Source organism: Trifolium pratense, linkage group LG1 (assembly GCF_020283565.1).
Source record: "Trifolium pratense cultivar HEN17-A07 linkage group LG1, ARS_RC_1.1, whole genome shotgun sequence".
Lineage (NCBI taxonomy): Eukaryota > Viridiplantae > Streptophyta > Magnoliopsida > Fabales > Fabaceae > Trifolium > Trifolium pratense.
In genome coordinates this window covers 7,598,722-7,656,829 of record NC_060059.1, presented here as the reverse complement: position 1 = coordinate 7,656,829, position 58,108 = coordinate 7,598,722, and the positions used below count along the sequence as shown (strand labels likewise).

The 58,108-nt window shown below is 32.6% G+C and overlaps 9 protein-coding genes across 11 annotated transcripts in view; 6 read left to right on the top strand and 3 right to left on the bottom strand.

The window, feature by feature from the left end:
- The first annotated feature begins 1,558 nt into the window (after positions 1-1,558).
- Positions 1,559-4,057, top strand: LOC123913505. The gene is made up of 4 exons (XM_045964276.1): positions 1,559-2,130; positions 2,252-2,636; positions 2,724-3,434; positions 3,998-4,057. The coding sequence occupies exons 1-4, from the start codon at positions 1,559-1,561 to the stop codon at positions 4,055-4,057; spliced, it is 1,728 nt and encodes a 575-aa protein (XP_045820232.1).
- A 1,545-nt stretch (positions 4,058-5,602) lies between these two features.
- LOC123903947 (polyadenylate-binding protein 3-like) lies at positions 5,603-10,324 on the top strand. Its single transcript, XM_045953638.1, has 7 exons — positions 5,603-6,083; positions 7,064-7,839; positions 8,019-8,096; positions 8,179-8,268; positions 8,693-8,992; positions 9,075-9,287; positions 9,689-10,324. Exons 1-7 carry the CDS (start codon positions 5,828-5,830, stop codon positions 9,914-9,916), a joined length of 1,941 nt encoding a protein of 646 aa, XP_045809594.1. The 5' UTR covers positions 5,603-5,827; the 3' UTR covers positions 9,917-10,324.
- Positions 10,325-12,793: 2,469 nt separating this feature from the next.
- On the top strand, positions 12,794-27,940 carry LOC123903930 (hypoxanthine phosphoribosyltransferase). 2 transcript variants are annotated; one of them, XM_045953628.1, is made up of 4 exons: positions 12,794-13,174; positions 13,948-14,003; positions 27,086-27,194; positions 27,657-27,940. In XM_045953628.1, exons 1-4 carry the CDS (start codon positions 12,872-12,874, stop codon positions 27,753-27,755), a joined length of 567 nt encoding a protein of 188 aa, XP_045809584.1. In that variant the 5' UTR covers positions 12,794-12,871; the 3' UTR covers positions 27,756-27,940. The 2 variants fall into 2 exon arrangements, with proteins under 2 accessions (XP_045809584.1, XP_045809578.1); XM_045953622.1 differs by lacking the exons at positions 27,086-27,194; positions 27,657-27,940 and adding an exon at positions 14,584-14,900 and having other exon boundaries at positions 13,948-14,112.
- On the top strand, positions 16,510-18,460 carry LOC123903920 (F-box/kelch-repeat protein At3g23880-like). The gene has a single exon (XM_045953611.1). The coding sequence runs from the start codon at positions 16,622-16,624 to the stop codon at positions 17,783-17,785; it is 1,164 nt and encodes a 387-aa protein (XP_045809567.1). The 5' UTR covers positions 16,510-16,621; the 3' UTR covers positions 17,786-18,460.
- A 1,289-nt stretch (positions 27,941-29,229) lies between the features above and the next one.
- On the bottom strand, positions 29,230-30,347 carry LOC123903912 (F-box/kelch-repeat protein At3g23880-like). The gene has a single exon (XM_045953600.1). It carries the CDS (start codon positions 30,337-30,339, stop codon positions 29,230-29,232), a length of 1,110 nt encoding a protein of 369 aa, XP_045809556.1. The 5' UTR covers positions 30,340-30,347.
- Positions 30,348-32,417: 2,070 nt separating this feature from the next.
- LOC123913494 (F-box/kelch-repeat protein At3g23880-like) lies at positions 32,418-33,068 on the bottom strand. Its single transcript, XM_045964265.1, has one exon. The coding sequence runs from the start codon at positions 33,066-33,068 to the stop codon at positions 32,418-32,420; it is 651 nt and encodes a 216-aa protein (XP_045820221.1).
- Positions 33,069-37,461: 4,393 nt separating this feature from the next.
- On the top strand, positions 37,462-38,248 carry LOC123903903 (embryogenesis-like protein). Its single transcript, XM_045953589.1, has one exon. It carries the CDS (start codon positions 37,556-37,558, stop codon positions 38,024-38,026), a length of 471 nt encoding a protein of 156 aa, XP_045809545.1. The 5' UTR covers positions 37,462-37,555; the 3' UTR covers positions 38,027-38,248.
- Positions 38,249-44,972: 6,724 nt separating this feature from the next.
- LOC123903867 (LRR receptor-like serine/threonine-protein kinase RGI5) lies at positions 44,973-49,291 on the bottom strand. Its single transcript, XM_045953549.1, has 2 exons — positions 45,912-49,291; positions 44,973-45,590 (listed from the first exon to the last, which is right to left on the bottom strand). Exons 1-2 carry the CDS (start codon positions 48,856-48,858, stop codon positions 45,202-45,204), a joined length of 3,336 nt encoding a protein of 1,111 aa, XP_045809505.1. The 5' UTR covers positions 48,859-49,291; the 3' UTR covers positions 44,973-45,201.
- An 8,161-nt stretch (positions 49,292-57,452) lies between these two features.
- The window catches only part of LOC123903890 (ran-binding protein 1 homolog b-like), a 3,322-nt gene continuing 2,666 nt past the window's right edge, over positions 57,453-58,108 (top strand). The window contains exons 1-3 of one of the 2 annotated variants that reach the window (XM_045953576.1): positions 57,453-57,724; positions 57,813-57,964; positions 58,062-58,108. The exon at positions 58,062-58,108 is cut by the window's right edge and continues 79 nt beyond it. In XM_045953576.1, the coding sequence (XP_045809532.1) occupies positions 57,579-57,724; positions 57,813-57,964; positions 58,062-58,108 (345 nt within the window). In that variant the 5' untranslated portion in view covers positions 57,453-57,578. The remainder of the gene's footprint in view (positions 57,725-57,812; positions 57,965-58,061) is intronic. The other variant, XR_006808217.1, reaches the window with a different exon arrangement.

Genomic DNA, 58,108 nt, shown 5'->3' with positions numbered 1-58,108 from the left:
TTGTCATGCTCATGCAAGTAAATTTCTTCTTGTGGTAGTTTTTTTTATCTTTTAAGTGAATATAATAAGCCCCAAAATGTTTGCAGGTGGATGACAGCAACACTGGCTGGCTTCTACATCAATGGTTTAGCTCTATCAGTATATGTCTACAACTTTTCATCTTAGCAGCTCTAAACTATGCAGATTGTAGACTTATTTCATTAAGTCGGATCATTAATAATCCAGAAGTTGCTTAAAATTGTTTTCTTTTGTACAAAAATAGATGCCAAGACTTCGTTCACGGAATAGTGGCATTTCTCTGTCAATTCTTGTATAAAATGATCTATTTGATTACTGATCAGTGACCTCTAAACGACCTTACGATAATCAAAGTCAAAATAGTTGTGAACACAAGGTTATGATCAATACTTTATAAGAATGTGAAAGTTATAATTTCAATACTAATTTTTTCCGCTTAAAAAAAAAAAACATGTTTTGTTCTATACCAGATCCGGGTTGCCTACAAAGAATCTAGTCGGATTTATGCGGTCTTTTGGCAGGCTAGTCCACACTATTTTATGTTTACTTACTTCTTGACAATATTTTGAGCTGGTATACTGTTGGTAAGAAATTTTATTTGGCTAACAGTGACTTTATTTCTATTGCCAAGAAAGGTGATGAAGCTGCTGAGGCATGCAATGTCATAATGTCAAATACACCAGATCTATATGCTGTTAGTTATAAAAATTAAATGAATGGAGAAAAATGTATTTTAATCATGAAGATTTACATGAAGATTTGGAAATTTATATAATAGCTTTGAATTAATGGAGATGTATCATCCTTATAATTGTCTCCCATCTCTCTTATGTCTTACTACCTTTGCCTTCAATTAAAGGAACAAAATATTAACATGATCCATTACCACCTAAATTGTAATGGGTTGTATCTATTCGCATATTAGTTGATCTAGCTGGATCTCTTGACTTGTACTCAAGATCTTCATTCTGTTTTAGTTTTGGCAATTATTGAATTCGACAATTATAAAATGGAAAGTGAAATTAAATGAACAATATTTGGAAAGATATTAAAATATTGTCAAGTTTCTTGTATGCATGTCCTTTTAATCTTTTACTCTATCATATTCATAAGGTGCGTGCTTTACTACGTTCTAACAACTCTAACATCTTTTTTTTTTTTGTGGCTAACGTTTCCAACTTTTCAGCATCACTGCTTGCATCTATGTTGTATGGAAGCTGTGCATATGTCATTTGTGTGAAAAATAGTCACAGGCAAGTACATATGTCATTTGTTTGTTTTGATTTTTGGACATTTATATTTGAGATTGTTTATATTGAGGAAACCAAGCTTTGATGGATTTTCATTTTACACACACAACATTAACTAAAGCTGACATTTCAACGGACCAGTGGTTTGAATATGGTATGTGTGAATCATATTGTTTGATGAGATCTCTCAATTTTATTTTCATATTGCTTCAAAAATAAAAACCTCATCTTCATATCTATCACATTCTCATTCAAAACTAAGCTTTTTTTATGAACACTCTCATACCATCATGGAAATCAAAGAAACTTTCATGCTTTCACCTGCTGCTGCTGGTCACAATGATACAGTTTTCAGAACTGCCCATTTTCTCAAACCAGTTGCAAAATCCAATCATGTCATCCTTAACCCATCATCATCATCATCTTCTGTTTTTGAATCAAAGGAATCTCCTTTCAAAATCAAGTTCAATGGGTGGCGCTACCCACACAAACAATGGTTTACTTGGGTTGATAAACTTAAACCCGAGTATGAATCTGTGTGGAAGAAAGTTGGAATCTTTGATGCTATTATGAGTACTAAGAGTCACATAATGAAAAATCAGGACTTGGTTTATGGGGTTGCTGAAAAATGGTGTTATGAGACAAATACTTTTGTGTTTCCATTTGGTGAGGCAACAATCACTTTGGAAGATATCATGGTTTTAGGGGGTTACCCCATTCTTGGTGATCCTGTTTTCACATCACTTGAAGATCAAGAAATGAGAGAGGCCGAGGAGAAGCTCATCAATGCAAGACAAGAGATGACTCAAAAAAGTAAAATGCCTACAACATCAAAATGGATGAGTAAGTTCATTGGTAATGCGTAATGGTACTCAAATTGAACATGATGCATTTCTTGCTACATGGTTGTCATTTTTTGTTTTTCCTAATCATATCTCGTTGGTTAAAAAATGTTTGTTTCCTATTGCTGTTCGTCTTGCTAGAGGAAATACTATTGCTTTGGCACCTACTGTTTTAGCTAGCTTATATAAGGATCTGAGTGTACTTAAGAAACAAATTGTTGATTTGGAAAAACATCCATTAGAGGGCATTAAATTTCCATTAGAGTTGGAGGTTAATGTAGAATCACTCTTTTACTTGGTTCAAGTTTGGGCTTCTGAGAGGTTCAAAAATTTGAAACTAAAAGCCAAGTTGATAGAAAATGAAGATCATATGTTGTTTAGGTGGCATCGGGTTAAGCCCTTGAAAGTTTACAATGTGAAGTTGGCACTAGATTCAGCTAATAAGGATAATTTTCTTTGGCGTCCATATGTTAAATATGCTGATAAGTATGGGAAGTTTTACCCAAAAGATGAAGTTTTGGTGCCAGTTAAGAAGGATTTAGGATAAGAAATTCTCTCATTTGTTATATGCTTGAGAGTTTCTGAGCTCGTTGGATTTGAGTCTATTGAACAGTATCAACCACATAGAGTTGCTATGCAATTTGGATTAGATCAAGATATTCCTGGTTCTGTTCCTAGATTCAATGAGACTAAAACCAATGTTTGGAATAATTACTGCAGACCCATTTCTGATACAAGTGTATATTTTCCATCTAGATGTTCTGAGGGCAATGTTACTATGCGCTATGAAAAGTGGTGGAAGAGAAGTGCTAGTTCATCAAAATGTACAACTCCTAATGATATTCCGCTTGAATTTCCTCCTCCTAAACTAGTTGGCACTGTTACTTTTGGAAATCCTTGTGATCATGGTTCCAAAACTAGGACTTGTGATAATACTGTTGATGATGATGTTCCCTCTGGTTCTATTCCTATGCCCTCTGAAAATTCTGGTTTAATTCATTTTGTTGCTCCTTCAAGTTCGTCTCCAAAACAAAACACTCTAACTCCTTTCATATCTGCTGTTGAGGATAGTAACCATGTCTTGGAAGATGCGGATGAGAGCATAGAAGTCATTTGCTCAAGTGGCAGAATCTGCGATGATGGTTCAAAAACTAGCAAGGGTGATAATTCTGTTGAAGATGGTCTGAATGCTGAGAAATGTAGGCAAGTCTTGGAAGATCTTGAGTTTGAAGATGATGCAAATGAGAGCATAGAAGCAAGGCTGTCAGGTGACAAAAGCTTCCAATCTGAGACTCAAACTGAAAGCTATAGCTATTTATCTGAGGTAAGCATTGCGGAACTTGAGCAAAAAATTAGCCGACTTGAGAAAGTGCGTACCAAACTGAAGAAGAAAAGGTTAGGTCTCAGTTGAAAACATTATTGACTTATAAAACAATAACCTTGCTATGTAATTGTTTACATATGTTACTTATTTCTTATTTCTAATACCAGTTAAGCTACATGACAAGAATGTTAAAAAAAGAAAACCAAATGAAACATGAACTTTTATGATATTAATGTTGGTACTTTGTTCTTCTTTTACTTGATTACTCCAATATGAAACTATAGTAACTCTATTAAGTTATTTGTTGGTTTAAACCTAAAGTAGACAGCAATGGCGTAACTAGATATTAGTGTGTAAAAGTTAACTTCATGTCAAATTATGTATTCACTGTTTTGAAGTTTTATTGTGTCCTTTTGTGCCTTGAGAGAATAGAGGGAAGGTAATGCAATGCAATGCATTACTTCAACCATAATTCTTGTTTTGATACTATGTTAAGTAAAAATCGAATTAACTAAGTGATGTGTTCTTTTTCAAAAAAACTAAGTGATGGTGTTACACTGCAGGTTGTTGAAGTGAAGCCACTTGACAGAAATGGATTTGAAGGGACATGGGATTTGTTGTAGAGGCTTTAATATTCAGTGTTTTGCACCACCCTAACCTTGTCTATTTAGTAGAATTAATTTAAGACATCTTATAGTACTAGTTAAGCTTCATGGCAACAAGACCATATGAAACATGAACTTTTAGGATATGAATGTTGATACTTTGTTCTGCTATTGTGTTTGTCTGGTAGAATATGCTAGTAGGTATTATGCATGGTGGTTAGACAAAATGATTGAGTTGACTTCTAATTTTATGAATCTATATATAGTCCATATTTATTTGGTATTGCTATAATATTGTCCTATAATATGTGACTTATGATTTGGATCTTCATTTAGAGTTATGAGTATTCTAATTCAGTTAGAGTTTCATCTGTGTTTGGTCATCTCTAATTCAAATAATCAACCATAATTGTTCTCTTCTATATGTTTGTTTCATTTCTCTTTGAAATTCTACTATTTGCTGTGTACTCACTTTTCAGAAAACAACAAAAAAATATGAGACAAAACACTGACCTCCAATGCAATCTCAATGAATAATACTATGGCAAACAAAAAACACTAGCCTATTGTAACATAGGAAGAATTAGACAGAGATAAAACTTTTCCCAAGACTGTGTAACATAGGAAGAATGACCTGCTAAATCAAATAGTTACATAATCTTGTCTTACAAACATAATCATGTGATGATTAAAGTTAAGAAATATTTTAAAGCTTAACTATGTGCGATATGATTTGTTAAATATGCATAATTTTTAGAATATTCAAGATCAACTTGACGGTTTAGGACAAAATCAAGCTTGGCTAGGAAAAAAACTTTATCGGACACAAGAATTTAATCAAAAGATTCGGTCACATTCACATAAAAATATACATATATTATTTAAATACTTCTAACTTCAAGACAAAAATCTTAAATAAATTTCCAATATTCTTTTAATAGATAAAGTCTCGTGAACTTAATTTAACTCAGTTGGTAGAAATATTATATTATATATACAAAAATCGAGGTTTGAACCTCGAGCACCTATTTATTTACTTTAAAAATGAAATTTTTAACCATTCAACTGCTCGATACAGAAATAGAGTTCTAAATTTATGAATTTGGAGTCATAATCTCATTATCGGAACAAAATCACATTGGATTTGAATGTCAAGTGTTTTAAATAAATGTCAAGTGGTCAACATTGTCAAGTGGTACATATCATGGTACATTGGTACATATACTTGTAAGAACTAGAATCCACTTTTATATCAATTTTATCTTTTGTCAAGACAATTGGTTTTCTTTTTTAAGAAGCCAACTGAAAATTCATAGTATTTTCCTTGCAAGTTTATAGTCTTGTATTGTGAAATTGTGATGATAGGTCCTTTTTAATTATTTTTTACACAAATAGGTCCTTTTTAAATTAAATACAATATTTGGTCAAAATTATAATAAAACAAAAGGTGCCATGTCATGATGAGAAGAAGCCACGAATTTGGTTCAACAAAAGATGCGAAAATTCCTGACGAAAACGACATTAAAGTTCCACGCACGCATATATAAACCCCAACCCATCGTCCCTTACCTTCTTTGCTCTCTCCCTCTGTTCTCACTTTTCGGAGGCAACAAAAAAGGAACAACAAAAAATAAAAAAATAAAAACACAAAAATATTATTAATCTTAAATGTTAGTCTAGGGTTCCCTTATTTGTTTGTCTCCCAAATTTTCCATTTTCATCACAGCTGCGTGGCTGTTACTGTTCTCTCTGACTCTCTGATCACACTTTTCTCAGTCCAAAAAGAGAATGGCAGCTGTGATTTCTTCACCTATGGCTCAGTCTCCGACTATTGTGGCTCCGGCTACGGCAGCATTGACCACTGGAGGTCCATTTGCGAATGCATCGCTTTATGTGGGTGATCTGGAAGGGAGTGTGAATGAGGGACAACTTTTTGATCTGTTTAGCCAAGTTGCTCAGGTTGTCTCAATTAGGGTTTGTAGGGATCAGACTAGACGATCCTCTCTCGGTTACGCATATGTTAACTTCACCAATGCTCAAGATGGTTTGTTCAAACTTTGCAATTGTTAATTTGTTGAATTGTTATTGTTAATTTTGTTTTTGCATGTATCTGTCTGAATCATTTTCATTATTACTGATTAATCATCTTTATATTGTTATAATCAGTCGTCATTATCATCAATTTTATTTGTAGTATGTATGATGAATTGTTTTGTTTTACCTTTATATGATTCATTACAATGATTCTGAGATTCATGAATTGTACTGATCACAGGTCCATAATGTACGATTATGGCCCTGTTTGTTTCAGATTTTCCAGCAAAAAAATCACTTTTTTAATTTTACTTGTGTTTGTTTCAGTTTTTTTCTAAAATCATTTTTTTCTTCAAAATGAAAAGCTATTTTCAATAGCTTTCTTCAAAATCTATTTATTTGAAAATCATTTTCTAAGAAAATAGATTTTTATGATTGTAAACAAACGGATAATAGCTTTAGATTTTCTTCAAAATCTCTAAAAAAAAATAGATTTTTTTTAAAAAAAAATCACTTTTTTTAAAGCTTAAACAAATAGGCCCTATAATTGATCAAAGATGATGTTATCCTTGTTTATAGTCGTATTTATTAATTAATGTTGAGATGTATAACAGATCCATTTTCATGCATTCATTTAAACAGTATATTACGTACTATTGGGGTAATAGATTGCTCCTTGTATGATTGTGTATTACTTAGATTCTGTTGTATGATTGTGTATTACTTAGATTCTGTTGTATGATTGTGTATTACCTAGATTTTGTATAAGTTATCATGAAAGAAGTAGAAATTTTCTGATTGATCATGCATGGACACCACGTAAAATTGGTGTACATATTTCTTCTACTGAACTTTGATATATTCTCATTTTACACTCATAACAATTTATACTTTAAACCACTATGGTTGGACTATTGTGTCAGAGATTTGAGTTGTTATTTCCTTGATAATTTGCATTGTTGATTATGTTGTTGTTTCTTTATTTTTCAGCGGCCAATGCGAAGGAACTTCTGAACTTCACTCCTCTGAATGGGAAACCCATTCGTATTATGTTTTCTCAACGAGATCCAAGTGTTCGCAAGAGTGGATCTGGCAATGTGTTCATCAAGAACTTGGACACATCAATTGATCACAAGGCATTGCATGACACTTTTGCCGTCTTTGGCACTGTGCTGTCTTGTAAGGTGGCTCTTGACAGTAGTGGTCAGTCAAAAGGGTATGGTTTTGTACAGTATGAACATGAAGAAGCTGCAAAGAGTGCTATCAAACAGTTGAATGGCATGTTGATCAATGATAAACAAGTCTACGTTGGATTTTTTGTTCGCCACCAGGAAAGGGTTAGAACAAATGGATCACCCAAGTTCACTAATGTGTTTGTGAAAAATCTCTCTGAAACACTAAATGATGAAGAGTTGAAGCAGTTATTTGGCCCCTTTGGTGCGATAACTAGTGCAACAATCATGAAAGACGCGAATGGTAAATCTAGATGCTTTGGTTTTGTCAATTTCCAGAGTTCAGATTCAGCAGCTGCTGCAGTTGAGAAGTTAAATGGGACCATCAATGATGCCAAGGTTTTATTTGTGGGGAGAGCTCAGAGGAAAGCAGAAAGGGAGCATGAGTTGAAAACTAAATTTGAGCAGGAAAAAATTAGTAGATATGAGAAACTTCAAGGGGCTAATTTGTATTTGAAAAATCTTGATGATGATTTCACTGATGAAAAGTTAAAGGATTTGTTTTCTGAGTTTGGAACCATAACATCTTGCAGGGTATGTTAAAAATGATTCTTATTCTATATATTATTCTTGATCTATTTATTAGTATGTGAACAAAAGCAGTTGTGTCTTTTTTGACTTTAAATTTTATATACATCAAATTGACCTATTTTACTATTGGTTTTATTGTTATTATTTGAATTAATCATATTATTATGTACTGCACTTATTAGGTGATGTTGGATTCCCATGGTCATAGTAAGGGTTCTGGTTTCGTGGCATTTTCTACTCCTGAGGAAGCAAATAAAGCTGTAAGTGTTCAAAGAGACATGGCTAAGCTACACGCTTCATTTCAATAATGGATGCTTACGTTTTCTATTGTCTTTTGTCCAGTTGAATGAAATGAACGGGAAGTTGGTTGGACGAAAGCCTCTGTTTGTTGCTGTGGCTCAGCGCAAGGAAGAGAGGAAGGCCCAATTGCAGGTGATGCTCTTCTTTAATATCATTGTTCATATATGATTTCAATACTTCATTATTAAGTAGCTGACTAGCTGTTTAAGTAGCTGACTAGCTGTAAGTGTAACTTATAATCAAGTAGATTTGCTTTGATTGCCTTTGTTGAAATATTCATTTGTGCTTCGCAATTTATATATGTGCTTTTTGTAGAGTATCAATATAATGTATTATATCTATTTTTTTAAAATGTTCTGCTTTTTTGTGTACAAGTTATTTGAGTTTTGCTATTTTAAATTCCTTTCACAATTCTTATGGTAGATAAAAATTTGACATATCACCCCTTCATCCTAAAAGGCTTCGTTACTTTCAATGGTTTTTATGGTCGTTTGATTGTGTTTAGAAGTTTATTCATAAAATTCAAGGGTGGCTTAACGGATTAATTTTACTGCAGGCTCATTTTGCTCAAATCCGTGCCCCTGGTGGATTGGCACCGTTGGCTGGAGCAATTCCTGGATACCATCCAGGGGCACCGAGACTTGCCCCTCAGCAACTGTATTTTGGTCAAGGCACTCCTGGTTTCATACCACCTCAGCCTGCTGGATTTGGTTTCCAGCAACAAATTTTGCCTGGAATGCGGCCCGGTGTTGCTCCAAATTTTGTCATGCCATATCAACTCCAAAGACAGGGCCAAAATGGGCAAAGGATAGGTGCTCGTCGAAATGGAAATCTCCAACACGTGCACCAGAACCAAGTAATTATTCCTTAAATTTAATGTTTGAGATTTTTATGTTGATTTGTGTTGTCGCATTAAAGAACATTTCTATTCAAAGCAGATGATGCATCGTAACTCCAATCAAGGTTTTAGATACATGGCTAACAATCGAAATGGCATGGATCCATCTGGAGTTCCTCAAGGTCTAGCTGGTCCAATGTTGCCTATGACATTTGATGGTTCTGGAGTTACTACACCTATTGATAATCAGCGTCCAGGGTCTACATCACTTGCCTCAGCTTTAGCTTCTGCAACTCCAGAAAACCAGCGCATGGTATGTATAAGTCGTTGTTGGCATATTTTTACATGTAGGAACTGTATATTGTTTCCATAGAGTAAATTGGCATTCCGATCTTTGAAAATTTGCTTCTCTCACACTGTTAGCCTTTTACTTAAATTATTCAAAACACTCTATGTAACTCCTTTTGCTATCCATGGTAGGGTCTAGCATAAAATTAGCTTGAAAATTTAAATGATAAAATCATATGCATAATTTAAACACGTATCAAATTGAGGTTCATTACTAACTATTGACTAAATTACATTTTACTTAGTTTCTATTTTTTTTTTTTTTTTTTTGAAGTTATATCAATAACATATGCAAATAACTTAATTTGTAGTTACCTTTGTCTCAATTAATTTATAACTCGTGTAATTTTTGGTATGCATCAACAGATGTTGGGTGAACATCTATATCCTCTTGTGGACCGGCTTACACCAAATCAACATACTGCAAAGGTGACAGGGATGCTGCTTGAAATGGATCAATCAGAAGTGATTCATCTTATTGAATCTCCTGATGACCTTAAAACAAAAGTCTCTGAGGCTTTGCAGGTCCTTCACAATGCTGCATCGGGATCAGAAGTTGGTGATCAGCTTGGTTCGTTGTCATTGAATGAATGAAGTAATTTCAGCTGCAGAGGTAGCTAATATTATTTTGGGGTCGTATACAATTTTGATTTTATCAAAATTAGATTTTCTTTTTACTCGATCAGTTATTGGTTGATTGATATGCAGACATTTGAGACATGTTTTCGTAGGCATTTTCATTTTTAGCTTTTCTAGACAATTTTATGATTTTATTTCATTTGAGATTGGTAGCATTAAACCTTCGGCAATAAATTATATTTTTAGACCTGAATTTTTTATTTTTTTTATTGTAATGATTTTTATTTGTGTATGAATCTGTTTTTGGTTGAGGAAATCGAACATGATCGATTAGAGGTATCGGCATAGTAATGGTTGTCTTCATTTGATTGAATAATTTGTTATGAATGTTTTTTGTGCCATAAGGAGAGGTTTTGACGTGGCGACATAGGTTCTTATCGGTGACATTTAGGTTTTGTTTGAGAGTTTGGAAGAGGGAGAGGGCTCTGGTGTAGGAATGATAACAAAACTCTTTAGAACCAAACTTAACCGAAGTGTCATTATCTAAGCAATTTAACAACAACTGAACGATGGAATATCGTTAGTTCTCTAATTGAACTTGAGATTTTTTTTTATAGAAAACTAACCACGTGAAATTGGATTTTTTTTGCAATGAATTTTTATACAAAACTAACTACATGAAATTACATTTTTTTAAAAAAATTCATGAAGTTGCATGTATTTTGTGTATTGGTTTTGATTGACTATGCCCGATTACTATTTTTTGTGGAAAAAAAATCACGTATAACATATTTTATTTATAAATCTTTTGTTTATTACTTTTTTTAATTAAAAAATCACTTGGTTTTCTACCCTTGATTAATAGATCCTTTAAGCAAAAAAAGAAATTTTGTTTTTACTTCGTTTTTGTTCTAGAATTTTTTGCCTTCTTCAATCTTTTGTTAAAAAAAAATATTAGTGTATTTTTTTACTCGCTCGGATGAGATTTATAAAAAATTATTATATGTTATATTTAACATTTATTAATATATATATATAAAGTTTATTATATTATAAATCATAATTTAGTAAATAATTTAATAAAATATGAATAAGTTTTGTTTGTTGAAGTTGAAATAAAAAGTAAAAATATATGTATAAAATGAGTACATATAATAATAAAAATTATTTCATTATAAAAATATAAAAATGACCCAACCTAGTTGGATGTCTACTCACTCCTTGATATCTAGACGCTCTTAGCTTATAAAAATAAAAATTATTAAAATATATAATTAGGGATAACAAAAAAAATTATATGTAAGGTAGTCATGGTTGTGGATAAAATTCATCATAGACACGGGATAACAATAATTTAACAGATATATGAAGATTTGAGATGAGGACAACTTAGCTTTTAGTATTGTATATATATAGATTTACTTAATAGTATTGTAGGATATAGTTATAGGATATATTTTTGTTTTTGTGGTAGCAATGTAATTCGTAATTTTGTACAATTGTCTTATATTTTCATGTTTGTATGCAAAAAAAAATGAAAAGATACAAAAGAGAAAAATACAAAAATAAATAAATAAATAAGAGATCAAATAGATAATTATGCATATAGTATTACATGAAAAAATTAAGAATAGCGAATTCTAATATATTGATGGTGTTATGGATGTAATAATTTGTTGTGGGTGTTTTTGGTGATTGACGGTATGACTCAAAGAGTCATATTTAATGCATGAGAATAAAATAATTGTGTATGACTTATTAATATTAAAAATATAACTTTTTTTATTTAAACTTCATAATTGGTTGATAATGTCATGAATATAATTGGTTGATGATGTTCTTGATAATTGATACGTATGACTTTAAGAATCATATCTAACACATAAGAAAAACAAATTATGTATTATTTATCTAATATTTAAAAAATAAAAATTGAATATTATGACATATTATTTGAGTTTTCATCATTCTTTTAAGGGAAAAACACACTTACCTCCCCTGAAGTCTAATAAAATGACACTAACATCCCTTGCACTAATCTCCCTTAAGTTTTTATTAATACACAAACACCTCCCTTCTTTACAAACACCGTTAAGTTTCCGTTAAATTTTTTTTTTTGAGATCAACATCTCCTTTTCAGGGTACTTATTTTTGTAGGAGATTGTCATATTGAACTTTTAATCTCTTTTAAAAAAAAAGTCATTCTTTTAATTAAAATTTACATCGTTTAAATATCTAAGTTAAAAGTAAAATTTTCTATTAGATTAACTTTAAAATTAAATTTTGTATTAAGTTTGATCTCTAATTTGATCTCCACCTCTTCCAATATCTACCTAAGATAATTTTCATTGGCCACAATTTGAAAATATCTCTATAATTTTTCTTGGTTAATCTTTTATATAGACATTATATATAGCAATGAGTCTTATCTCAATTGATAAAAATATTAAAATTATTAGGTCAAACATTCGGAATTTAAATCCCGCTTTTCACTTATATATATATATATATATATATATATATATATATATATGTGAGTTTAAAATAATTTTAAAGTTGTGTTATTTGGACAACTTTTGGGACAACATTTTTTTCTTTTATCTTTTGGGACAAAAACATTAAAAAAAGAGATGAGGAGAGAGAGTAAGATTCACAATGAGAGTGCGAGAGAAAAAGTTGTCTAAAATTAGATATACAACTATCATTTCTTTAATTTTATCATTTCATCTATGTATTAAAAAAAATCAATATTCAAATTCCACATGCCACTTACAATTTTCCTTAATCTTTGACAAAACATTTCAATTTCGTGACAAGAATATTCTCCATTTATTCTGGCCCGCTTTGATAAAACCCAACTTTTTTAATTCTTATTATGTAAAACAAAAAAAATAGAAAATAAAATTTAAACAACGCAATTGAACAATCTAAATCCCTTAAACCCTCATTCTGCGTATTTGCGCTATCACGATGGCAATGCATTCTCACATTGACAGAATTCTTTGGACCGAAGACCAAATCTCTCTTCGAATCTCTCAACTCGCCGCTCAAATCGTTCAAGACTTTCCTCCCGCTCCTTCACCTCCTCCCGTTTTTGTCGGCGTTCTCACCGGTGCATTCATTTTCATCGCTGACCTAGTTCGTAAAATTAACCTCCCCATTGATATTCATTTTCTCACTTCTAAATCCTATGGATCCGGAACTCTATCCAATTGCGCTCCCACCATTTCTCATCACTTCAATGTTGACGTTAATGGCCGCCACGTCATATTGGTATTATTGTTCCTTAGATTCTGTTATTTTGACCTTTTTTATTTATTTTTTTACAAAATTAATTTTGACTTGTTCTTTTCCTTGTATATTATTATGTGAATTGTGAGTAGGTAGGGGAAATTAATTTGAAATTTAGTCAATTAGTTTTTTAAAGAGATAGATGGAATGATTAATAACAAAAAAAGGCATTTTACTAGTAATTAATAAGTTAATTTTGACTTGTTTGTTTGTTGAGTTTACTAAGTGATAAGCTAGTGTAGTAGTAGCTCACGAGTTAGTTAGAGCAGCTTTGAGTTTGCTAGGTGACAAGTTAATTTAGCAGTTCATGCGTTAGTTAGAGTGGCTACATCTATGATCGGTTCTCATGTATCGAAGAAGTTTTTGATAATGATATATGACATAAGCTTATTTTGTTCTAAAAAAGAAGTGTTGTTACTCGTGGCTTCGGAGTAGTTAGTCAGGGGAAATAAACCGTATAACTTTGAGATTTGGTCACTTCAATGTTGATGTTTAAAATAATACTCCATCTGACCTCTATTATAATTTTTTTTTCACTTTTTTGATTAAATGAATAATTGATGTATCAAACCAGGAGAGAATTGTGTTAAACTTAAAGAAGGGATGGAAAGAAACTCACCAAAGTAGACCAATATGATGAACAAAAAAGTATCTTTTGTTCTATCATAAAATACAAAAAAAAAATAAAAAAACCTAGTATATATGCTTTTATGTCTCTTTCAAATTACTAAAATTCAAATTCAATTGATAATTAGGTTGAAGACATTGTAGACACGGGACATACTTTACATAAACTCATTGCACACTTGAAATCAAAAGGAGCATCCTCTGTGTCCGTATGCACACTACTTGACAAACCAGCAAGGAGGAAAGTTGATGTACAGCTGGTGGGTGAAGGAAAATTCTACCGGGGATTTGAGGTATGATGCTTTCAATGTTGCGTTATTCTCCTTAGGTTGTGTGTTTTTTGTTTCTTCGGTCAAATACATATATCCACTTAGCTGATTTAATATGTGCCATGGGTACAAGTACAATTGAGCACGTTGTATGAGTGATTGGCAAATAAATTTCTTAAACTATCATAATTAAGATGCAACTTCGATTTTCCATTTTCATACTTGTTTTAAATTCACACTTCACATAATCACGATACCTCCAACTTTTTCTTCTGTGTACAGATATTTGCATATGCTAAACTTTTGAATGGAATATAAAAGGAGATTATTGCTTCTTGTATATTATTAATATTGTTGGGGGTGATGGAACTGTATTGTAGACCGTAATTATGCTGTTTAGATTGTGGAACTGACTTGAAATGCTGTTTTGGTCTGACTACAAGGAATTGTGAGTTTGAGATATACTGATTCTTTTTACATGTTTCTCTTATGCAGTGTCCAGACAATTTTGTTGTTGGTTATGGAATGGATTTTGACGAATTATACAGAAATCTACCTTATATTGGTGTCTTGAAACCTGAACATTACAGTTGATGCTTACTTGTTAGACGACACTTACCACGTTTGGAACCACGAGTTTGTCTGGCACTTTTGATTCACAGAAAGAATCATTAATAGCTATAGAAACTAGAAAAATTAGAATAAGATTGTTGATGTGTCTTTTCATATTATAATTTGTTCTTTGGATATTTACAGTTTCATTTTACAATTATCTTTGTTTGAACAACATGATGTGTCGTTAAATTTTGGTATTTTATCCCCAAAAAAACATCTAGAGTTCTCCTAAAATTGTTACTGCTCAATTTGTTGGTGTCATATATCTTTATCCTTTTGCACACTTTTAAAATTTTGTATAACATAACAAATGTTAATGCTCCACAACATCCCATGAAATTGGTCAAACAGGACTACTTGAGAGACTCTTATGCAGAGCAGTAAACAGCAGCTTCTAACCAATGAAGGTCCTCAAACCTGCAGCAATCCAAATTAATCACTCCTAAACATATCTCCCACAAGATCAATCCTTTTCCAACACTTAGAAAAATGAAGTAATAAACCAAACTTCGAAAGTTACAATATAATCCTACCACTCCTTTAAACTGACTTTGTTAATCCAGTCGGAAAAATTGTTTGCTCAACGAAGTTCTTTTCAATTTTGAATCTATCTGGTCTGGCTCTACTCAAATTCTCATCTTTCAACTTTCATTTTCCGTAAATGTTTTCCAATGTAATACCAAGTGTTTAACGTCCAATTTGTTTACTAGGTCATCCACTTGATCTCTTTTAATGTGGCAACACTAGAAGCACTTTTGAGTTATACTAATAGAAAGGTTGGAGCTCATGAAAATCTTTTCGTCATTGGTCATTAAGTTGTTGACTGAATACATGAGGCAATTGGCATTGATGTTTTGAAAAATCATCTTCATTCATAAACTTTCCCTCTGATCCTTAATATAAGAATTTTTTTGTTTTTTAGATTTACGGAATGATTGATGCATCTAGTTCATTTTTTAGACCAAATACATCAATTTATGAAAGTAAACTTTTCCCTATGAAACTTTTATTTGTTAAATCACCATTTTTAAATACAAAAATTTAATGGAGAAAATAAAATAGATGATTTAAAAATAGAGGGACCAACCAATCGTTAATTGGTCCGGTGGAGATTGACGCTGAATTTGGTAGGGAGGACCACGATTCGATCTCCCGCAACTGCGATCGGGAGGAGTATAGCTGTCAAAACAGGCGTAAAAATGAAAAATTTGAGGAAAATACACCGTCCGCTACTTAAGTAGCGGATGACATTTAAGAAACATATAGTGACAAAAGAAACTCTTATAATATAAGCTAAGTTCAAATAATCCAAAACAAGTTACTTATATTTATTTTTTAAATTTTTTTATTAAAATTTATTCGAACTTACGGACCACCCATAACTTATTCGGGCTAGTCCATATTTTAAACGGGCTTTATCGGGCCAATCTAAAAAGCCAAGAAAAAATTCGGGCTAGAATTTTCAATGTCCAAGCCCAGCAAAAAATTGGGCTAGCCGGGCTTAGCCATTCGAGCTAGGGGTAATCGTATCCGAACCAATCCAAAAGTAAAACTGCAAACCGAACAAATCCAAACCAAAACCGAAAAAAACCGCATTTAGTTTAAACCGCATGAATGATTTTTCTACTAAACCAAACGGTTTGATTTAATTTGCAATTTTCATTTTACAAAACCAAACCAAACCGCAATACCTAAGTTAACCCTATTAAAAAATTTCCTACTTAAATACAATAGATGGACAATATTCTTATATTCTACCCACCTACTATAGGAGGGAAAAAGATGCAATTGAACAAAGGTGGGCCTTGTGACTTGGCCACGGTTAGTATATACTGTAATACGATCAGAATCAGATTGTTGAGCTCAAAAATAGCAAACCCTAAACCCTCTTCCACTTAAGAACACTGTCCGTTACACTATGCATATCTCCTACACTCAAAACGACACCGTTTGCACTCAATTGATTTTCGAACCCACCGCCAAGAGCCACCGTCTTATATCTCCGGCAGCCAGATTGCCGGAAGAACTGATCGTCGAGATTCTCTTGAGACTTCCAGTAAGATCCCTCCTTCAATTCAAGTGTGTCTGCAAATCATGGAAAACACTAATCTCCAATCCCCAATTCACAAAAACCCATCTTCGAATCTCAACCGTTGAACCAACCTTGACCCACCAACGATTGGTCTTTTCCGCTTTACAAACTCCTCTCAAAATCGTATCTTACCCTTTGAAGCCATTATTCCAAAATCCATCAACTCCAGTTAAACCTGTTAATTTCAATGGCATCATGAAGCATAATTATTCCATTATAGGTTCATGCAATGGCTTGTTGTGTCTGTATTGTAAATCTCAAACTTGTTTTAGACTCTGCAACCCTTCTATCAATTTCAAATCTAAAAAATCTCCATCACATTGTTGGATGTTAATTTATTATGGTTTTGGCTATGATCAAGTTAATGATAAGTATAAGGTGCTAGTAGTTGTGCAAAATAAGGATGATTTGAGTGAAACTTTAACCAAAATTTATACATTTGGTGAAGATTCTTGGAAAATCATTCAAAATTTCCCCCATACTACTCCTACTGAGGGGTTAGGGAAATTTGTTAGTGGCACTTTGAATTGGATAGTTGATAAAAATAATGTTAGGTCTAATCAAGGTGTGATACTTTCGTTTGATCTGGCGAAGGAGACTTGCATGGAAATTTTGCTGCCTCAAAATGATGGCAAAGACATGTGCACACCACGACGTAAGTTGTGTGTTTTGAATAATTGCCTTTGTGTTTGTGACGACATTTATAAATCTGGAGAATTTCATTGGGTTGTGTGGTTGATGAAAGAGTATGGAGTTGTTGAGTCGTGGACTAAATTGATGATCATCTCTCGGGAGAAGTTCCAGAGTTTTGTTTATGTTATACCTTTGTTCATTTCAGAAAATGGTTCTGTTCTTGTAGTGGATGAATGGTCTTTCAAACTTATCCTATATAATTTATATAGTAGTGAATTTGGTTATCCCTGTCTCTTGACAAGTAGCTCCCTTGGGTTCAATCCACATATTTACTGTGAGAGTCTGGTATCACTGTGATGGTAAATCACATTTGTGGACTGTGATGTCTTCCATGTTTTTGAGTGGAGCTGGGAGAAGATAGATTGTAAAGAACTTTAGCATTTGGACGCGATGTGGCATGCAGCATTACTGCATTAGAGAGGCTTAATGAAATATAGAACCTTGTGAAGTTTCTTGTGTCCTTGGCGTTATTAAGAATCATGTATTCATTTATGCATTGAATATGCTATCATAGACAAGGCTTTCCAAAAGGTTTGGATGGTGCCATGAACCCCTGTCTAGCGAGCCGATTATCCCATTCTTTGTTTATATTTTTATTTATGATATTTCTTTTCTGCCAAATATGATTACTAAATATGGAAATGGACCATATTATGACTTTTTTATTTTATTAGTGTCAGTATATTCTCTTGATTGACTATGACATTTCTTGGCTGTCTGTTGGAGCCACAAAACAAGATGAAACAAAACCAATGTAGTGATTGGTTTTGTGCAGAAATTATTTTTGTGCATGTGTATTTTTTAAGTTGTCGAGCATATCCAAAATATAGTGTAGATCATTTGACGAATGTTGCAGGATTACTTACTATTTACGATATTCGCATAACCCAAATTACACACCACATGATGAAATTCTGGATTTTTATGATAGTGACACAAGCAATAATTTCGGACGGATACTATGATTAAAGATTCACAACAATATAGCGAAGTTAATATGATATTAGGTTTATTTTTGATCTAGCAGCTGAAGAACTAATTGGGTCTGCAATGTTAATTGTTGCTGCTTTCCATTGTAACTACCAAGTGTTTCACATCTAATTGTTTGCTATACGTGATGATGATATAATCCAATCTAATTGTTGTCTTTCTTTTTCTTGTTTTTTTTGTTTTTGATACAAGGGAAACCGTTAGGCTAAATTACAACGGAACTCTACGATTGAAATAAACTCCAGCCCAGTCCTGCCACAAGAGGTTTGTGCAACCCGGCAAAGAACTATTAAAAACATGTATTCGTGGGTAATCGCAATCCAGTTTGCAATCTGGCTAGCCTGCCTATAGGTGTGTTGGAAGGAAATCTCCCACTCGTGCATCTTAATGCGATTGACGGAGGAAATAATGAAAGCACAAGGATGATTGTCCGGACAACCCTAGACAATAAGATACTCTAATTGTTGTCTTCAGGAATTAGGGGGTTCCGGAGGGTGTTCGGGAGGAGCGGTGGGACAAAGCACCAAGTTTTTAGGGGGGCGGTTTTATTTTTTTACTATATAAGCTTAAACTTTAATAATAAAAAAAAGTAAGCTTAGATTGAAGCACATGACAGATACATTCATATACATATATATAAAAAAATAATAATTAATATATTAAATCATTCTCACTTTTGTACCAAAAAATAAAATTCCCTACATTAATTGTGTCAAAAAAATCCCTACGTAAATGTAATTCACCGTAAAAATAAAAAACCTCTATCGTGAATATTAACATTCTAGCTGAAATAATTTGTTCAGGCCACTCAAAATCTCGGGGACGTTCCCTTTTTTAAAAAATGGATAAGAAAATTTAGACCAAATTTAATCTCTGTTTTTCTTTATGTGAGAACTTAAATGAGATTTCACTTGCAAAAACTATTTTGATTGGAAAAATAAAATAAAAATTATATAAATTTTTAGAAAAGGATGTTAACACAAATTATTATATATTTAAAAAAAAATAAAATCAAAGCCCAAATACTTAAGCCAAGTATCTCTCACAGTCCAAAAATTCCACTGAATTTGAGTCAAAGCACCCAACCGCCAAAAATAACTAACTAACCAACATTTCCTTTTCTTTTCCGTTTCATATTTTAACAGTTTCTTTGTTAATCTCAATCATTTTTATTTTACTCTTCTCTCTCTTTTCTATCTTCTTCATAAGTCTCCAAAGAAAAATTGACTAACACGTCACAATTTTCTTGTTCTTCTTGATTGAAAGAAAACCTTGCTGCTGCAACTATTAACTCAAATATGGATGATAATAATTATATGCCTCCTGAAGAAAACTTAAAGGAAGTAAGTATCAAGCAATTCTTCATTTCTTTGTCTTTATTTTTCACTGTATTATATTATATGGATAATTTGATCAATAATTTCTTTGTTTCGCGCTGCAGTTAGGTGAATTCTTCGCTTCACAATATTACGGTCTTCTTTGTGGAGAACAAGATTAGATGCGTCGTTTCTATGCCCACCACAGCACCATGATTCATGTAATCGACGGCGATGTTGACACCAGTACCATAATCAAGGACGATCTCGACAAAATTGAGAAACATTTAAAGGAATTCAATGTCGATACAGTAGATATTAAATCGAACAATTGTCTCGATTGTTCATTTAGTCTTGCTGTTCTTTTAGTCGTCATGGGATCGGTGAAACTGAAAGATAAAGCCATCTGTAGAGACTTTGTTCATACAATGTATCTTGCTCCTCATTGGAAGAAGAACGCTAAAAAGAGAGGTTATTTTATTTTCAATGATATTCTTCATATCATTACTCAATGTTCTGATGTAAGAGTTCATTCGAAACAAGTGCTGCCACTGAAATCTCAAGACATCGATCCCCGATTTCTTTCCGTATCCAATCTTCCATCACCAAATTCACCAGGTAATTAGTGATTTTTTTTCTTCTTATAATGTATCCTTTTTTTTATATTGTTTTACTCGCTCGGATGAGATTTATAAAAAATATTATATGTTATATTTAACATTTATTAATATGTGTCTATATATATATATATATATATATATATATATATATATATATATATATATATATATATATATATATATATAAGAAACAGATTATTATATTATAAATCATAAATTAGTAAATAATTTAATAAAATATGCATAAAGTATCAAATGAATAAGTTTTGTCTGTTGAAGTTGAAATAAAAAGTAAAAATATATGTTTAAAATGTATAAAATGAGTACATATAATAATAAAAATTATTTCATTATAAACATATAAAAATGACCCAACCTAGTTGGATGTCTACTCACTCCTTAATGCCTAGACGCTCTTAGCTTATAAAAAAAAACATATAAAAATTATTAAAATATATAATTTAGGGATAACAAAAAAAATTATATGTAAGGTAGTCATGGTTGTGGATAACATTCATCATAGACACGGGATAACAATAATTTAACAGATATATGAAGAATTGAGATGAGGACAACTTAGCTTTTAGTATTGTATATATATATATATATATATATATATATATATATATATATATAGATTTACTTAATAGTATTGTAGTATATAGTTATAGGATATATTTTTGTTTTTGTGGTAGCAATATACTTCGTAATTAATTTTGTACAATTGTCTTATATTTTCATATGTTTGTATGCAAAAAAAATGAAAAGATAGAAAAAAGAAAAATACAAATAAATAAATAAGAGATCAAATAGATAATTATGCATATAGTATTACATGAAAAAATTAAGAATAGCGAATTCTAATATATTGATGGTGTTATGGATGTAATAATTTGTTGTGGGTATTTTTGGTGATTGACAGTATAACTCAAAAAGTCATATTTAATGCATGAGAATAAAATAATTGTGTATGACTTATTAATATTAAAAATATAATTTTTTTATTTAAACTTCATAATTGGTTGATAATGTCATGAATATAATTGGTTGGTGATGTTATTGATAATTGATACGTATGACTTTAAGAATCATATCTAACACATAAGAAAAATAAAAATTAAATATTATGACATATTATTTGAGTTTTCATCATTCTTTTAAGGGAAAAATACACTTATCTCCCCTGCAGTCTATTAAAATGACACTAACGTCCCCTCTAGTTTTAAAACTTGCACAAATCTCCCTTAAGTTTTTATTAATACACAAACACCTCCCTTCTTTACTAACACCGTTAAGTTTCCGTTAATTTTTTTTTTTGTTGAGATCAACATATCCCCTTTTCAGGGTTATTTTTGTAGGAGATTGTCAAATTGAACTTTTAATTTCCTTTTAAAAAAAAATCATTCTTTTAATTAAAATTTACATCGTTTAAATATCTAAGTTAAAAGTAAAATTTTCTATTAGATTAACTTTAAAATTAAATTTTGTATTAAGTTTGATCTCTAATTTGATCTCTACCTCTTACAATATCTACTTAAGATAATTTTCATTGGCCACAATTTTAAAATATTTCTATAATTTTTCTTGGTTAATCTTTTATATAGACATTATATATAACAATGAGTCCTATCTCAATTGGTAAAAATATTAAAATTATTAGGTCAAACATTCGGAATTTAAATCCCGCTTTTCACTTATATATATATATATATATATATATATATATATATATATATATATATATAGGGGTTTTCTAACTTAGACCCTAGTTAGGTCTAAGTTAGCAAGGTGCATCTTTTGAGTTGGACCAAAATACCCATTCTTTTAATTTTTGAAAGAATAGAGCAACAGGGGCATTTCTGTAATAGACGTGGATCCAGTGTCGCGCGCGTACGGAAGGACCATGGTTACAGACCGTTGATTTCCATCAGACAGCCAAGATGTGATCTCATTAAGACTGTCTGATCAATCAGACAGCCCAGATCATCCTGATCTATCAGATCATCTTGTCTGCGCCACACTAGATTATATGCTGGAGAGAGAAAATTTTGCTTTTGAAAAAGGCAGCCACGTGTCAGCATATGAATGGGTCTGCGTGATTTTTTTCATTTTATACTTTAAACTCGATTATTTCGTCGTAAATTAATTTTTTATTTTTTATTTTTTATACCAAAATTCATAATTTTTTTTCTCTACAAATAGAGACTTGGTTCGTTTGATTTGGACACCGAAAAAAAAACGCAATTTTTCACTACTTTAAACTCGATTATTTCGTCGTAAATTAATTTTTTATTTTTTATTTTTTATACCAAAATTCATAATTTTTTTTTCTCTACAAATAGAGACTTGGTTCGTTTGATTTGGACACCGAAAAAAAAACGCAATTTTTCACTACTTTAAACTCGATTATTTCGTCGTAAATTAATTTTTTATTTTTTATTTTTTATACCAAAATTCATAATTTTTTTTTTCCTACAAATAGAGACTTGGTTCGTTTGATTTGGACACCGAAATCCTTCTGAAACCATTTATATGGTAGAATGGTTTCAGAGAGTTGTAATCTGAAACCATTTTGCTGGTAGAATGGTTTCAGTAAGTTGATTACTAGTTATTTGCTTCTGAAACCATTTAGCTTGTAGAATGGTTGCACATAGTTGTATTCTGAAACCATTTTACTGGTAGAATGGTTTCAGTGAGTAATTTATTAATTGTGTTTGCTTCTGAAACCATTTATCTGGTACAATGGTTTCAGAGAGTTGTAATCTGAAACCATTTTGCTGGTAGAATGGTTTCAGTAAGTTGATTATTAGTTATTTGCTTCTGAAACCATTTAGCTTGTAGAATGGTTGCACATAGTTGTATTCTGAAACCATTTTACTGGTAGAATGGTTTCAGTGAGTAATTTATTAATTGTGTTTGCTTCTGAAACCATTTATCTGGTACAATGGTTTCAGAGAGTTGTAATCTGAAACCATTTTGCTGGTAGAATGGTTTCAGTAAGTTGATTATTAGTTATTTGCTTCTGAAACCATTTAGCTTGTAGAATGGTTGCACATAGTTGTATTCTGAAACCATTTTACTGGTAGAATGGTTTCAGTGAGTAATTTATTAATTGTGTTTGCTTCTGAAACCATTTATCTGGTACAATGGTTTCAGAGAGTTGTAATCTGAAACCATTTTGCTGGTAGAATGGTTTCAGTAAGTTGATTATTAGTTATTTGCTTCTGAAACCATTTACCTTGTAGAATGGTTGCACATAGTTGTATTCTGAAACCATTTTACTGGTAGAATGGTTTCAGTGAGTATTTATTTAATTGTGTTTGCTTCTGAAACCATTTATCTGGTAGAATGGTTTCAGAGAGTTGTAAACTGAAACCATTTTGCTGGTAAAATGGTTTCAGTAAGTTGATTATTAGTTATTTGATGAGATTAAGGTAGTGAAAAATTGAGTTTTTTGTTTCTGTGTCCAAATCAAACGAACCAAGTCTCTATTTGAAGAGAAAAAAAAATTATGAATTTTGGTATAAAAAATAAAAAATAAAAAATTAATTTACGACGAAATAATCGAGTTTAAAGTAGTGAAAAATTGTGTTTTTTTTTCGGTGTCCAAATCAAACAAACCAAGTCTCTATTTGTAGAGAAAAAAAAATTATGAATTTTGGTATAAAAATTAAAAAATAAAAAATTAATTTACGACGAAATAATCGAGTTTAAAGTATAAAATGGAAAAAAATAGGCGAGCCACCAGGAAGTGACACGTGTCCCATGCAATGCAAAAAAATTTCTCACTCCGCCCGCGCGTGTGTTGCACGCGCCTGTTTTTTGTGGGTGCGTGTGAAATAGAGGAAAATTACAGAAGTGCCCCTTTTGCTTTATTGTTTCAAAAATTAAAAAAATGGATATTTTTGTCCAACTCAAAAGGTGCACCTTGCTAATTTAGACCCAACTGGGTCTAAATTAGCAGCCCCCATATATATATATATATATATATATATATATATATATATATATATATATATATATATATATATATATGAGCTTAAAATAATTTTAGAGTAGTGTTATTTGGACAACTTTTGGAACAACATTTTTTTCTTTTATCTTTAGGGACAAAAACATTAAAATAAGAAATGAGGAGAGAGAGTAAGATTCACAATGAGTGTATGAGGGAAAAAATTGTCTAAAATTAGATATACAAATATCATTTCTTTAATTTTATCACTTCGTCTATGTATTAAAAAAAATCAAAATTCAAATTCCACATGCCACTTAAAATTTTTCTTAATCTTTTTGTCTCATGAGCGAGCACAATGACATTGACAAAACATTCCAATTCCGTGACAAGAATATTCTCCATTTATTCTGGCCCTCTTTGATAAAACCCAACTTTTTTAATTCTTATTATGTAAAACAGAAAAATACAGTTTTTTTATTTTACAGAGCTAATGTTGCTGAGGTGACCCAACTTTTGAGTATTCTATATACTTATGAACAGGCCTCGGGTCAGGAAATTAATCTGTCTAAGTCTGAAGTGTTCATTAGTCGCAATATGTCACAGGCGGCACAGGCAAATTTAGCCGGTATACTTGGTGTGCGACATGTTTTGGACACAGGTATTTGTCTTGGCTTACCGTCTATGGTAGGTAGAAGTAAGAAGACAATTTTTTCCTATATTAAAGATCGTATCTCGAAGAGGATAAATTCATGGAGAGGACGAGCCTTATCGAAAGCTGGAAAAGAGATTATGATAAAGTCAGTGCTTCAAATCATCCCAGCTTATGTTATGAGTATGTTTATCCTCCCTTCTTCTTTTATTGATGATATTGAAAAAATGATAAATGTCTTTTGGTGCGGATGTGGTAATGGTAATAGTAAATGTATTCATTGGTTAGCTTGGGAGAGACTTGTTTGCCCCAAAGATAAAGAGGCTTTGGACTTTCGTAATTTTGAAGCCTTTAATATGGCTATGGTAGCGAAACAAGCGTGGAACATCTTACAAAATCTAGATACATTGGTGGCTAGACTTATTAAAACAAGGTATTTTCCACGTTCTACTTTGTTTGAGGCTTCCTTGGGCTATAATCCTAGTTTTGCATGACGTAGTATTTGGAAAGCTAGACATGTTCTTTTACTTGGGTGTAGGTGGAGGATTGGTGGTGGTGACAAGATACACGTCATGTCTGATCCTTGGTTACGTGGGAATGGAGAACGTTGGATTCCTTCGCCTCAACTTGAAGGAATGTATAACTTATTTGTTAGGGACCTGATGATAGATAATTATAAAGCTTGGAATGTGAATAAAATTCGCATGTTATTCCCTGTCCAGGTGGCAGAGAGAATTATTGTGACACCTCTCATTGGGTCGGTTTATGTGGATAAAATGATTTGGGAGGATGAACGAAATGGTTACTACTCTATCAAATCTGGGTACAAGCTTGCTATGAAGTGTATTTTCCGTAATGATAAATACCATGTGGAAGGTAATTAGAAAGAAATATGGAAAGCACATGCTCCGCATAAAGCGCGTCATCTTCTTTGGCGATTATTTAGGGGATGTATTCCAACTAAGCGTCGATTATTAGAACGTCATGTTGATTGTGATGCTCATTGTCCATTATGTGAAAATGAGGTAGAAGATGATGTACACGCTTTTTTCACCTGCGTTTCTGCTCAATCTAGTTGGCAAGCAGCTGGACTGTCATCTGTCTTGGGTTCCGCAGCTTGTCAGCAAGGTAGTGCGGCAGATAGAGTGTTTGCCTTGTGTCAGAATGAGGATTACGCTACTATTGGTAGAGTGGCTACGCTGTTATGGAGTATATGGCATAACCGGAATGATAAAATTTGGAATGATAATGTTAGAAGTCCAGACCAAATTGGTCGGGCTGCGTTTGATCATTGGAACGAGTGGTTTGCAGTCCATAAGTTGCCAAGTAACGATGATCATGATGTTTTGCTTGTCAGCACTAATCGGTGGGAAAAGCCTCGTATAGGATGGTTAAATTGCAATGTAGATGCAGCATTTTTTGTCAGTGCAGGTAGGACCGCGATGGGTGCTTGTTTTCGTAATAATTTTGGTGAGTTTATGGTTGGAATTATGCAATGACAGCAACTGACTTTATCAACAGAGGAGGGTGAAGCATGGACATTATTGCAAGCTATGAATGAAGCTAAGAGTAGAGGTTTTGAAAGCGTCCAGTTTGAAAGTGACTCTCAAGTGTTGGTTGATGCTATTCGTACCGAACGGCGAGACAACTCAGAGTTTCTTTCAATCGTTAATGAAATTATTCTTGTTATGTTATCATGTGTGAACTTTGAAGTTATGTTTATTAGGAGACAAGTGAATTCGGTTGCTCACACTTTAGCTAGGACGGCCAATTCTTGGACTAGTTTCCATAGATTTGAGATTATTCCTTCGTGTATTGAACTTTTGATAAATAATGAAATACATTAAGTTTGTTTGGTTTAAAAAAAATAAAATAAAATTTAAACAACGCAATTGAACAATCTAAATCCCTTAAACCCTCATTCTGCGTATTTGCGCTATCACCATCGCAATGCATTCTCACATTGACAGAATTCTTTGGACCGAAGACCAAATCAAATCTCTCTTCGAATCTCCCAACTCGCCGCTCAAATCGTTCAAGACTTTCCTCCCGCTCCTTGCACTTGAAATCAAAAGGAGCATCCTCTGTGTCCGTATGCACACTACTTGACAAACCAGCAAGGAGGAAAGTTGATGTACAGCTGGTGGGTGAAGGAAAATTCTACCGGGGATTTGAGGTATGATGCTTTCAATGTTGCGTTATTCTCTTTAGGTTGTGTGTTTTTTGTTTCTTCGGTTAAATACATATATCCACTTGCTGATTTAATATGTGCCATGGGTACAATTGAGCACGTTGTATGAGTGATCGGCAAATAAATTTCTCAAACTATCATAATTAAGATGCAACTTCGATTTTCCATTTTCATACTTTTAAATTCACACTTCACATAATCACGATACCTCCAACTTTTTCTTCTGTGTACTAGATATTTGCATATGCTAAACTTTTGAATGGAATATAAAAGGAGATTATTGCTTCTTGTATATTATTAATATTGTTGGGGGTGATGGAACTGTATTGTAGACCGTAATTATGCTGTTTAGATTGTGGAACTGACTTGAAATGCTGTTTTGGTCTGACTACAAGGAATTGTGAGTTTGAGATATACTGATTCTTTTTACATGTTTCTCTTATGCAGTGTCCAGACAGTTTTGTTGTTGGTTATGGAATGGATTTTGACGAATTATACAGAAATCTACCTTATATTGGTGTCTTGAAACCTGAACATTACAGTTGATGATGCTTACTTGTTAGACGACACTTACCACGTTTGGAACCACGAGTTTGTCTGGCCCTTTTGATTCACAGAAAGAATCATTCATAGCTATAGAAACTAGAAATATTAGAATAAGATTGTTGATGTGTCTTTTCATATTATAATTTGTTCTTTGGATATTTACAGTTTCATTTTACAATTACCAGATCAGATGCGTCGTTTCTATGCCCACCACAGCACCATGATTCATGTAATCGACGGCGATGTAGACACAGTATCATAATCAGGAACGATCTCGACAAAATTGAGAAGCATTTAAAGGAATTCAATGTCGATATAGTAGAGATTAAATCGAACAATTGTCTCGATTGTTCATTTAGTCTTGCTGTTCTTTTAGTCGTCATGGGATCGGCGAAACTGAAAGATAAAGTCATCTGTAGGGACTTTGTTCATACAATGTATCTTGCTCCTCATTGGAAGAAGAACGCTAAAAAGAGAGGTTATTTTATTTCAATGATATTCGTCAGTTCAATTTCAACCATTTACATCTTTGGTTTATTCAGGTATAGGGTCATATAGTTATGGGTAGAACGAGTCGGTTGTTACGGGTTAGATTATAAACTTGCATCGTTGATACATCCAAACCTCCATTATCTAGAAATTCTTATTTTTCAAATTGTTCAATACCTTGTACTCAACACAACTGAATGATAGAAAACTAAATAAGAGAGTGAGATGCAATTATTTTGTTTCAAATTTATACATAAATAACAATAATAGATCAAGTAGATGAGAAGTAGAGAAGATGGGCTCGAAATCAAAGTTCTCTTTTATCTTAATAGTTGTTCGATCGGTCAATTTTCAAGAGATAAATTTTTATGACTCGCACCCTCCCGTATGCAACCATGTGAGGAAATTTTTTCACAAATTTTATTTCATTGTATTGCTGATTATATCGATTTTGAGTAGGGTCGTGGGTCTGTTATAAGTTGTACTTAAAAAAACACAAAAGAATGCTGCATTTGAAATGCAAACCTAAGTGAACACTTCCTCGACATGAATCTATTTTCTACTACCCTTTGATAATGTCTATGATAATTACAACAAAGTTACACTACTAAAAACAAATAAAATATTTATAAAGATCAAAACATATTTATCCTTTTCAAAAATATATAAATTGCATGTTTAAATATGAAAGTGATTAGAGAAAGAAAAGACCAACTAGGAGTAAATCAAAAGAATATCCAAACATACCAATCGTCAGTTGGTTCAGTGGTATTTGACCATGAACTTGATGATCCAAACATACCAACCATCAATATCATTGATAAATAACAAGAGATAAACTTAAAATAAATATATATATATATATATATATATATATATATATATATATATGTGTTGCTTGAATATAGCACGTAATAAATATATGAAGCAAAAGATAAATGCAAAAGTAAAATTTGGAAGATTCCTCAAATGTTGTAGTTTACCATCACGGATATACCAAACTTTCAAGTTGAATACGTAGATAAAGTGGATGTTCCCAACTTAAAGAGGGATAAACCAACTCACCAGTATTTAAGTTATATAGAACAAATTTTGAAGCCAGTTTGTCCCCTAGAAGAACAACACCATTTTCCGAAATGAACAAGGGCTCAACAATAGGATTAAAAGGTAGAGAACTCGACCTAAACTTTTCATAGGGGATGATCATCAATTTAGTCCACGACTCAACAACTCCAATCTGTTTCATCAACCACACAACCCAATGCGATTCTTCATACACAATATTACAAAGACAATTACTCAAAACACACAGCTTACTATCTCTGTGCACTTTGCCACCGTCTTTTGGAGGCAGCAATATTTCCCTATGAGTCTCCTTGTTCAAATCAAAGGAAAGAATCGACTTTTGACGAACACCATTAACATCATCTACTTTATTAAATATCCAATTCAGAGTCCCACTCACATATTCCCCTGATGAATCATTAGAATTACAAGGGAAATTCTGAATAGTTTTGCAAGAATCTTCACCAAAGGTATAAATTTTGGTTAAAGTTTCCCCGTTGTCATAATCTTTCAAAACAACAAGGAACTTGTACTTGTCATTAATTTGATCATATCCAAAGCCGTAATACCTCAACGTCCAATCAAGTGGCGGAAAAACTTGTGGAGATTTTTTGGATTTGACCCTGATAGAAGGGTTGAACAGTTTGAGACGACATTGAGAGCGATCAAACAGACACAACAACCCATTACATGAACCGTAATTACCATACTTTTTCATCTTTAAGAAGCTGGAGATAACAGGTTCAGCACATGTTGATGGGTTTTCAAATAATTGTTTAAGATTGTAAGTTAAGATCACGTAGGGTTCTATCTTAGTAAAAAAGATTAATTGTTTGTTGGCCATGCTTGTGTCTTCCGAGGTGGTGGAGGATCGAAGATGAATGTTTGCGAATTTGGGATGGGTGATTAGGGTTTTCCATGATTTACACACAGACTTAAATCGAAGGAGAGACCTTACCGGAAGCCTCAGGAGGATATCGTCGATGAGCTCATCTGGCAATATAGTATTGGTGGTGGTGGGTTGGAGCATCGGTTGATTGCAACAATATTGTGCAGCCATAGTTGAGTGAGTGTTATTGTTTAGGGGTGAATGAAATTCGTTTTTGTGAATGGTTTGATGGATCCATCGTGTATATATATATATATATATATATATATATATATATATATATATATTGACCAAAAAAAAGTATAAGATAAATACAAAAAAAATAAATATAGAAAGGATATAGATAAATATAATAAAAAGATTATATACTTAAAAATATGAATAAAATATATTATAGATATGTTCAACAAAAAAAGGTTTTTTTTTTAAGACACAAAAAAAGGTTATAAGATAAAAACAAAAAAAAAACGAATATATACACAAAAATAGGAACATCTACTACTAAGCGGGAATGGATTGTCTCCGGTAGAAATTTCATTGAATTCTTTTCGGTTTCCATCTCAACCCTCTATTACCATTTTAATAATTAAAAATGCTTATTGTGAAAAAAGATGAGTGGATGAGATTCCACATGACAAAAATATCACAGGAGAGGATCCCCTTCCACTACTAAGCTGCTAATTATATTCTTAAAAAAAAAAAAAAACTACTAACTATATATATTAAAATTTAAAAGTAATTATAAGATTTTAATATTAATTTTTTATGAAATATACGATTTTAACATCTAGAAATTACTTTCAAAAAACAACATCTACTATAGTAATTGCTTCAAAAAAAAAAAAAAATCTAATAGTAATAATCTACCAAATATTATAACATCAAATAAATTTTATGGAAACAAATATTTATGAATGGTCAATTAGTAACATTAGAGCTGGTCATGCTAATGGGGACAAAGATTAGTCCATATGCATAAATTATTATCGATCGATATGTTTTATATGAATTTGCAATTCATATCAAGGTTTTCAAAGTATTTCGATTCTAGAAGAGAATTTTTCGGTTAACATATTTGCATCCGGTTTACATAAAATTGTGGGGGTGAATCGAATCTAAAGTATAGTGTGATGCACCCAATTTAGGATTTATTTGTGCAATCCTCATATAACGTTATTCATCATTTGTTCAAGTATTTGTAGCAGGCCCCTAACACAATATATAATAGTTAGTGGACAATTTTGTTGTTTTTTATGATAGTTTAGGACTATATTGAAGTATTTTAATAGTGTAGGAATCACTAACGACCACTTAACATAAAGATTAACTCAGGGACCAAATTGTTGGATGTGAGTATAGTTTAGGGAACTTTTGTAGTTACTCTCCGTTTGATTTCAAATTATAAATACTGGACAGAACATTACAGGACAGTACAAGATAGAACATGACAAAAGTTTAAGGCATTAAACAAACTTTGTGTTGTACGACATTTGGTGGATAAAAAGTTATTTTTGTTTTTAGACAATTTGTGCGTTGAGGACAAAAAGTTGTCAGGTGGTTCTGTGGGGACAAGAATTTCAATTTTGTCAAATTCCTTGGCCTCCCATTTGTCCCGTACCATGAATAGTTTTCAAATCAAACATAGTACAGCAGAAGTTGTCATGTCCAGTCTTTTATTTTTTAGCAGATCAAATGCACCCTTAATAGTTTATGGACTAAATTGGTAAGAGAGTGATATTTAGGGATTAAATTGACTACTTAATCTTTACTTGAGCGACAAATATTTTATAGGTCATGTTAAACTGTCCCTCAAGGACAATAGTTAAGAAAGAAAATTATGAAATTAATAGCAAAAGTTTTAAATATAAATTTTTTAAAAAAAAAAATTAAAAACATTAAATACACTACTTTCAAGATTATATTATTATTTTTATTTCTTTAATTAACTATTTCCCAAATCACTGTTTAACTTTTTCATATTTTATATCCTAATGCAATTTTTATCATATTCAATAATACTGATTTTTTATGGCAACGTATTTTTCAACCCAATGTAATCAAAGCAAGAAATTTTACTAAAATCTATTTTCTACTACCCTTTGATAATGTCTATGATAATTACAACAAAGTTACACTACTAAAAACAAATAAAATATTTGAGATTATTCCTTCGTGTATTGAAGTTACAAGGGAAATTCTGAATAGTTAAAGTTACACTACTAAAAACAAATAAAGTTACAAGGGAAATTCTGAATAGTTTTGCAAGAATCTTCACCAAAGGTATAAATTTTGGTTAAAGTTTCTCCGTTGTCGTAATCTTTCAAAACAACAAGGAACTTGTACTTGTCATTAATTTGATCATATCCAAAGCCGTAATACCTCATCGTCCAATCAAGTGGCGGAAAAACTTGTGGAGATTTTTTGGATTTGACCCTGATAGAAGGGTTGAACAGTTTGAGACGACATTGAGAGCGATCAAACAGACACAACAACCCATTACATGAACCGTAAATACCATACTTTTTCATCTTTAAGAAGCTGGAGATAACAGGTTCAGCACATGTTGATGGGTTTTCAAATAATTGTTTAAGATGGTAAGTTAAGATCACGTAGGGTTCTATCTTAGTAAGAAAGATTAATTGTTTGTTGGCCATGCTTGTGTCTTCCGCGGCGGTGGAGGATCGAAGATGAATGTTTGCGAATTTGGGATGGGTGATTAGGGTTTTCCATGATTTACACACAGACTTAAATCGAAGGAGAGACCTTACCGGAAGCCTCAGGAGGATATCGTCGATGAGCTCATCTGGCAATATAGTATTGGTGGTGGTGGGTTGGAGCATCGGTTGATTGCAACAATATTGTGCAGCCATAGTTGAGCGAGTGTTACTATTTAGGGGTGAATGAAAGTTGTTTTTGTGAATGGATCCATCATATACCCATATATATATAAATAAGAAGAATATAAGATAAACAAAAAAAAAATATAGAAAGGATATAAGATAAATATAATAAAAATATTATGAATAAAATAGATTATAGAAATCTTTAACAGAAAAAAGGTTATAAGATTAAAAAAATATATATATGCATAAAAAACGTTTTAACCAAAAAAATTGTGAATAAAAAAACAAATTTTTTTAACCAATCAAATCTCTCTAATAAGTGAGAATTTTTGTTTTTTTTTGTTTTGAAATTATTTTTTCAAGAACAAAAAATGTTTTTTTTTAAAAAAAAAAAAAGATTTAATAACAAGAAACTTTTTTTTTTGTCAAGATTACCCCTCCCCTTCCCTCCCCTCCCATCCATTTATTTTCAACCAAACGGGCCCTAAGCTACCAACTATATTCCTTCAACAAATAAAAAAGCTACCCAAACCATATTCCTTTTTTTTTTTTGAACAGCAAAATATGGCAAATATCTGATTCTTCATTCTTCTAGGGTGATAATCCATCACTAAACAACATACAAATAAGCAGGAGCAACAACTAAGTGAATTCACAGATTATTTCATAATTCGTTTGAGGTAGCAATGACATCTTAGAATGGTTTTGATTCATATTTTGAATGATTAGCTAGTATAGTGCAGGTAAAAACAGAACAGCAGATAAATAACAAGAGATGAGGAACTCACCACGTATGTGATTTACCATCGCGGTGATACCAAACTCAAAAGATACGAGGCAAAAGATAAACTCAAAAGTCAGGTACATAAAACTCGAAAGATTTCACAAATGTGATTTACCATCGGGGTGATACCAAACTCTCACAGTGAACATGTAGATTTAACCGAAGTCTGCTGTTATTTATCGAGGGATAATCAAATGCACCACCACTATTTAATTTATATACGATAAATTTGGAAGACAATGTGTTCCATAGAAGAGCAACATCATTTTTTTTATAAGAATAAGGGCTCAACAACTGAATTCCATATGAACATTTCACGAGGGATGATCATTAATTTAGTCCAAGACTCAACAACTCCATATTGTTTCATCAACCATACAACCCAATTAGATTTTTCAGAAACAATAGTGTCACACACACAAAGGCAATTACTTAAAACACACAATAGACGATGCTTGCACACTTCTTCGCCACCATCATTTTGAGGCAGCAACACTTCTACATAAGCCTCCTTCGCCAAATCAAATGAAAGAATCACACATTGATTAGTATCAAGGCCGCTTTTATCAACTATCCAATTCAGCGTGCCACTCACAAATTTCCCTAACTGCCTAGTAATTCTGAATAGTTTTCCAAGAATCTTCACCAAAGGTATAAGTTTTGGTCAATTTTTCATCAGAATCATTCTTATTTTGGAATGAATTGTTCTGAATTCTGATCATAGTACTAGTGATGTCAAGATATAAGGGGCCCGCCTTTTTATTCTCAATATATTTTTGGGTTAAATATGCATAACGTCCCTGCACTTACGAGTCATTTGAGTTTTAGTCCCTGTATTTTAAAAATATTTCATTTTGCCACTGTACTTTCATTTTACTTTAAAAATGGTCCCCAGACCTTTTTTTGTTGTTGAAATGACACATTTTTGCTGATTTGTCACTGTTGACTGAACTTTAGAGTTGATGACTAATTTAATTTTGCAGTGAATCGATCAAAATACCCTTAAATAAGTAATTTTTTAAAAGTAAAATAAAATTGACACATCATAAAAAAATGTGTCACTTCAACAAAAAATGGGTTCAGGGACCATTTTTAAAGTAAAATGAAAGTGCAGTGGCAAAATGAAAGCATTTTAAAATGCAGGGACTAAAACTCAAATGACCCGTAAGTGCAGGGACCTTTTGCATATTTAAGCCTATATTTTTTAAAAGAGATAGGATCCGTTGACACTAGGTGTCGAACTTTAATTTGACACCAAATCTTAACCGTCTATTTTTTTAATCAAATCCTAATAATAATTTTCTATATTAATTGTTGTGTGTATCAATTTAGGAGATTCCTTATTTTTTGGTTTCATAAAAATTTGATTTGTTATTTCAAAAAAAAAAATTGATTTGTTGTTCTACCAAATTTTTTTATTTTATTAGCTGTTATGCTTATTTTTTGGTTTCATAAAAATTTGATTGGTTGTTCTACCAAAAAATATTTGATTTGATGTTATTCAATCTTTCCCAACATGTAACAAAAAAAAAATCTTCCCTACCATTAATAGTCTTCTTGCGTTTTCATTCCCCATTGTATGGATCCCAAAACAATTTATGCAAAATTTATAAAAACAATCACAACTGAAGAGGAAGCATTGAATATAGGATTCTTTGGGAATATTTTTGGATGGGATTGAATTTATATGTGGAATTTTTATGTGACAATTGAGGTTATAAATTACCAGATTTGTTATTAAATCATAATTCTACCTTCATGTTTCAATTCCCAAATTTAAACCCTAAAAAAAATATTAAAACAGGTTGTGATTGGTGAACGTATTGTTAAAGAACCCATGGTACGTAGAGATTAAAGAGGAAAAAACAAATTGGGCAGCAAGCAATGATAACAATTACTTAAACGAGAGAGATGACGAGAAACAATGACACTTGAAAGGAGATTATAAAAAAAAAAAAAAAAATGAAACTTGAAAGGAGATGTTAAAAGAATAAATTTTTTTTTGTTGAATATGTTAAAAGAATAATTAATTGGCTAAGATTTGGAAAAGTAATGATCACATGAATTTTAAATAAATAAATATGAACCTTTAGATCAATAAAAATAAATGGACAAGATTTGGTGTCAAATTAAAGTTTGACACGTGGTGTCAACCGATCCTAACTCTTTTATGAAATATATGATTTTAACATCTACTAGTAATTTGTCAAAAAAAAAACATCTACTAGTAATAATCTACCAAATATTATAACATCAAATAAATTATTCTATAGAAAAGCAAAAAAAATCGAATAATTAGAACAAATTAATTATAATTTATTTAAAAATATATGCGGGACAATAATTTTACTAAAACAAATTATTGATTTAATTATTGAAAAAATAAATTTATTAATTTAATAAGTTTTACAAAAAAGGAAATAATAGTTTCACTTATATTGGGTGGAACAATTTCTTGGTCAGGTTTTACTTATCTCGCGAACGAACTCTGGACTACTAGAGCTTCTTTTCCCTGTAAGCCGGAGGATTGTAAACAAAAAAAAAAATAGTTTCACTTATATTTTAATATCATTTTAAATATTTTATTATAAATAAATTTTTTAATTTAATATAATTATAAACTTAGGGGGGTGTATTGAATTAGGATTTCATAGGTTTTTAAAAGACTTTTTTATGATAAAAAAATCTTGTAGTATTCAATCAAGACTTTTAGAAAAGTTAAATAAATCTTGTGGTATTCAATTAAGACAATTAAGATTTTTTTTTCAAGGCAACAAAATCTGTTGGTATTCAATTGAAATTTCTTACTACTTTTAAAATGTCTATTGGTATTCAAAAGTCTATAAATTTTGATGGATTCTTCTTTGCAATGGATTTTGATGGACTTTTTAGTTGAAAATACACACAAAACACTCCTCCAACAATCTCACCAAAACCCATGAGACTTTTTATAATATTTCAAGATTTTTTTTTTCTATCTACAGAATAGAAAATTATCAATATTCTGATTTTCTTTTCACCATCAACTCCCGTTCAATCTCTTTCAAATTTCTTCATGGTGATTTCTTTTGAATGACAATGGACATGCATACAAGTGTACTCAATATTGTTTATATATATTATTGCCCATCGATTTTAATTTTTTCAATTCATTGTTGTTTTCTTTCTTTCTTATACATTATGAATCTATGATCGATTTTAATTTTTTCAATTTATTGTTGTTTTTCTTTCTTTCTTTCTTATATATTATGAATCTATGATCCATTCATAATTTTTTTTCCCTGTATCTCTAAATCAAAGGAAGGGATGTACTTGTTTTTTTTCACGTTAATTATCATTCAACTGGTTTAGTCATTGGTGTGGCAACCTTAATTTTTTTTTTCATTCACTTCTTTTTCTTTTTCACCAAGAATGAAAAGTTTTTTTCAATATTAAAAATTCATAAAGTCAGTTGAAATCTTAAAAATCTGTATTATAAAATCCATTAAAGTCTTTTAAAATCCAAATTAAAAAATCCTGATTGTAAAAAAATATTTTAAAAAGTCTTAAAAGTCTATACAATTCAATAAAATCTTTTAAAATCTTCAAGATTTTTTTTATTAAAATTGTCCGTCAAAATCCTAATCTAATTTCTCTGAGATCATTACTTGCTTCATCTCGAGAGGTTTAAACGTCTCTGTATCGCCGCCGCAACGGCAACCGCATTTTCCTTCTTAGAACACAAACACAAATGAATCGACGTGCGAGTCTTTCTCTCTCCACCGCATTCTCCAGAATCAAACACTCCTTTCGCCAATCACCACTACCTACTTCCCCAATCCCCTTTATTCCATCGATTCACACCGTCCCAACTTCAAATTTCCACTCTTTTTCCAAAATCACAACTACCCATTTCGCGATTCGGCATGACATAAGAAATTTCAGTAATGGATCAAGCGAGTTGGATCATAACAAGGAAGTGGACGAAATTAATCTCAAGTTTGCAGAAGCAAGGGAAGAGATAGAGATGGCGTTGGAGTCAAAAGAGACTGTGTATTTCAATGAAGAAGCTGAGTGTGCTCGTGCCGCCGTCGGTGAAGTGTTGTCTAAGTTTGAAGGGTTGTTGGCTAAGTTGCCGGAGAAAGAGAGAGGAGCTTTGCAGAGGTCTATGGGTCTCAAGATTGAACAATTGAAAGCTGAACTTTTACAATTGGACGAGTAAGATAAGACTTTATATTGTTGTATTTGTGACTTATGCTTTTTAACTTGTTAGTTTAATCAATGAATTCGATTGGAGAATGTAGCTTATAGATTATTATTGTTAGGGTATTTATTTTATAGGCTGGAATTTTGAATAAATACAGTGTAATGTACGACACCTCTTGATGGTTTACCTGTGGGGATTGATAACTCACAAATCATGATTTTGTTCATTTAAAACCGAAGGAATGTTGAAGCATTTGTACTTTTGTTAGGTTTGAGACACAACCTTCACTTATTCCTCTGGTTTCATATATAAGCAGAGATTCATTTTTCAGGTTTATTGAATAAGTGATGTATCTCGTCGACCAGATCCATAAGTTATTCAATGAACCTGAAAAATGAGTTCTTGCTTATATATGAAACCGGAGTGACTATATCATTTGGTTGAATGAATGACATTTCCCAGCTCTATGGTTTTTGTGTAAGAAAAATTGCAATCACCACATCTATTCTATAAAAGACATTGAGCTCTAATCAATTACTCAAATCTCCCCTGTTATGTAGAAATACCAATGCTTTCAATCTAGGAAAATAGAAATGTGTTCAAATTTTGCTACGCAACAGTACTATAGTGCCTCTATTTGACAATACTTTGTACTATATAGCATATTGCGTGACAATAGCGATTTTTTCAAATTTCATTAAGCTATAGCACTATAGGGCCGTTATTGCTGCTATTTGACGAAACTGAAAAATTAGATGGGAAACTTGGCATGTCATTTAAACAAAAGTAAGGGGAGGTGAGGTGATTTCAATTTCCCTAACAAATAAGGGTTGAAAGTATTTGTCTAAAAATTAGATAAGCTGTATGTTACTTGAGCGTATGTCAGGGGAGTAAGTGCAATTTCTCTGTATGTTTATAGGAATGCACAAATTAAAAGTAACAATCGATTATTTTTTTTTTAATGATACTCCCACACTCTTTATCAGTAAACAACTTCAATTGGCTCTTAGCTGTTAGGATGAATGACTGGGTAATGTGCACATATAGCACAGAATCGAGCATTTGGACTTTTGTCCTATCTAAGGCAATTTTTCCCTTTAGTTCGACCCTTTTTTCTGTAAACAAAGTATCATATTTTTTTACCTTGTCGTGTTTTATTCTACATTTAAAATATAGTGAATATAGGACAAACCTCATATTAGGTGCTCAGTGCTTTTGTTCTAACTTGTTAAGAAAACTGTACGTGTTTACTAATTAGGAACCAATTCGGCATCTAAGGTAAATAATAAGTCGTAAAATGTAGGATAGATGAAAGGAGCAACACTGTTATATTGATTATCAAATAGAATCAAGGTGATTCTATGGTAGAATTACAGTGTACAATTGGAAAGGAAAGTGCAGAAAATGTAAGATAAGCTAGCTAGGAAGCACCGACACCTCTATGTTTAGGCGTGTCGCGGTGTCCGACACGTGTCGGTGTCCGACACTCATGTGACACTCGTCCGACACGTGTCGGATAGCTCATATCGGTGTCGGAAAAAATTCAATTTTTTCTTTAGTTTGACACTCCTTTGATCGGTGTCCGACACTTGTAAGACACTCGTATAACACGTGTCGGACAAGTGTCCCAAAAATAATTATTTTTTCTTTGCTTATACTCTCCTTAGCACATATCATACATATCTACAAGAGTTAAAGATGTGTAGAAACAATAATATTGATCAATGAGAGATTGAAGACATTACATTTTGATTACGATATTTGTAGTTTTTTCGATCGTAGATGGATAAATAAAGGTAAAATACTATCATATCTTGTTTTAAAACTTTTTTTAAAAAATAATATGTAGCGGTGTCGGTGTCCTATATTTTTTACATTAGCGGTGTCGTGGTGTTCGTGTCGCGGTGTCCGTGTCGGAGTCCGTGCTTCATAGTAAGCTAGGTAATTCGAGACACCTGGAATCTCCCAAGTAGAGTGACTACGTTGCCTACCCAATACTGAACCTTCTTTCTTCATAATAACCATCAGATTCACTTTCTCCCCTCCCATGCCACCTGTCTCTAGTCATGCTTTTTCCACTAAGTTAGTTACAGCACTAGTGACAATGCTTCTCTGCTGCACCTCCCTGCCCCTCCTTACACACACCTTACCAAATCTATCAAACTGATGTAATTGTAAATATCCAAACGTTTTTTGAGCGCCAAGTTTTCTCGTGTGCTTTATCTGGTATTCAGTTTGTTATACCTAAGTGTGATGAATATTTATTAAAATGATCCAAGCATTGAGAGTGACTAAACTGTGTTGTGTGCAGAAGTTGTGTAGTCTGGTGCTGTGCTTATCAGCCTAACATGTTGACATATCTCTATTCTCTAGAATTAGTAAAGTTCTGTTTATATAGTTTTAGTTATACAAAGATAGGAAAGTGTGACTAACATGAAATCTTCATCTCCTCCCAGTCTCACACTGTTTAAGTTATTTCCTAAAGCAACTACAGCTGCTGAGAACATATAGGCTTTCACGACCAATAGAATTCCTGGATCCGACTTCAGTTGATTTTTGCAGGATTCTACTTGGAATGACTTAGTTTATAGTTTATGAGGAATGTGAAAGGTTCTTTAAGTCGTTGATTTATATACGATAACAGTAAGCAATGTGTTAGACCTCTTATTAGTGAACATTATGAGAGTCAGCCGAGAGGTTCAAAGTGAAAGGTCTGAACGATTTAGGCAACAATTATGTTATTAGACATTTATTGAATAAATAGGGAAACTGAAGGAAAATTCAGTAGACAATTATTTGGGATTGGATATTGATGGGGAGAGACCAATCCCTCTACTTCTTGGAAGAGAGATCAAGACTCTCCAACATCTTAGCGGGCAAATGTTGTTACTATTTTCCTTTCCCTTTTGATTCTATTTCTGTCCAGATTGTGAGTGTTTGTGTATCTATATTGCACTAAAACTTTCTCTGTTTTGAGAATCATTCTCCAGAGGCTAAAGTAATAAATTTAGTGTTTATTCAATAATTGTCTGAATCATATATACCAGATTCAATCGCAATGTTGCTCACAACAAGAACAATATTTTGTGCTACACAACTCCTGTAGTGTTGCGAGTTTCACACTGCGCTGTTATGCAGTATTATAATTCAACACCTAGCTCTCTAACGGTTTAATCAGAAATTGCCTTAAATCCAAATGTGTAGTCTCCCATGCCCCTCAAACTTACAGTCTGGCTCTCTTCATGGGAAGCTAGTAGTTCCTTTTTTCTTTTTCTTTTTTTCTCATCGGGGATCTATCCATCCTTTTCACGGGTGCTTGCGCCTTTCAATTAGGCCCATGGAGGCTGCCATTGCTTGCAAAGGCTATAAATAAGGATAAGGATGTGAAGTGATATATTAAAGGAATAATTGTTGAGCTCTGTGTTTCAGGTCCTGAGCCATGAAACCGATAAGAATAAGGATGTGAAGTGATATATTGTAAGAATCAGAATGCAGACATAATAAAAAACTATGATAATAATATTAAAATTTGGATTGAGTCTAGCTCAACTCTAAAAAATCGGCTTGTAAGGTAAGTATACTAACACTTTTCAGGTCATATTTTTTCCAATGCGACTCTAAACATACCCCCCTTACGTTTAGTACTGAACATCTAGAACATGATTTAAGTGACCTGATTGTGGATGATTCAACAGATCTTGGATAGACTAAGATACTATTTTAAAATTTGGATTGGGCCTAACTCAACTCTAAAGCTAGAGTTTTTTTTTTTTTTTTTTGACTAAACTCTAAAGCTAGATATGTTTACCACTTATTAACATTTTTTAGGTCATATCTCATCAAAAGTGAATACATGGAACATGAGTGTGTTTCAATTCTAGAGGAGCTAGAATTGATTTTAGACGTATAGAATTGATTCTTACATGTTAATTTCTCCAAAGTATAATTGATTTTGCCTACATAATTGATTCTACTTGAAAATAGAAATCGTAGCTTCTAAATCTAGAAGCTATGCAAACATTATTTTATAAATATCCAAACCATGGACTGGCATGTCAAAAGTTGCATTAGTTGGAAGTCCCATCCACAACACTGGAGACTTCTTGTGAAGAGTCCTCCACAATGGTCTTTACATGTGATCTCATGAAAAACCTCACTCAAAGAGGGACAGTGCTGTATTATTTGTTAGAGAAATGCTGACATGTGAATAACTTTATCATTAGTTGTAGTCTTTATAAATTTAAAGGCTATATTCATTGTTCTGAAAATGAGCAAATAAATAGAAAAAGAACATGACAGATAACTGATATAGACAATAGACATAGAGATAGATACAATGTAAGTCTAGATTACAGTTAAATGCATTGACATTCCTTCAATTTCGAAATTAGAAATCAACAAATTGCTTGAATAGTATAGACTCACTAGTGTTTTTATTTTGTCTTGTTCTTTTTGTTACACACAATTGATAAAGAAATTAGGAAACAATACAAACTGCTTTAATAGTAGTATATTATTATTTTTATGGACAAAAATTGCTATCCTATCCTATCCTATGAAGTGTTGGAGGTGACAAACAAAAGACAAGGAAAGGTGAATCGAGAGATCAAACTGATGAACATGACAATTATGCTTTTTGACAAACACTGTCTGCAAAAATCATAATCTGGTATAGGAACAAATCTAGTGTCTGCTGAGACATAGGGGAGGAGGAGAGGGGGTAGTAGCATGGCTTGTTTGTGCTTTTGTCTCCTCGGCCCCTACAATTGACCCTCCATAAGATGCATGCATGATTCATGAATCATGATTTTACACACTTCTTGCCTTTATCTGTGAGGGCCATTGTACGCATCACATGGTATTTTATTTAACCATGCTACTATAATATGTGTGAAGTATCTATCAATTTTATTGATTATTAATCTTTGTTGATGAATGTCGATGAATTTGACTGATTGCATTCAGTGAGGTCACTCTTTTAACTATATTTTTCATCTACATCACTTGAACCTAACCAGATTAAATTGCGATCGGGAGAAGTTGAAATCACTTAATGTCAGAACTGATCCCCGAACTAGATTAAACTGATGGTGAAAAAAAAAACCTTATTTAAGAAATATGAGTCCATCATAATTGTCTTTTAAAAATTGTCTTGTCTTTTAAAATTTGTCTCGTTGCCGATTCAAACATTAGTCTCATGGCAAATCTGAAAGGTCTGACCTATAATGATACCTTAGGACATGGAGATAAAATATCTTAATTTTTTTTGTGGTCAAGGGAGATAAAATATCTTAATTACTAGTAATAATAATTGAGTAAATTCAATGAATGTAATTGAATAATGTAAGGTGAAATCGGGAGGGCTAGAACCACTTGATGCCAGAACTGTCCCCTAAATCAAATTCAACTGGTGGTGAAAGTAAAAAAAAAAATTAAAATGGCTAGAAAATCCACCTTAAAGGTGAATAAGTGGAGTGTCCAGGGTTCGAACTCTAGCTCCTGCACATAATATTGTGATGTCCCTACCAATTGAGCTAAGCTCACAGGTACAAAAAATTTGAACCATTTCTCGATTTGTGCGTGTCATGCCTTTTAAAATTGAGTAATAATTTTTGTAAAAAAAAAAAAAAAAGAGTAATAATTGAATGAATTCAATGTATGTAATTGAATAATGTAAGGTGAAAAAATAAATACTTGTGCATGGTTCAACCACATTTGTTATTTTACTCTGCTGTCTACATCATCACATTTCTATTATTGTTGTTCCGGGAAACATTCAGGCCATATAGGTTTTGTATTCTTCGTGTCAGCCACTCCTCCACCTTTCGGCTCTCGTGTACTCTTTCCAACCAAAAAATCATTTGAATGCGTAGAATCTGAATGAACATTAAGAACTCAAAGTAAAACTGGTTTTGTAATACATAGATAAATATAGATAAATATGTACTCCATTTCTTTTTTATTCAATTTAAAATAAATATTTTAGTTGTTTCCGCCGCTATTTAGTAGTCGAACTATGAGGGATGAAGCTTAGTCCTAAATAGGGAAACTTGGCGCTTAAAGAACACTTACAAATAGATTTATATTTACATTCCTCAAAAGACATTAGCGCAGCTCAAACCGGGAAATTCAGGTCTACGATTTGTCAAATGTATATTGTTAGCTTACAAAGGTATATGGTTAGCTTCAATATGTCAAAGTTTAAGAATGAATATTTTTTTCTTTTCGGGTAAAAAGAAGGAATTAATATATTACTTTCAGAATATATTAAGTTCTGTTTTTCTTGAAGAAACTAACAGCAGAAGTTAAGGCAGAAAAACCGGACCATTCAACCTGCTAGCTAGCATGAACAATAAATTACTAACTCATACATAAAATTTAACTTTCTTAATTCTTAAATAAGAAAGTTGTTTCTACTTTTTTGTTATATATAAATTGAATGGATATATTGGACTAATAATGTATTGGTTTGGTCCAAATGGTAAGAGATTAGATTTCTTAAGCAAATTGTCATGTCACAAATTCCATCATTGAATATTGTGTACGGAGAAAATTCGCTTAAATGACGAGAGAACTCATCTTGTGTGCCAACATATTTTCCAACAAAGATTAATCATCATTAAACAGCAATAGAAACTTCCTAACTAAAAATCTCTTTCAAAAGTTTTAATCTTGGTTGCATTTCCATAACTAAATATAAAATCGAGATCGTTGGCTAAGCCAAATGTTCTTCACTTAATTCTATTTTTTGAACTCAATGTGTGTGCGGTGCATGGCTCAATCGGTTTCCGTCATTTGCAATTAACCAAATGATTGAGCTTAACTAGTTACTGAATTCTAGTTATGGACGAATCATTCAGAAAAATCCGAGTTCAAATCATGACCGGAAACAATCTTTGGCGAGACTTTCCGGACAACTTATATTTTAAGTAAGCAAAATGTGGCAATTAAGACACAAATATTGCAGATAAGTGATATCTGTGATATTAATTTCTAAAACTGTACAATAATAGCCGTTTGAATAGAACATCACTTCAGTTCCTCTCTACCTTCCTTAACCCTACTACTCTACTCTCAAAGTTTCCACATTAACAAACATCTTTGTTTACATCTAAAGAACAGATGAAAATCAATAACTAAACTAACCACCATTGCAACTAATTATTAAAACAAAGAAACAAATAAAAAAATCAGCATTGAGTTGATGACTGTTTGATTAAAGGTTGAGAGGTTTTCCCCATCTCCTCATGAGGCTGACACTTCACTTCCATCAGTAATGCAACAACTTCCTTCATAGTTGGACGTTCAACCGGCGAAGAATTCACACAAAACATAGCAATTCCAAGTGTTTGAAGCATCTCTTGCACCATTTGATCTGGTAGACTTTGAAGCTTTGTATCTAGTATTGATACAGCTGGTTCAAAGCTTGCCATTTTCTTCTTCACCCATTCAACTATGTGTTGTCCGTCTCCAACATGTTGAGATTCAACGGCACTTCTTCCGCTTAGTATCTCTAGCAAAACCACTCCATAACTGTATACATCACTCTTCTCTGTTATGTTCATGGTGTAGCCATACTCTACATCAATTAATGGTCATAAGATATAGTTAGAAACTTATACAATTTAAAAATCAAGCTCTTACTATTGAGCTGACACCTCATAGACTAAAAATTATCCTAAGCCAAAATTGAATGTATCCAATGGACAACGGCATTCATTTTGAATCCTTTGCAGTCCTGCAGCTTGGTCCAACCAAACATCGGTCGTTGGATTAATTTAAAGACGGTTGATATTCAGTTGGACCGATCAGGCTGTAAGGCTGCAGAGGATCAAGGTAGTAAAGTATGTAGACATAAAAATAAGGTTAAGAAAAAGTAAAGAATGTGAAATAGACTTGCCTGGGGCAATATAGCCGTAGGAACCGGCAACCCTGGACATTGCATGATGATAATTTGGCGAATTCATTAGCTTTGCTAGACCGAAATCTGCAATATAAGCCTCATATTTGGAATCTAGAAGTATGTTATTGCACTTAACATCTCTGTGAAGAATTGATGGGACACAATCATGATGAAGGTAAGATAGACCCTGAGCTGAACCAACAGCAATCTTGTATCTAGTTTCCCAGTCTAAGTTCCTATTCCCTTCCAAAAGCTGTCTTAGATTACCATTTTGGATGTAGTTATAGAGAAGAAGCTTAACACTGCCATTAGAACAATAACCTATGAGCCTCACAATGTTTCTATGTCGAATGTAGCCGAGAATCTGAATCTCAGCAGCAAAAGAATCCACCATTTCATCTCCTTTGTTTGTTTTCCAAAGCTTCTTCACTGCTATAACCTCTCCATGCGGCATTTCAGCCTTATACACAACACCAGAACAACCTTTTCCAATCACATTTTCGTCTTTCAGGCAATCCAAGATATTATCTATGCTGAAATTCAGTTTCTGAAATGGTATGAAAGTCCAAGGATAAGAGAAATCCTCGGCTCCTGAAGCGGAACCTGGTATCCTCAAAGCTTTCTCAACATTGTATTGATGATTGCTACGAGTTACCAGAATCCAAGACGCAATGACAATTATGGTAACCGAAGCTAGAATAATAGTGATCATAGCTACAGTTTTCGCAGATTTTAAACCACTCTTTTGAAACAGACTTGAAGAACATGTAGTACCGTCAATCGACTGACACAGATTCCGGTTCTGAAGATATGAACTGGAAGTTATAGTTTTGAAGAACGGAGTTACTGGAATAGGACCTGAGAAGTTGTTGTAGGATATATTGAGATAAGTGAGACTAGTTAAAGAACCAAGAACCTTGATTCCTCCATGAATCATGTTCCTTGAAAGATCAAGTGATTGCAACTGTGTCAAAGCAGACATAGAATCTGGTATTTCACCTGTGAATGAATTTGAGCTCAAATCCAAACTTATGGTTAAGCTTGTAACATGACCAATCTCTGAAGGTATGCTACCAGATAAGCTGTTATAACTCAAATCCAATAGAGTTAACTTCTGCAAATTTCTGACAGATTTAGGTATTGAACCTGTTAACAAATTATTGTTGAGAATAAGCTTATTCAAATAACTCAAGTTTCCGAAACTCCAAGGGATTTCACCTGTCAAACTGTTTCTACTTAGATCAAGCTGCTCCAAATTTTCAAGTTCTCCAATCAGCGACGGAATTTCACCTCCGAGGTAATTGTTATGCACATCTAAGAGTTCAAGAACTGTAATATTCGCAATCTCAACCGGTAATCTTCCGGAGAAATGATTCATGTACAAATCAAGAAACACAAGATTCTGCAACTTTCCTATCTCTTTAGGAATCTCTCCTGAAAGCTGATTCTCTCCAACTCTCAACCTAACCAAAGATTGACAATTTGCAACACTTGCTGGCAACTTTCCTGTTAATGAATTTCCAAGAAGCAGAAGCTTACTCAGCTTCTGCAAACTGAAAATCTCTTCTGGAATAGAACCTGTTAACTTATTCCTTGAAAGATCAAGTGCATAAAGTTCAGTACAGTTTCCAAATGAAGAAGGTATAGTTCCAGAAACCAAATTCCCCCACAAGAAAAAACTCTGCAGAACCTTCAATTTACCAATCTGATAAGGAATAGTACCTGATAACTGATTCTTGTCAAGCTGAACGGTTGCAAGACTAGTGCAGTTACTCAGCTGCCACGGTATTTTGCCGGTGAGCGAATTATCGGACAAATGAAGCTGTTCAAGAACAACTAACTTCCCAAAATCACCAGGTATTTCACCAGATAGATCATTAGAAGATACATCAAATATAACTAATGATGAACAGTTTGAAATTTCAGAAGGGATTTTACCAGATAATGAGTTCCCCCAAAGAAGCAAACTAGTAAGTTTTTGCAACTTACCTAATTCATGAGGAATAGAGCCAGTGAGATTGTTCATATGTAAATAAAGATTTCTCAACTCAGAACATAAACCAAGTTCTGATGGTATTGATCCAGAAATTTCAGTATCATAAAGTGCTAGAGTTTGTAGATTGACCAAGTTTCCAAATGTTGAAGGAATAGAACCTGAAAGAGAAGTTGCAGCTGCACCAAATGTGGTGAGGTTGGTTAATAGTCCTAACTGTGAAGGTAGTTCTCCTGTGAGAAAAGGGTTACCACCAATCCTAAACTGCTGAAGAGATTTCAAAGAGCCTAACTGTGAAGAAATTGAGCCATTGAAAAGATTATCTTGAAGACAAAGAACTTCAAGTGAAGTAAGATTAGAAAGCTGTTGAGGAATGGTTCCTGTTAATCTGTTTGAGTTCAAGAAAAGAAACTGAAGAGATGAAAGGTTTCCTAGTTCATTAGGAATGGAACCAGTTAAAGAGTTTGAAGAAAGATCAAGGAGTTGAAGATGAGAGAGTTGACCAAAAGAAGGTGGGATTGAACCAGAAAGATTGGTTGAAGAGAGGTTAAGAAGTTGAAGCATTGTTAAAGATGATAGTTGAGGTGGTAAAGATGTAAGGTTGAGAAAAGTATCAGGGATAGAAAGGGAAATTACTCTAGATTGTGGTGAACAAGTTATACCTTTCCATGAACAAGGTGTTGAGGTTGAAGGGTTCCATGAAGAGAGAAGAGAAGGTGATGATGTTGCAAGAGAAAGAAGTGCTTGTCCATCAGGTGAAAGAGATGTTACTTCTTGTATCTTTGTTAAGCTAAAAAAGATGAAGAAAAAGAACAAAGAGGTAACACTAACACTAATATTTTCCATTTGTGTTTCTGAAAATGGTGACTTTACTTGAAGTTTGAGATTAGTTTTGAAGATGAAGGTGAAGAGTGAAGGTGATAAAAGAGTACTAGTATAGTTAAAGCACATGCATGATGCTTAAGTTTCACACAAAAGTTTTAAACACAACCATGTGAAACAAAAAGAGATAGTGTCAAGTAGTATGTTTAAGAAGGAAAGGAAGAGAATAGAGCTAAGAAAATGGTCAAATACTGTTTTTCTACTATTTCATGTCTTAGTCTTAATACCAGAATATACCTTGTCTCTCTGCTGCTAAATGATAGAGTCAAAACAAACCTTGTGATGATGTTGCTATGTCTAAGTTGTGGAACTTTTGGTGTATGAAACATTATTGGTTTCCATGCTTAGAGGTAATAATAACCAAAGGGTTTAGCTTAATGGTGGTAGTGAGGTAGTAGATGAGCTTTTCTTTACTTCAAAGCACTTTGTTGAAATTTGAAAACCTTACATTACTGTTATTGATAATCTATTGTGAGGATTTAATTTAATGATTTATTTAAATAGTACTAGTAACTTAGGCTAGTTTTTTATTCATGGGTTTGGCTGTATTGGTTGTGGTGTATATGTACCAAATTGACCTTTATTATTTGCATTAGTTGTGATGGAGGGGATGTATGAATAGGGACAGTGTTGACAGTTTGTAAAAATCAAGTGCAGGAAGGAGTGGGCTCCCATATTTGTTCTTGTAATTTATTTATTTATTTACTGAATTTATGTTGTTCTAGTTACTCTGAAGTTATTTAGGCGCACACACATGATAAAACTTAATTATGTACCGTAAAATATATACCATATATTATTTAATTTTGTCATTTTCTACTTTTATCTTTTTATGTGTGTCTAAACATTGTGTCCAAATTTTATTACCATAATATAATTTGTGAGGCATTTGATTGGTGTAAATTTCAGATATCAGGATTCAGGAATATGTGTAAAAGTACAAAATGTCCTTGTAGAAATTTTTTGGGGTCCAAATATCACTGTAGATTTGATTGTATGAATCTATCAATGTGGTGTGAAATGTGAAATGGGTACCACATCAATGTGGTGTGAAATGTGAAATGGGTACTACTATTACTTGCATCAATATAACAAAATTACTAGTGGTATCACAAAGTCATGACTAGTACCAGTACTACTAGTAAGGTCTCCGATTGAGACATTGCAAGAGATTCAGAGCTGTGTGTTTATGTGCAAATACTCATGTATGTCCATAGAGGTAGGTACACACACATTGCCTTCTTGGGAACAGAAAGAGTACTTTCATTACTATAAGGAGTGAGGCAACTTGGGAGATTGTGAAAGGTTAAAGCCTAAAGAGTTAGAGTAAGCAAAACAATTTTAAATATGTTTTCATAATTTGCATAAACTAATAAGGGATAGAATTTGACGCAGTTACGGCGTCTTGCTGTAAGACCGTTGATCTCAAATTGACAGTTGATATTGTTTTAGTGAGTGAGACTGTATATGAAATTTGAACCATTCGACCATAAATAACCGGCCGAGATTCATTATTATGGGAAACTGTCAAATATATATTTATTGTAGGGAATTTTGATCCAACTAATATGGCAAGATATGTAAACAACATATATATATAGTCAAACCGACTCCTCATTATGGGATGGAGAAATATGAGGTAAACCCAACCCAATTTGATACATGTACACCCTAAATGGTGGTGTAAATTTTGTTAGTTTTACTTAGTCTATTTTTTAGTGTGTGATTACTGTTTATGGAGTGGCATTAAGAAAGGTTAGAGTGATTTGGTTACCGAGGAAGAGGAGGTGGGTTTGTTTTGGGAGTGGAGTAAAAGAAATTTGTATGTCACATGACAAAGAGAGAGAGTTTGAGATTTGGATTAAATTAGGGCACGGGTAACGATTAGGGTTTTTATTAGTATGGTTCAGGTTTTGAATCTTTTGATTGTTTCTTACAATTCAGCTGCACGAGGCTTATCTCTCATAAATGTCACAAAATTTTAGAATTGAGAACCTTTAGGGATGGTAGCTAGGAGTATGATATTCTATTACTACTCACCGGAAAATGTTAATCGAGTGATAAATTATCACTTGTTTTAACGTTATTGCATGTTCAAGTTTGAGTTTGAACTAGAGAGTTAGTTAAACAAACATTTGATTAAAACTCAAGTTTTTTGTCACTTAGACTAATCAATTATCGATAGTTATCTATCATCATTAATATAAGACACCTCATTTTTTACCATTATAGCAAAATATGTATAAGTTGCATTAGTATGACATAATGTTACAGAGATCTCGTATTAATAGTGTATGAAACTCAATGACTTTTTTGAACAAAAAATTGCCAATAATTGATAAGTTAATTTATAGATGATGAGTTTATAACTTATATAGCTTATAAATGCTCTAATAATGTGCATGCCAATCCTGCAACATAGTCTAGCATAAACCAAAACTCCATGTATTTTATTTCTAAATAGCATAATAATTGATCACATCTAATATATACACACACTCAATTTGTTGATTGAACTATGTGGCATTTCGTAATTAGATATTAGTGATTCATTAAGATAAGAAGCTGGACTTAAAAGCAACCAAAAAAGACAAACCCATAACTCTGCAGTGAACTCCGCAGGGAACATGTATCTTTTATTTTATTCATTTGCTTTGTTTTTATAAAAAACGGTGGTTTGTTTACCATATAAAAGTTCAAATTTGTTTGGGTCATTATTATGAGTGTATAAGAATCTTAATAGTACTAAGTAGAGTAATTCACACAAAGTGTAATAGATCAATTTCAACCCCTAACTAGAGAGGATGAAGTAGAAATCTTTTATTCAGATTCACTACTAAAAAAAGCGTGAAACGAGCAACGAATTGGTTCAAGTAGCTTTTTGCGTATCGACCTTATGCGTCGTATAGGTTATCCGACGAAGATTAATCATCACTATCAACAATAGTAAACTTCGTACATGTGTCATCATGGTGATAAATAAAAATGTGAAACCAAAATTTCAGTCGCTAAAAGCCGGTCACTAAGTAAATGACCGATCGTAACCATTTAATAGTCCTTCAATTCCTCTTTTAATTTTTTTCTCCTTCAAAGTCCTTCTCTTCTAAACTCAAATGATAATACATTACATTTATGATTTTGTAGTTGCTTCCATTTTTGTATGTCACATGAGATTGATTTTGAATGTCCATGGTCATTATTTATGCATGTAGTCTAATGATACCTAAGTTCATAGAGCCCCAAACCTTATTATATAATGGTAGTGAGAGGTGCCAAATTCATCACTCTGAGATCCTTTTATTATTATCAATTAACTTGTCATCACTCATCAGGTCCTTGCAGCTAGTGTCATGCTTTTTTTAATATACAAAAAGTAAAATTATAATGAAGAGGACAAAGGAGATTAACTTATAAAAATATACGTGTAAAATAAACAATGTAGTATCTTAATATGTGTGCAGCAAATGGGTTATAATCTTAATATGGGGCTGGGCTGGTCCAAGGCAATTAATTAGGTGAGGTTTCAAAAGTAAACAAATCATGAGACAAACTTTATACTATATGCAATTTTTGTTTTATTAAAATAACTAGTCCGTGTACCCGTGCGATGCACGGGACGGGACTGTGTTGCTGTGTAGAATATTGGTTTTCCATGGTGTGAATTGAGAGAGTATATTTATTTTATAACAATTGATAGATTACATTTATAACATAAAAATGTTAAAAAAAAAAAAAACTAACAATTTAATCATTTTAAATTTTAAGAAAGAAAAAATTTAATTTTTAAAAAAATATAATTTTGTTATGAATGGGCCTGAAGCGTGGACGATGCGGGAAGCCCAACAATAGATCTAGGATAGGCTCTGATACCATGTCAAATTTTATATTGGGCCTAACTCATCCTCACAAAACCGGCTTGTAAGGTGAGGGTTGCCCAAGCTATATAAACGTTACACAGGCCATATCTCTTAGCAATGTGGGACTAAATCCACCCCTTCACACCCAACACAATGAAGGTGTTGGAGGCTGCAATGAAGGCAACCCAAATGCCGCAATTAGGCAGATGGGGGCGGACCGCAATGAAGGCGGAATATCCAACACACCCCCTCACGCTCAGGCCCAATGGGCCTGAAGCGTGGACGATGCGGGAAGCCCAACAATAGATCTAGGATAGGCTCTGATACCATGTCAAATTTTATATTGGGCCTAACTCATCCCTACAAAACCGGCTTGTAAGGTGAGGATTGCCTCTAGTATATAAACACTACACAGGCCATATCTCTTAGCAATGTGGGACTAAATCCACCCCTTCACACCCAACACAATGAAGGTGTTGGAGGCTGCAATGAAGGCAACCCAAATGCCGCAATTAGGCGGACGGGGGCGGACCGCAATGAAGGCGGAATATCCAACACACCCCCTCACGCTCAGGCGTTTTCATATAAATTATTGATCCATGTTATTGACCCATTATATTTATCAATAAATAGATCTTATGCATCATGTAAAGTGAACTCTTAGTAAATAAGAAAAATTATATTCTTTGTGACTTTCTCTCTTCTCTTCTCTTCTCTTCTTCCCTCCTCCATATATATCAATGCTCTTGATGAATAATAGTACAAACTCTAATTACTAAAAATATCTTGCACAAAGTTTAAATTAGAAAGATTTTTTTTGGCTTAAACTTAATGGTTAGAAGGATTAAATTGTCAAAATTTAGTTACTTAAAGGATTAAAGTGTCGATTATTCAAACTTATTAGAGCAAAATGAAACAAAAAAATAAAGGATCAAATTGTATAATGTTTATAGCTTAAGGACCAAAATGAAATAAAAAAATTATGGAATAAAATAGTAAACCTATGATTAATTAATTTGATTAAGGGACAAAAATATAAATAAAAAAAGTGAAAGAACACTCCACAAAATTGTTGTTAGTCGTGCATTTGTTAAAGGTTAGTAGTATTCCTTGGCGTTGAAAAAGAGCGGAGGAAAATGAAGGGTCCTCGTCTATAGCCTCAGTTGGAAGGACAAAAATAAAAGGAATATCAAAGGGTTTTGAGTTGATGTTAGGCAGGATAATTATTTGATTAAGCGCCTAAGCTCGCAATGGACGGGTAAATTATACATAATCATATGTTTTAGATGATAAAATATTATTACCTCTAGAACAAAGAAGGTTCAACCCATTATGGGAGAACTCCAGACATTTTCATCTTATAAAATTAACGAATTTTGCTTTTTGTTCTTATAAAACAAAAAAATCACATGTTATCCCGTGAGTTTAGTTCAGTTGGCATGTACATTGTATTATATATGCATGAGGCCGAGGTTCGAACTCCGGTCATCTCACTTATCCACCTTAAGAATGAAATTTTTAATCATTATGCCTACTTGACAAAAAAAAAAATCAAATGTTTTTATCCTTAGAATAATATCGATCTATTTTGTTTTTAATCCTAATGGACAAAATTTTGACATGTTTTTTTATATTTTTTAACATAATATGAAATTATATATGTTTAATATAATATATAGACATAATATATAGACATGTCTTGAACAAAAAAGGGGTCAAAACATTGACATTAAGATCAGGCCCGTCCCTATGAGGTGCAGGGTGAGCGACAACATCGAGCCTCAAAATTTTGAGGGGCTCAACTGAAAATGTTGAGGTAATATAATTATAATAATTATATACTGTTAGTGTTTATAAAATATCAAATGTACTCAATAGATTAATTTTGAGGCCTTATAATAATGCTTATATATTACCAATGTTTAATAAAATATCATATGTTTAATAAAAAAAGATATCCTAATCAAGTAAAAAAAATTACATGTTTCTTGATTAAGAATTTTCTCCCAACCGAATGATTTCCATACGCATGAGCCATGAAATCGAATATGTGACCACATGTTTAAGGGAACCAAAACGCCTACCGCTGAATCAATTCATTATTGATGTTTCTTATGTTACTTATAATTTAAATAAATGATATATTTTTTAAATTTTTTTAACATGTTTTTTATTAGGAGTCTATTTTTAATATTTAAATTAGACCTCCAAATAGTCAGGATCGACCCTGATTAAGATGAACATAAACATAAATTGGTGATGAGAGACTAAAAACAAAATAGAAAATATTTAGAGTATGAAAAAAATGTGATTTTGTGTTTATAGAGATAAAAACCAAATTTACTAATTTTATTTTATAAGGATGAACAATATATTTAACTCTAGGAAAAATATAGAATTTTTTTTTTAAACATAAAGATGTCGATTTGTTTCCTTTGCTCTAAAGGGTGGCTATTAGAATTGGAAAGGGGAATTGAATGTGTATGAGATATGAAGAATAAAATATGGGTAGGAGTTTAGGTGGAATTAATTGTAGTAGTGGAATAGGAATTTGAAAGGTTTTGCAAGGTGTTATTGTTGACATTTAAGTAATTAATTAATTAAAAAAAAGGTAGAAGATTTAGGCGGACTATTAAGTAAGTTTAGGAGGGAAACATGTTTTCTGTCTTAATATATAAAGGAAATTGAAACCATAAAATAAGTGAGCTATTAGGAGAACTAGGTTACTATGTGCAAAATAAATTATTTCCAGGCACCAGAGAGAAATGAAAGAAAAATATATTGTCTTTCTTTATATCCATCGAAAGAATATTGTTGTCTTTATCCATATTTTATCTCTTTATCTATTGAAAGAACACTATTGTCTTTTTATTTTTATAAATAGACAAAATAACAATAGTCATGAAAAACTAACACATATAAATGGATGAGTAGCAATTTAAACCCTAATCAATGCATTTGACCTAACAATTTTAGCATTTTTACCCGTTAAATTAAGATTTATGAACGAAACACACAGATCGGTCCATAGGCCTCAAGTGTGACTTACAAACACTCACATTGAATTCTAAACACTAAAACTTTAAAATCCAACTCCAAAACCCTAAATTTTAAAATCTAAACCACCTTTCTTAATCGGGTCTCATCCTAGCACATCTCCAAAAAGAAAAGAGGGTGCAACGTTCATTTTGGTGTGATTAGAAGTGTTGAAAGTTCTACGTTTATTATATAAAAAAGTGTCCATAAGTGTGAAATCGCTCGTCTTACAAATTGATTTATAAGTTTTATATTTATTTTTTTGTTTACAATGAGTTGGGGATCGAACCAGAACCTATATACCATACTACTCAAATCTCTCACCATTAGACCAAACCTAATGGCTCAGGTTTATATTAAGCTTAATATATATGTTTTTGCTACTTTGTTTCGTAGCTTGTTCCAAACATGCAATCTGTTTTACAATTACCATTTCAATGATTCTAGTAAAAATACAAAACTAAGATTTTAAAAGTATTGTTTCTGAAGAAGCTGGTGTCATTAAGCAATCCACACAGCTAAGCTCCAAAGGCAGATTAGGTCTGGGTCAAAAAGACCACAGGGCCAAAATATAGAATATTTGAATTCCAATACTACAAGAGAGTGAGATAGAAAGGGAGAGGGTGCTAATACGAAAGACACTCAAATCATCAATTACTCCCCCATCGTACAATAACAAATACCTCTTTTTATTTGTAATTTTATAGATTAAATTGAATAATTAAAAATATACGAGTACCAAAATAATCAACAAAACACATATTTTAGTTTCGATGAATAATTAAGGAGACCCTTAAGAATGTCAAGCTTCAGTGTCAAATGCTTTTGATAAAACTTTAGAAGTTATTGACAATGAGTCGGAGGATGTGATGATGATGATTTAGTAATGTTCGAGTTGCTAATACTAAAAATATTATTGAAGGAGACCTTGATGAAAAAAATACTAAAAAAGAAAGGATAAAAACATCTATTATGAAATCTTGACACCGACTTATTTGATGGATAATAATTTAATTGTCATTACATGTTTTTTAAATAAAAATAATAATATGAAAATTTGTTGGCCGGCTCATCGGACCACATAACTCATTACTAATTGGATCAGACTAAATTTAGCAGCCCACAAAGTAAATAGACTGGCCCACTAAAATCCCTTATATGTGTTGGACACTTGGACCATCGAGTCGAGGCAGGCTGGACCAACCCGATCCACTTGACAACTCCTTATGCACCATGCATAAATAATGAAAATTGCTTAACATACCCCCCAAATTGCTTAGCGCACCCCCAGATTTTTTCGCGCCCCCAAATTTTTTCCTCATGCACCCCCAAATTTTCTCGCACGCCCCCCAAAACCATTTTTGTTATGGAATGGTTTCACATTAGTTGTAATCCAAAACTATTCTGCTCGTGGAATAGTTTTGTGTGTTATTTATGTTGGGGGTGGGAGGCGCACATATCAATTTGGGGGGCGCACTAAGTAAACTGGGGGCGATAAGCAATTTTGGGGGGGGTGTGCTAAACAATATGGGGGCGCATTAAGCAAACTGAGGGGCGTGCTAAGCAATCTGGGATATTTATGCATGGTGGCTTATGCACCATAACTTATGCCAAAAAAAAAATGGGACCTAGATTTCATGCATTACAAATGACCATACAATCATGTATTTATAGCCTTTAGATCAAAATTTTGGTGGTCCAGATTTCAAAATGAATAACTGAGATTAACCTGAGTCAAATAGCACAGCAGGGAATCCATTTCCCTATATACAACACTTGACACCGACCCCCACTCTCACTCACTCCCATTACATCCCAAAAATTCCAACACTTTTCTAAACCCTAGCATAACCGCTTTACAATTCAAACCCTCTCTCTCTCTCTCTCTAGATTCAAATGGCCGATCCCGAGCACCGTGAAGAGGAAGAGGCACCAGCCGTCGGCGATGACGAAGACACCGGAGCACAAGTCGCTCCCATCGTCAAACTCGAAGAGGTTGCCGTCACTACAGGCGAAGAAGACGAAGTCGCAATTCTAGATCTGTACGTCTTTTTCATTTCATATTTTTTCCTTTTTCTTTCGTTTTAGGGTTTTAACTTACATTGTTCATCGTTTTTTCATTGATCGCAGCAAATCCAAGCTTTATCGGTTCGATAAAGATGGAAATCAGTGGAAGGAAAGAGGTGCTGGTACCGTTAAGTTTTTGAAGCATAAGGTTACTGGTAAAGTTAGGCTTCTCATGAGGCAATCCAAAACCCTCAAGATCTGTGCCAATCATCTCAGTACGTGATTTGTTGAATTTTGTTTTTGTTGCATCTTAATCTTTGTTTCACAATTTTGATACTATACTGAGATTTTTCTGGTTATTGATTGTTGCAGTTATACCTACTATGTCTGTTCAAGAGCATGCTGGGAATGAGAAATCT

Bases quoted from the DNA above. Each gene is read 5' to 3' on its own strand.
- LOC123903903 (XM_045953589.1), top strand. From the start codon at position 37,556: ATGAATCGACGTGCGAGTCTTTCTCTCTCCACCGCATTCTCCAGAATC.
- LOC123903920 (XM_045953611.1), top strand. From the start codon at position 16,622: ATGCATATCTCCTACACTCAAAACGACACCGTTTGCACTCAATTGATT.
- LOC123903930 (XM_045953628.1), top strand. From the start codon at position 12,872: ATGGCAATGCATTCTCACATTGACAGAATTCTTTGGACCGAAGACCAA. The intron at 13,175-13,947 runs GTATTATTGTTC...ATTGATAATTAG, and splicing joins ATGGCCGCCACGTCATATTG to GTTGAAGACATTGTAGACAC. The intron at 14,004-27,085 runs ATCAAAAGGAGC...CTTGCACTTGAA, and splicing joins AAACTCATTGCACACTTGAA to ATCAAAAGGAGCATCCTCTG.
- LOC123913505 (XM_045964276.1), top strand. From the start codon at position 1,559: ATGGAAATCAAAGAAACTTTCATGCTTTCACCTGCTGCTGCTGGTCAC. The intron at 2,131-2,251 runs GTAATGGTACTC...TCGTCTTGCTAG, and splicing joins AGTAAGTTCATTGGTAATGC to AGGAAATACTATTGCTTTGG. The intron at 2,637-2,723 runs GTTAAGAAGGAT...TCTATTGAACAG, and splicing joins AAGATGAAGTTTTGGTGCCA to TATCAACCACATAGAGTTGC.
- LOC123903947 (XM_045953638.1), top strand. From the start codon at position 5,828: ATGGCAGCTGTGATTTCTTCACCTATGGCTCAGTCTCCGACTATTGTG. The intron at 8,097-8,178 runs GTAAGTGTTCAA...TCTTTTGTCCAG, and splicing joins CTGAGGAAGCAAATAAAGCT to TTGAATGAAATGAACGGGAA. The intron at 8,993-9,074 runs GTAATTATTCCT...TATTCAAAGCAG, and splicing joins AACACGTGCACCAGAACCAA to ATGATGCATCGTAACTCCAA.
- LOC123903867 (XM_045953549.1), bottom strand. From the start codon at position 48,858: ATGTGCTTTAACTATACTAGTACTCTTTTATCACCTTCACTCTTCACC. The intron at 45,591-45,911 runs GCAAGTCTATTT...TAATTGATGTAG, and splicing joins CTACGGCTATATTGCCCCAG to AGTATGGCTACACCATGAAC.
- LOC123913494 (XM_045964265.1), bottom strand. From the start codon at position 33,068: ATGGCTGCACAATATTGTTGCAATCAACCGATGCTCCAACCCACCACC.
- LOC123903912 (XM_045953600.1), bottom strand. From the start codon at position 30,339: ATGCTCCAACCCACCACCACCAATACTATATTGCCAGATGAGCTCATC.